General features: G+C 43.9%; 2 protein-coding genes across 2 annotated transcripts; one reads left to right on the top strand and one right to left on the bottom strand.

Moving 5' to 3' along the window:
• Positions 1-21,271: 21,271 nt before the first annotated feature.
• DRD1 (dopamine receptor D1) lies at positions 21,272-23,341 on the top strand. Its single transcript, XM_035012549.1, has one exon. It carries the CDS (start codon positions 21,681-21,683, stop codon positions 23,019-23,021), a length of 1,341 nt encoding a protein of 446 aa, XP_034868440.1. The 5' UTR covers positions 21,272-21,680; the 3' UTR covers positions 23,022-23,341.
• Positions 23,342-45,186: 21,845 nt separating this feature from the next.
• LOC118015469 (rRNA 2'-O-methyltransferase fibrillarin-like) lies at positions 45,187-46,073 on the bottom strand. Its single transcript, XM_035012289.1, has 2 exons — positions 46,056-46,073; positions 45,187-45,903 (listed from the first exon to the last, which is right to left on the bottom strand). Exons 1-2 carry the CDS (start codon positions 46,071-46,073, stop codon positions 45,397-45,399), a joined length of 525 nt encoding a protein of 174 aa, XP_034868180.1. The 3' UTR covers positions 45,187-45,396.
• Positions 46,074-72,089: the final 26,016 nt, after the last annotated feature.

Below are 72,089 nucleotides of genomic sequence, written 5' to 3'. Positions count from 1 at the left end.
CTCATCCTACGGGTCAAACCAAATTACAAGCCCGGCCCAGATTCAGGGGAAAATAGATTTTATCTCTTGATGGGAGGAGCTGTAAAATGACATTGCAGATAGGTGGAGATATACAGGCAGGTGGAGAACTGGGGACATCCTTTATCAAAAATTCCATCATTTGTGTTTCTTTGCCTTCTCAGCATCCTGATTTATTTTGGGGGAGCTCCCCTGTCTCACTTCATTTGATCCTGGTCAGATTGTCAATCATTTATCTTCTCACACCTGCCACAGTCCTGGGTACAAGACCCAAGCTGGACCAAACAGAATCCTGTTCTGAATTTATATGTGGACTCATCTCGTGCCCCTCCCCTGACCCTACTGGGGTTATGGAGCTGGGAGAATGTGGATCAGGGGCTGTCTGTCGGGGTGGCTTTCTGCCACTCTGAAGAAGAGAAACTAAGTTGAAAGATGCAAAAGAGACAGAGTTCAGATGACATCATTTCAGAACCTGGCTTAACCAACCTGGGCTCCTGGGCTTCCAGTTATGGGAGCCAATAAAGCCACCCGCATACCCCTCCTTTTTTTTTTTAATCACAAAGCTCTTTCCAGTTAGATTTCTATTCCTGATTGACTTGGGGTGAGGTTCACAGAGATGGTGACATCTGAGCTGAGTGCAACTAAATTTTAAAAAGTAGGAGGCAGACGGAGGAAGTAGAAATGAGCTGAGGATGTAAGAATGAAAAGTAAGTGTCCACATGTGTTCCTCCTACCATTGTTTCAAATAAACAGCCTTTGGAAACTAAGATAGTACGGAAGCTAAGATAGTATTTTCCAGCTTTGTTGATGAGGAGGTGGAGTGCTGGGGAATTCTTGCTAGGCTTGCATCAACAAAGGTTGCAAAACCCTTGCGTTTTAATATGGACTTTGAACCGTTCAGGGCATGGCAAAAATAAAACAATGCTTAAGTCAGCAAAGAATGGGATACATTTTTGAGCATACTAAAAGTTCAGTGAGCTGAAGAAAGATCTTGCTGAGTATATCACAAGATGAAGTTTTTCTCACAATAGAACAGGGAATTTGGTGAGAATCAATTTTTTTATATTAGCATTCTAGTGAAAACTTTAAGTTCCAGATTTTATTAGGCAGGTATTTATGATGACAAAATAAATACACAATCGTATGAATTTGAAAAGAATGGGAAAGTTCATGCACACACTCCATGCTCTTCCTCAGCACTGTCCCTGATAGATTTTTTTTAAGTTAAGTTTTCTTTTTCTTTTTTTAAAGATTATATTCATTTATTTGACAGAGAGATACACAGCGAGAGAGGGAACACAAGCAGGGGGAGTGGGAGAGGGAGAAGCAGGCTTCCCTCCGAGCAGGGAGCCTGATGCGGGGCTCGATCCCAGGACCCTGGGACCATGACCTGAGCTGAAGGCAGACGCTTAACGACTGAGCCACCCAGGCGCCCCGACATTAAGTTTTCTTCTAGCATTTTCTTTTCTGACCCATCAAATTTCTGTTCATCCTGGGCTTGAGTTTCCACTCTCTGTACAAATGATGGAAGCACTCGGCCCAGTGCTAAGAACACAGGCTCTGGACGCAGACCAACTTGGCTTCTCTGCCCAAGAGTCCATCTCTGCCCTGATTGGTTATGAGACCCTAAACTGATAAGCTCCTTAACTTCACTGTGCCTTGGCTTCTCTGTTTCTAAAGCCACTATGGTGTGAGATGATCTGAGATGAGGTATGTGCAGAGCTTATCAGGGTGCCTGGCCACAGGAAGGCTCAACACTGGAGGCTCAATGCTTGAGAGCTGTTGTCACCAGGGTCCCAGCTTCATGGCTCCGTCAGCACTCTTGTGTGGGCACTGAACTCACAGCCTTCCACCATGGTCTTAATATCCTGTCTTCTCTCTAGACCATGAGCCCCTTTAAAATTAAAAAAAAAAAAAAAAAAAGATCTTACTCAAAGTTCTATCTCCAGTTCTAGCACAATGAAGGGCATGCGGTGGATTTAGTACGCATTTGCTGAACATGTGGTTAGATCGTGATGTGCGTATTTTATGATCTGCTGTCTTCATTTAAAGTTAGAGTTCAGGGCAACCCTCTCCGGTTCCCTCCCTCTTTGGGAGCTTTGTACTATTGCTCAATAAACTTTGCTTTACTATCATTCAATAAAATTAAAATAAAAAGTTGGAGTTCATAAACATTTTTCTCGGATTACGTTATAATCTTCATTATTCATTCATTCCTGCTTTAATTCAATCGATGCTTATTGAATACCAATTATATATCAGTAATTGTTCCAGGGACTGGGGATTCTACATTGAAAGGAATAAATTTAACCCCTGCCCTCAGGCAACTGACATTCTAGAAGGAGGAGACAAACAGTAAACCCAGTGAATGAGTACAGCATAGAATGGTGGGAAGTGCTAGGATAAATAAAGCAGGGAGAGGTGGCAGGGAGTGTCCTCAGGGCAGACCTCTGGGGAAAGGGTCCTCAGTTACTTGAATGACTGTGGAACATCCCACTGAGCGGATGTATCATCATCCACTCAAGCTGGTGAGGGGACTCTTTTATACACTATCCACTCAGGTGCATTTGATTTTGTGGGGATTTTTTCCTCAGGAGAGGGAAGGCCCTGGAGATTCTGTATCCAGCAGCTCAGTGGAACCTTATAGAAAGGCAGTAGGGCAATAACAGTATTCGTGTGCCCGCTGTGAGTGGGGCGCGGAGAAGTCCTTTTCACAATTCTCTGCTCTAGTCGGCACAGGAACCCTGAGGGGTGAACTACTTGTATCAGTTAGGGTTCACGGGAGAATTAGAACCAATAGGATGTATCTCTACTTCTATCTTCTACTGAGAAATTTCTGGTAAGGAATTAGCTCACGTGATGAGGGGGTGAGGTTGGCAAGTGTGACATTTGTGGGACAGAAGAGCAGCCTAGAGTCCCAGACAGGAATCGATGCTACAGTCTTGAGAGGCTGAACTTCTCTGGGAAAATCAGTTTTTGCTCGCAAGGCCTTCCAACTGATTGGATGAGGCACACCCTCATTAAGGAGGGTAGTCTTCTCTATGTAAAGTCAACTGGTCATAGGTGTGAATCACATCTACAAAGTACCTTTGCAGCAGTACCCAGGTAGGTGTTTCATGGAGTAACTGGGTCTGTAGCCTAGCTCGGGTGACACAAAAACTAAACATCATGCTCCACTTCACCTGATTTTCCATCTCCACTTCCACTCTTACCTCTAATAATCCATTTCCTGATCTTCTCAGATCATGTCATCTCCTGTTTTAAAATCCTCAGTATCTCCCAATTTTGCTGGCAATAAAATCTGTTTTATGTGTTTTACTGACAATAAAACTCCTTACCATGGCCTATGGACCCTCATTCTCCGTCTTGTCCTATGTCTTCAGTTTGACCACATGCCACTCTCCCCCTTGTTCATATTAATATCGCCAAACTTTCTGAATCCTGAACGGACCAACTTATTCCTACCTCAGGGCATTTGCATATGCTGTTCTCACCGCCTGGAATGCTATCAGGTCAAACGTCACCTCCTCAGAGAAGCCTTCCCTGACAGCCTGTCTGAATAGCTTCTCCCACTCACATTGGAGATCATCATTCTTTTACTTCTTTTACTGCATTGTCACTATCCAAAATGACTTGTTTATTTATTTGTTGACTTGTTTCTTCTCTGTGTCTTCAGCTAGAATGTCCTACTAAAGGCAAGGATTCTATCTGCTGTATCCTCCGATGTATTCTCAGCTCCTTGAACAGTGCCTGCCACAGTTCCCCACCCTGCCCAAATCATGCCACCACACCACTGTGGTGAGGACCCTGTGGCCTCCACCCCGACCACTGGACACTGAAGGTTGCACAAGAGTAACTTCTGCTCTGGGAACTGCTTGCTGCAGCCATCACTGGAAGGGATGCTCCACTGGCTGGGCAGGTGCATCTGATCGGCTGAGCTGAGGTCATGTGCCAGTAGAACATGAAGCCTTTCCTATAAAGGCCAATGCTCACTTCCCCCACTCTCACACATCGTGGGGAATTGAATCACTCCAGAAAGTTCCCTCATGCCCTTTCTCAGTCAGTGCCCTCCCACTCCGGATGTAACACTGTCCTGCTATCTATTACCTGCTCTCTCTGATTTCTATCACTCGTTTCTAATTAGGTTTGTCTGTTCTGAAACTTCATCTAAATGGAATTGTACAGTATATGCTTTTGTGTGTGTGTGTGTGTGTGTCTGGCTTCTTTCACTGAGTATGTGTGTTTTTGTTTTTTTTTTTAAAGACTGTATTTATTTGTCAGAGAGAGAGAGTGCACACAAGTAGGGGGAGTGGCAGGCAAAGGGAGAAGCAGGCTCCCTGCTGCGCGGGGAGCCCTATGCAGGACTCGATCCCAGGACCCTGGGCAGACGCTTAACCGACTGAGCCACCCAGGCGTCCCTCACTCAGTACGTTTTTGAGATTTATCTTTGTTGTTGGTTTTAGTTGTGGTTTGTTTTTTCTCACTGTGTAGAGCTCTGTTTTGTAAGAATTTACCACAACTTTTGGGTAATGGACATTTACAGTGTTTCCAGTTTAGGGTTATAAATAAAGTTGCTATGAACATTCATATACAAACTTCTTACAGATATGAAAGCAGATTTTTTTTTTTTTTTTTTGCATTTAGTTCTCAATGTTTGGTGGATGTGCTTTGACCCATAAGCTCTGCCTCCAGAGTGATCTTTCCAAGATATGAAGCTCATGTGAATCTGCAACTGGAAGCCTGTTTTTGCCCTCCAGATAAAGTCCAACCTCCTTGGTACGGCATTCTAGGCTTTTTGATACTGACCTCAAACTCTAATAAGTTTCACCTCCTGCCTTACACTCCTGCAGGTACATCTACCAGTTCACTGTTTCTAGAAGGCACCAGGCTGTTTTCTTCCTCCTGTTTTTGCACACATTTTGCATGGAATGCCTTTCTCCCAGAGAGTCTCGATTCTTGGACAAACTGATACACATCCTTCAAAGGCCAGCTCAAAAGACACCTCCTCTAGGAAGCTGCCCTTCAATTTGCCAGGTGCTTTCTGTACTTTCCATTGGGTGCTTTGGTGTGAATCTTTGGAATTAATCATGCTTTGGTATTAATATTGTTGAAGTACTTATTTCGTCGCATATATTTCTGTGATCATGGTCTGTCTCCTCTTTTCATTGGTGAGCTGCTGGAAGGCATAGAAGGGGCTCAGAGCTGTGAAGTCACCTACCTAATGCCACACGGCTGGTGTGACTCTACATTAGGTCCTGTTAACTCTATGGCACACGGTGGAGTACATGCCAATAGCCATGCACCAGGCTGATGGAGATCAAGGGCTCAAGCTCAAAGGTCCTCGAGGGTCAACTGGGTGGTCATGAGAGCAGCAGAGAGCATGGAGCTGAGCCAAGGGAGCAGGGCACACCCACCAGGTGGGGCAGAGTCCGCCCAGCCCCACAAATTGTTGCCCTGGGAATTTGGACTCTGTGGGGCCTCCTTTTCTGAGGAGCCCAAAATCTGTAAAATCTGTAGAATTTCCTAACTTTTGAATGTTGACAACTAAGTTACGATTTTAAACACCAGGTAAGATAATCAAAAGACATCTGTGGGCTGGATCAAGGCCACTGTTCACTAATTTGCTCCTTGCACACAAAGCTGTATTGTACTAAGTCTGCATCCTGATAATTCTAACCTTTAGAAGGTTAAAAATAAAAATGACAAATTACCGCTTGTGGCCCCAACACAGATTCACCTGTAAGCCAAGCCAAATCTCCCAGTTCTCCCCGATGCCCCATTTGCTTAGTGGTTTACTCGCCATGCTCTCTGATGCTGCTGCATTGGGTTAGGGCCCAGGAGGGCACTCTGGGCACCGAGGCGAGTTAGACATGGTCTTACTGGTGGATGCTCAGGGTCCAGTGAGGCAGTGAGCAGACACAGGCAGGGGCCAGGTGGTCTAAGTAGCAGACACAGAGTCCAGAGGGAGGAGCAACTGACACTTTCTGGGTACATGTCAGGAAAGGGCTTCTGGCAGAGGGGATAGATGAACCAGGGTTCTAAGGATGAATAAGAGAAAGTGAGGTGAAGAGGTTCGGAAGAACATTCTTTGCAGAAGGAAGAGTATGTACCATGGGATAAAGGCCCAACCATTTGGGTGTGGGTGGGAGACCTGTGGCTCATGCAGGGAATGTGGTGCATGGGGTGGGCCTGGTGGTAGATCTCAAAGGGCAGGGTTGAGTGAAGAAGGGGCAGGGCTAACCCTCTCCCACCCAGATAGGGGATGTGTAGCCAGGTGACATGCAGGAATTCTGCCTGGGACCAGGGTTGAGGTCAAAGCTGGAGGGAGTATCCTCATGAGGTTCCTTCACTGAAGAGGGAAGAGAATGGGGTCAGGGCCAGAGGTCAAGGACCAAGAGGGGCCGGCAAATCAGAGAGGCCCGAGGAGCAGAGTGGACGAATGGGAAACCAAGGGTATTTCTCCAGGCAAAGTACTGGCGGCAGTGAGATTTCATGCTGTTTTGCCCAAGTCCTAGGAGGGATCTTTTAAAACAATGACTCAACCCTGGTACTGGCTTAGAAGCACCTGGGAGCTTTTGAAAATTCCCATTTTTTTCCCCCTATTCCCCAAACAAATTAAATCAGAATCTTAAAAGGTTGGGACCTGCAATCTGGATTTTTAAAGCTTCAGTGTGCAGCCAGGGATGGAAACTGCTTCTGTAACCGGATGGACCAGACACCAAAGAAGCAACAAAATCATCCTTCAATTGATTCCAAGTAGCCCGTCCATTCTTGAGACACAGGGGGTTTGCCTCAGGATCTAAGTGCTAACTGCAGAGTTGACCTGCCATCTGCTTATTTGAAGGGCTGGATGGTAGTCAACACGTAGACAGGCCTTAGACTTTCCTTCCTCAAATATGCAGACAATAATCCTGAAAGCATTCCTGTTTGGGGGTGAAAGCCCAGCATGTCTCACACACAAAGCATCTGAAAAACACATCATGAATTGGCTCTTTGTTTAAAAATAAAGCAACACTAAATATCACTTGGAAGCCAATTATGTCTTTAAATAGGTCCTGGAGGCTAAACACAATGTTGATTATTCTGAGAAAGCTGACTCACTCCGTTATGCGTTTTAAGGAACTGGTTCATTAGTCAAATTAATCTTAACATAATAGGGCAAAAATTAGGGAAAATAATACTTCACATTTCTTTTTGCTCTGGTTAAGTACTCGCTGTTCCGTTTTTTCTAACTCTTCTGAGAAGAATTCCATATCCTGCTTGCTCTTTAGATCCAATCCATTCGTTCATCCACCTCATATTTCCCGAGCACCTCCTCTGTGCCTGCACTAGACAGGCACCAGTGAGGCTGAGTCCCTCCCTTTGTGGAGCTTATGTTCCAGTGGGGGAGATGGCATTGAACCAAGACATATGGGATTTCAGGGAGTGAAAAGTGGAATGAAGAAAGCTGGTTAAGAGAACAGAGCAAGGTGAGGATGGGGGTAGTAATTCAGAAGGGGTATTCAGGGAAGGCTTCTCTTTGGAGGTGACAGTTAGAGCAGAGACCTGAATGAAGGGAGGGAAGGAGCCATGCAGAGATCAGGCGAAGAGCATGCCAGGCAGAGGTAAGGGCAAGTGAAATAGCCTCAGGACTAAACCGAAAGCAGGGGCTGCAAAGAAACCTTTGAGTTGATATGGGAATTTCTGAGAAGAATATTGATGAGACAGAATCGGGGCTCCAGCTGACACACACATAGTGTCTTTGTGGTCACCCTCTCTGGCAAATGAGTTACACTCCTATCTGTGACTGAAGCCACCCCAAGTCGTCTGGCTCCTAAGCAGAGCCCGTGCTGGATTCTAGCTCCTCCTCATTCCCTTGGCTGGGGGCATAATTGTGCCAATGTCAATGGAATCAAATCCATCACCTTGTTGCCTTATGTTTTGAGCTTTTGAGGTCTTGATTTAGAAAGTCTCCCCAAATGCTAAATCATAAAGATATTCTCCCATATTTAATTCTTTAGTTGTGCAGTTTTATGCTTCACCTTTAGATTTTGAATCCATCTAGAATCTACTTTTGTATATAGTGTGAGGTAGGGATTCAACTTTATTTTTCTCCAAAGAGTAAGCCAGTTTTTACTATACTATCTACTAAACTGTGGGTTGGGATATTTAAGGAATGTAGGGATTTACTCCTTCCCAAGATTGGGAATGATTTCTTCAGGCTAAAAGTGGAGGAAAGAAGAGGGAGAACATTGAAAATCCAGATATTAATAAGTTCCAGGGAGAGGGAACCTGTCTCCTGCTTCCCTGGCAGACCCTATAATGAATATAGGGAGATGGAATCTTAGCTTCATAGACATTGTCAGGTTCTTAAGGATGAGTGGTGGAAACAGCTCTTGCAGACCTGACGAGTCCTGGAAGATAGGAATGAGGGATATATAAATGTTGACATTTGCATTATCATATCAATGTGTAAATAGTGGCCTCTTTGAAATAATGAAGGCTCAATGGGCCCGCCCTCTCAATGGGCCTTGGAACTTAGATGCAGCCCCAAGAAAATGGAAGGTGGATAAAACTTTAATGGAGATAAACTTTCAACCACCTCACTGGAATGGGAGCTCAAAAGAGAGATTTAATTCAATTATGGAAGTTGCTCACATTCTTGGTTGAGTGATGTTCCAAACATATATCTTAATTATTTCACTTTTGTTTTACCATATCAACTAATATGTCGAACTAAACCTGTTGATTAATTGCAATCATAAGCTGGCTAAGAATACAAGGGTTTGGCAAAAAACAATGAAGCATCTTGTAAAAATCAGCTGCCTCTATGAAACTTATAAAAATATTATATAATTTATTATCATTTATAAATTTTGTTCTATACATCCTTTGTATCAGTATATTTATAATGAACCTATTCCATATACATATTATATTTCATTCGTGTGTGTGTGTGTGTGTGTGTGTGTGTATAACACTTGAATCTGATCACTTCATCTCACTGCTTGGAATCCTTCAGTGGCTTCCTATCACACATGGAATGAAATCCAGCCTTCTCACTTGGCTCTCGAGTTCCCTATGCTCAAGCCCAGACATCTCTCCAGCTTCATCTCTCACTACTCTTGTTCACTCCAGACACCCAGGTCTTGTTTCCTCAAATGTACCAAGTTCTTTCTTACCTTAAGGCATGTGCATTGGCTGTTTTGTCCTTTCTGGAAAGTTCTCCTCTCCTGCTATTTACCTAGCAGGATCCTTCATTCAGGTCTCAGCTCATATGTTACTTCCTCAAAGGACTCTTCACTGACCAACCCTCAATTAAGAAGGTGCATAAGTCAGGGTAGGTTTGTTATGCTGTGCTAACAAATGACCCCCAGATCTCAGTGGCTTACAGCAACAGCATGTCCATCAAGGGTCGGCTTGATCCACAAAGGCTTCACTCTGGGATAGACCAATGGATAGCCTCTACCTGGGATATTGTGGACTTAAGGCAGAGAGAAGAGAGATGGTAACCTGTGAGCTGGTTTTAAGGTATCTGCCTGACAAAAATGCACATCGCTTCCAGCTACATTCTATTGGTCAAAATAGGTCACATGGACACTCCTTAGTGCAACACGGTGTGGATGCTTAATGCTCCTATATGGAGGGCACCATGAGTCCTATGGCCAAACCTGAAGTCAATGAGCTGGGGAAGTATAATATTTCCCCAAGGAAGGACAGCAAATATTTTGAATGATAATATAATCTACCAAAAAGGTCATCCCTAGTCTATATTATTTCCTCTTTTTTCTTTCTTTCATAACAAGTTATAGTAATAAATTTTAAATAAATCCACATTTATTTAAAAACTGTGTGTGTGTGATGGAGGCCTGACCCAGCGTAAGTTTTTGATAAATCCCCATGGAATGAATGAACACATAAATGTGAAGAAGCTGGAAAGAGCCCAATCTTTTCAATCAGATAGAATCAGGCCTGAAGCCCAGACCTATCTCTCATTAGTATGTGATGTCAGAGAAATTGACAAATATTACTGCGCTTGTTCCTTCCTATTTAAAATAAGGACAATAAAACTTCCACCAGAGCTGGCCCATAGATGGCGCTAAAGACATCAGTTTCTTGCCTACTCCGTTGCTTTAGCGGCTGTGATTCTTCTGTGTTTCATTTCAGCACCCGGGAGCATCAGCACAACCCTTACTGTATTGCAGCAAATACAAGATGACATTTTTATACTGCTTTGATTCAGAAACCTCATCGATTTGGCATTGACTGTGCTTTGCAATAATTTGACCCTGGATCTTAGAGAGCTAAGCTCTGCCCCTGTGTCTCATATTCTCTAGTTAACCTGCTAACTCTGCTTTTAAAAAAGTGACATCTGGCAAAGAAAAATGCAGTTTATAAACCTTCTAGCAATGATAGATGATAATTTGAGTAGTGTTCCCTGTGATGGCCCATCATTATGAAAGGCCTTGTGTGAAGAAAGGTACATTACACTGGGAAGACCCTGAGCCCAGGCATCTCCAGAGATTTTATAGATACTTGAGGTCCTTTGTGTGTTTATTTTTTTTTAAAGATTTTATTTATTTATCTGAGAGAGAGAGAATGAGAGACAGAGAGCATGAGAGGGAGGAGGGTCAGAGGGAGAAGCAGACTCCCTGCCGAGCAGGGAGCCCGATGCGGGACTCGATCCTGGGACTCCAGGATCATGACCTGAGCCGAAGGCAGTCGCTTAACCAACTGAGCCACCCAGGCGCCCCCCTTTGTGTGTTTATTAAACAGAAAACTGAGTTAGATTCTTGTAAATATTTCCTGCCTTTAACTATATTTAAACTTGTTTCCCAAAAAGGCTGTCTTGTTTAGGGTTTTTTCCCCTGAGTACAGCTGTGCCAGCTTTTTGTTGTTGTTGTTGTTGTTGTTCCTTTACCTTTAATTAGGAGGGATTACTTTGCAAGACTGCAGATAAAATTCCTTTTACTAGAATTAAATCCAACAGGGTGATGCCTAAAGAAACATAAGACCTAATAAAAGAATTTGTAAGGAAGTAATAGATTTTTTTTTAAAGGGACAAATGGTGAATAATATTTGCTACCATATCTGGTAGCCTCAGGTAGCAACGTGGAGGGGTCAGTGAACGATTCTGCTCATCTCTGCTAATCCCACTTCACAAGTGTCTCTGATGATTAAATTATAGAACCCATGACCTTACAACTGGTGTCCTGGGCACATGCTGGGATGATGATTAAGAGGCTGGCTGTGGTAACCAAGGGAAAGATGTTGAGACCAGATTAGAAGAGTAGTTATACAAGTAGAGAAAAGGGGGCAGATGTCTCCATGAATCCAAGAAGAAGAATGGGTGGGAGTGTATGACTTTGAACATGGAGGGAGGTGGGCAAAGACATCAGGTAATGCATAGGCTTCTGCTGTGGTGCTTGGGAGAGTCGGGGTATCTTCCATCAAGAGAGGAATCACAAGAAGAACAGCAAATTTTGAAGGAAGATGATGAATCTAACAAAGAACACAACTGGATGACCTGGTGGAGATGTTGAGTAGACAGTTGGTGATACAAGGGTTTCAGAGAGGTGGGTGGCTGAAGACCAGGGCTGCACAACTTATGGGTGGTATGGAAAAGAAACCTGCTTTTGAGGCCCCCAGGATTCTGTCTGTAAGGTTGCTGGCCATCCTCTCAGTCCTCAAAGTTCTCCATGTCTTCCAAACTAGGACCACTGAAACATATGGGAGCTTCAGCTCTAGCTTCTCTGCCTCATGAACACAAGACCTATTGGATATGTTGAGACCCCCATAAGCCTCTGAGTAAAAACACACTGACCTTAAAAATGCTTTGGCTTTCCAAAGCAGGGCTGGGCCCTCTTAACGTGTCTTGCAATCTTCCAGCCTCATCTGTCATTTCTCCACTCTTCTCCGACACCATCACTTCCTCTAAGTCTTTGCATTATTGTTTCCTCTGCCAAACATACCTTTCCTTCCTTCTTCATCTGGATAATTCCTACCTTTATTTTACAATGAGATTGGGGGTTGTCTTCTCCGGGAAGCCTCCCTTGGTCCCAATCCAGCATCCAAAAGCTGGGATGGATGCTTCTACTCTTTGGAGAAGCAATCAGATAAATTCTAGTGTCCAAAGTGTGGGGATTCAGTGCATGTTAGTTCCAAGGGTTCCAGGTGCGGGTGGTAGGGGCAACTCTAAGGATCACTGGAAGCAGGTAAATATACTATGTGTTCACTTAATCATTTGACTGTGTTTGTTATAGGGAATGATGGCTTTAAATGAAATAAATCATTGGGAAGACCTACTGCTACACAGAATATATAGGCTCTTCTGTTAATTAGGAAAACTCTGGCATGTCCTATGTCTAATATTCCTCCTTGTTGGCGAAGCAAGTAAAACTGGTGGCTCTAGTTGATTTAAATCCAAACAAAACATGAAATATGGGTTTTTTTGGTTTTTTGCTTTTTGTTTTGCTCATCAGATAGAGCTCTCTGGTTGTAAGCAACAGAAATTCACTATGGCTAACCTAAATGAAAGGAAATTCCCTAGAAAGGTAACACTGAACAGAAGGGAGGATGCAGGACAGGCCGGGGAGTGGTTGGGGAGCGAAGTGCTCTCTGGGAGCAAGAGTTACATGAAATCTCACAGCAGAAACAGTCCAGTCAGGGCCAGTGGGATGAATGACCGCCAAATGTTTTCAGCTTCTCTGTCTTTCTGCTTAAGATTCAGATCTTAGGAAGAAAGCATCCTCAGGTCATTGTCCATCCACTTAGCTACAGAGGGGCAGGCTACCGTATCATGCCAGCAGAATGCAGTCAATAAAGAACAGACAATTCCTTCTTAAAAATTTGGGATGTTTTTACCAGAGAAGGTGAAACGGATGCTGAGTTGGCAAAACTCAACAAATGACACTTGAAAAACAGCTTTTGCTAAGACAGAATGTAAAGTGAGGGAACATTTCCTAATCTCCGCCTACGAACCTGATATTTTGTAGCTGGGGTCTCATTTAATCTCAACAAACTTGGAAGGTAAATAGTAGTATTTGCATTTTCAGGGGGGTGAAAAAGGAGGCCAGAAAGGTGAAGAAACTTGAGCAAGGCCCCACAGCTAGATATTACTGGAGCCAAGATTCAGAGCCAGGCCTGTCTGACTCATCACTCCTTCTACCATAACCCATGCTGTCTTCTCACAGAGGTGGGGCACCTCAAGCTGGGGGTGGTGGTGGTGGGTAAGACTGGCTGGTGATTATGTGGTGAGGAGGGGAAGTAACTTACCCAATGGCAGAAGTAGGCTGGGAGAAGGGCCTCAGCTAATGAATTCTGTTGTGAAGGATTCTCTGAGGCTCTCCACTCATACATGGTCTCATGGACCCAACAGACAAATCAGCCATTCCTCTGCAAAGCATATCCCCTGGGCTTCATGTTTTCTGTAAATGGCCTAAAGAAGACTCTTTAAGGGCTTAAATAGATTCTATATTTACTCAGTATAAACAATTTTCTTAAATTAGCCTGTCTTTCATCTTAGCTTAGTTTATGATTTTGCTAGTAAGAGCATGAATTTTTTTTTCAACAAAATTGAAACTCATAGCAAGTTTATATTGTGTTGTGTGAAATGTATCTATCATTTATCATCGAAATATAAACTCTGTGAGGCCAAGGATGTTTGTTTTGTTTGCTGTTGCATGCCCAGCACCTAGAAAAGTACTTGGCCAATAATAGACACTCAATAAATATTTATGGAACACAAGATGGCGTTTGTAAGCACTCTAACTTTTCTCAGAGTTGACTCTGTCCACAGCCCTAGAAGGCCATGTGGGGCCAAACTGATTCCATATATCTCTCAAGACTGAGGGATTTAGGTGAGGGAAAGGGAAAATTCTGGAGCCATAATAACACATGGGCCAGAGCTAGATCTAGTGCTTGTGGCAGCCCAGAGCCGTGGGTCAGTAGCAGTTTTGGGGTGCAAAAAAAAGAAAAAGAAGAAAATCAGTATTGTTTAATAAGTCTCCACTTCCTTTTTTTTTTAAAGAGGGTTTTTCTTTTTTAATTTATTTTATTATTATTTATTTATTTATTTGAGAGAGAGAATGAGAGAGAGAGAGAGAGCACATGAGAGGGGGGAGGGTCAGAGGGAGAAACAGACTCCCCGCTGAGCAGGGAGCCCAATGCGGGACTTGATCCTGGGACTCCAGGATCATGACCTGAGTTGAAGGCAGTCGCTTAACCAAGTGAGCCACCCAGGGACCCAACAAGTCTCCACTTCCAATCCCAATCTCCCTTGCCTGCTTACATTCCTTTGTTTTTTTGGATTTGAAATCCAAAATGTCAATACTTCTATTTCCAAACAAGATGGAGTAACAAGGCCTGGATTGATCCTCCCATCTGGAACAAGTAATAAAATGGGTAGAACACACAAAACAATGGTTTTCAAGATACCAGACATCAGGCAACAAAGGACAGTGATCCTGGAGAGATGGGGAGACTAATGAGGGGAGCCTTACAACCACCTTAGCTTACTGACTCAAGAGAATTTCCAGGCCAGGGTGCAGGGAAGGGGAACAGAGGTGGAATCTGGTGGACTCCTTGAGTTGAAGCGACAGAATTGCAAGTCTAGGGACACCAAGGCATCTAGAGGTTGCAGAACAGACTACTGGAGAATAGAGACCTGCAGAGAAAGAGAGAGAGAGAGAGAGGACTCCAGATACCTTCAGAGTCCTTTTGAGTATTCAGCAGAGAGCCAGTTGGTGCATGATATGAGGAAATGGGAGTGTGCAGATTATGGGGAACAGTATCCGGAACTCATAAGGGCCAGGAACAGTTCTTGTTGCCACCAGCCAGACTGGAAAACCTCAAAATTCACAAGATATTTGGTAGAGTACACAAAGGAATCTTGCCTCAGTCATGGAAAATAATTAGCCTCAGACTAAACTCTGCTTTGGTTCTACCTAACAAGCCTTAAAAGCAAGATCTGAAAGGATCAAACTGTTTTTAAGTATAAATGTGTTCTAGAGCAAAGCTCAAGAATCTTGGTAGGAATATTAAAAGATCTAGCTAGCACCCAACAAGATAAAATTCACAGTATGTGGCATCCAATCAAGAATTACCAAGCATGAAAATAATTTAAAAAATACAACCTATAATAAGGAAAAACAGCAGTTAATTGAACTGACATAGAGGTTAGAATTAGCAAAGAGGGACATGAAAACAGTTATAAGTATATTTCATAGAGTCTGAAAGTGAAGTAGGGGCATAGGAGATGTAAAAAAAAGATGCAAAATGAACTAATAGAAATGAAAACTACAAAGTGTGAGATGAAAAATACACTGGATGAGATTAACAACAGACTAGACATTGAAGAAAAAAAATAGTGAACTTAAAGATACAGCAATAGAAACTACCCGAGATGAAACACTGAGGAAAAAGAATAAATGAAACAGAAGGGCATCAGTGAGGTGTACACCAGCCTCAAGCAGTCAAATATATATGTAACTGAAGAACCTGAAAAAGAGAAGAGGAGAAGACAGAAAAAAAATACTTGCAGGGATAATAGCACCCAAATTTCCAAATTAGACAAAAACTATAAACCCACAGAACTGAAAAACTGAACAAAATCTCCAGATCAAGAGTTTGAAGAAAACTACATGAAGGTACATCTTGATTAAATTGATCAAAACCAGCGATAGAGAAAAAACATCTTGAAAGCACCAGGGATAAAAAGACGGGTTAGATAGAGACGGACCTGGGTAAAGGTAACAGCAGATTTCTCATTGGAAACAATACGAGTGAGAAGACAGTGGGCCAACCTCTTAGAGCACTAAGAGGAAAGATCTGTTGATCTAGAATTCTAACCTGAACAAAAGTAACTCTCAAAAACAAAGGGAAAGTAAAGACTTTTCAGAGATACAAAAGCTGAAAGAATCAATCACCAGCAGACCTGCACCACCAGACAAGTCAGAGGTCGTCCTGCAAGCAGAAAGATGATACCAGATGGAAGTAGGAATCTACACAAAAGAATGAAGAGCATCAGAAATGGTACAGGGATGGGGTGCCTGGGTGGCTCAGTCGGTTAAATGTCTGCCTTCGGCTCAGGTCATGATCCCAGGGTCCTGGGATGGAGCCCTGCATCGGGCTCCTGGCTCAGCGGGGAGCCTGCTTCTCCCTCTGCCTCTGCCTGCCATTCCCTCTGCTTGTGCTTGCTCTCTTTCTGTCTCTGTCAAATAAATAAATAGTCTTAAAAAAAAAAAAGAAATGGTACAGCGGTAAGTAATATATTTTTTCTTATTATTTAAATCTATGAGATAATTAGCTGTTTAAAGAAAACTTATAACAGTGTATTAATAGGGTTTATCTCATATAGAAATAAAATGTATGACAACAACAGCATAAAGAAAGACTGGCAGGGGAGACATGGAAGAATATTATTGTAAGATTCTTAACTGTACATGAAATGATATACTATCACTTGAAGATAGGCTTTGGAAAAGATACAATATAAGATATATATATATATATCCTATACTGATACATAATACAGATTATATATACTCATATATAATGCATGCATCTTATATAGATCTGTAATATATATTCTATAAATTATATCATAAAAATTTTATATAGGATGTAAACTCTAAAGCAACTATGAAAATAACAAAGAATTATAGAACATAAGGCAATACCAGGAGATAAAATAAAAACTATTCAGTTAAGCTTAACGAAGGTAGAAAAAGAGGGAGAGGAAAAAGGGAACCACGAACATATGAACATATGCAACAATAGAAAGCTCATGATGTGTGCCGAACTATATCTCAATCACTACACCAAGTAATGTTTGTTGATTTCAAAATTTTTAATCATGTTGATTTTTGAATTGTATAGTAACTATAGGAAAAGAAAATATGACATGGGATTAGGAATTTCAGAGATGCTATATTTATGGTAGAAAACAAGCATTCTAGTTACTTAGTCAAGGTCAGTCAAGCTTTATTCTTTTTTTTTCATTGACATTATAAACAATCATTTTTGGTATAAAAATCAGCTTTAATAATCCCAAAGCCTCCAAAATGTATCTTTGTTATACCTGACAGTTCAGTTGTTTTATTTATTCTTTTATGAGATTAAGATAGCCCTGTGATAACGTGCCTTTTGTATTGATTTACTTTTACAAACTCTAAATAAAAATTTGTTGAAAAGCATCATTTTAACTTCCTCCTTCCTGCAGTGCATAAATCACAGCGGTGCTTAAAAGACATGCCAATTTAGGAAATAAAGGTGCTTTTGTGTTTGGGTTTACATTCCCAGCATGATCTAATGCTAATACCTGCTTGCATTTATATTCCTGTTCTTGATGTTTGTGGGGGAGATTTTTATAGAACAAAACGGAAGCCTTTGTTTCACCTTGGCTTCAAGAGAGAAAAAAATGGGAAAAAGCCGAAATCTCTAGCCAAATTGTAAGCTCCTCTGAAATTCACACTCTGCAAAGTGAAAAAAAAAAAAATCATGGGATTTAAGCTACATTTTACTCTTTCCTGTTCCCTCGGCAATCATGTTCAAAAATCAGTGAACTAAGTCTGCTAGAACAAGATCTCAGGTGTTTGTCTTGGAATCACGAGAAATTGTTCAACTCTCCTGGTTTCCTGCTGACAGGAAACAAAAATCACCCCCTTGGGTATTCAGTTTCTTCCCTCCTTCTCTAGCTGGGTTCCTGAGCCTTTTTTGTGCATTACGGGTAAGGAGGACATTTGATGTTCTAACATTGAAAATGGCAGACATTGACTTGTGGATGAGAAATACCTCTCGACCACTACAGAAGTGATGTATGTTGATTTGATCACCTAGACCTGTCGGGGGAATGAGTTGAGAGAAAATGACTAAGGTCAGCGTAGACTAGTTTGGAAAGAATTTAGGGGATTTTTCAAGCAAAGAAAGAGAGTTTTGTTTGTTTGTTTGTTTGTGGTTTTTTTTTTTTTTTTTTTGGAGGAGCTGCCTAGCTTGAGAGGATGGGAAGGGGTATGTCATGAACGTCATTTGTTTCCAACAAGCTTTTGGGTAATAGTTAAATTTCATATCAAGTATTTTTTTGGCCAATGGACTGGTATATCATTAAATGTGATGCCATCCGGAACCTGACCAGTCACCACTGGGCTTTATATAGATGAGACTCTGGGGGTCTGGGTATTCCGCTTGTAGTTGTCATCCTTGTTTTAACTTAAAGAGCAGTGGGCTTTGCCAGGGTTATTGGCTCTGCGAGGACTTGGGCATTGGGGGCACTTCTCAATTGGCCTTATCCTGACCTCCAGCATCTGTTACCTCGATCTTGGTAGTGTGTTCTTTTGGGGTTTTCTTCCCGTGGAAAATGCAGGGAAGTCGTCCCTCCTCTAGTCTAATCCCATCTGCCCTTTATCCTGGAAAAAAGACCTCACTTTTTTCCTGTTTTCCAGGGTTAATGCTGAATTTCTCCTACATGTGTATTTCCAGGTGGAATGCACTGGAAACATTTCAGGATGGGGTGGGTAGAATGTGGGGAGTTAAATGTTCAAGCCCACATGACCATCTTGAATCAGAAGCATACGTTTAATTTGTACTTATTCGTAAAAGGGAAAGAAAGATGAAGTCAAGAAGCTTAGGGGAATGCCTGCTTTAAGGAAAATGATCTGGAAGTATGTTAAGCATGGCTTACGGCTCTATAAGAATGTGGTTCTTTGGGCACGTGTGTGGCAAAATTGTCTGTGATTTTGACTCATGACTCATGGTATTGCTGGGTGTGATGGTGAGGCTGAGGGTGGGCGCACAGAGCTGGGGGCAGAGACACAGGATGGTCTGCCCCCGGAAAGACAGTCCTTTCCTTTAAAACCAAGGTGCAGGTTGTACTGGTTAATTTAATGGAATTATTACTCAGGTTCTGGGTTTTTACAGAGAAAACTGTAGCTTCCAATGTGATGCCGGGTTCTCAAGGAGCCAAGGCTATTGGTTTTCTAATGAGCCCCCAGGGATTTCTGCCCATGGGGGGTGCTGAATATCTAGGCTCAGTTCCAAGTCCTCTGTAAACATCATCTCATTTAATACTTAGAAAAATCCTGCTATGCCATCACCGTTTTACAGAGGAAGAAACCAAGCCCAGGGAAGAGAGAGCCCACACAGCCAGCAGGGCAGGGTAAGGGCGGGAAGCCAGGCAGCCTGACATGGACGCCCCTTGCACAGCAAGGCACGGCGATGGTGCCGCTTAATGTACAAATTCGTTCGAAGACTGACCTGTGAGGCCTTGTCCAGGGCAGCTGGGAAGAAGCCGGGGAGATCCTTCTCCACTAGGCCCTCTTGCCTCCATTTTGCCCTGTGCTCTATTTTGGATCTGTGGGTGATTACTTATTTAGTTTGTTGGCGCCGACACTAGAGCCGGAGCTCCCAGCAGGCAGTGACACGTAAGTGAAAAGAACACGCAGGCGGAGTCAGGCAGCAAACACCTGCATTAGCTCTGTAACTTTGAACACCTTTCTGAATCTCATTTTACACTTGGGCAAAGTGGAGATGACCAGGCCTATGAGAAGGGATTGTTTTAAGGGGTGAACAACGTTAAGGTGTGTGCCCGGGGCACGGAGGTCGCTCAGTAAATGCCAGTTCTGTCTGGTCTTTTTGAGAGTAAAGCTTGCATCTTGCTCACCCTATCGCCCTTGCTCTTGGCACGTAATGAGTGCTCAGGAAAATATACCGATTCAGTGAATGCAGAGCCAGCAAAAGGAATTTTTCATTCTTGTCATTTTTTAGCAGAATGAGTCCTAAATGAGGAATACTGCGCATCCCCCTTTCCAGGTTTTGGCAGTCATGGTCGGGGAAGTGCCCGTCCGGGCGCGGGTCCCGCGTGAACCCGGGAGCGGGTGCGGGTGAGGTCTGTACCTGTGAGGGCGCAGCGGGGCCGTGGGAAGCCGCCGCCGCCGGCAGAGGGCGCCCCGGGCCTGCCGAGCTCGTGGTGCTGGGGTTGGGGCGCTCTCCGGGCGCCGAGCACGGGCTGCAGTCCGGCGTTGACCGCAGCCCGCGACGCGCCGGCTGTCCCGGCGGAGCGGGAAGTGAGCGGCCTCCCGGCACAGCGGAGCGCACCTGCCAGGCGCGCCGCAGCGCCGAATCCTCTCCGAGAGCGGTGGGTACGGGCGCCGGCGGGGCACGCCTCACCCTAGTTGGGGGACACTTGGAGACAGCGCAGGTCGGACGCCCGCCGATCCAGGGCTTGGTGTGCGTGGGTGAGTGGGCAGGGTCCCTGCTTGCTTCGGTCTTTGGGAAGGGCGTGGGGCCGACCCCAGTGAATGTCGGTCGGCCGAGCTTCGCTTTCAGGCGACTCGGGCTTACTCGAGGTACTAACGTCTGGCGGGCCCTGTCGCGTGCTGTCCAGGGGTCCGAGGGTCCGCGGGTTAGCCGGTACCCCAGGGCGTGCGAGCGCTCACCTGGGAGGCCCCCGCCCCCCGTTTCGCCCGCGGCACCATCCAAGGGACCACGTGCGGCTGTCGCCCGCAACCCTGCCTGTCAAGCGAAGCCCGCCCCCGGGCAGGGCAGGGGAGGGGACGCGGGGGCGGGGTGGGCTGTGCCCCGCGGGAACCCGGCTGGCCCGTGCGCCCTCCGCTGCCAGCTCGGCGCTCTCTGCCTGGCGTTCCCACGGGCTCCCGGGAGCTAGCGGACAGTGCGGCGGAGAGGCGCAGAGCCCTGCCCCGAGGGGCCAGAGGCCACCCGAGGGGCGCCCGGGCGCTCGGTTCTGGGGAAAAGGCAGCGAAGGAAAGAAGCTCTCCAAGTGACTAGTCCTGGAGGTGCCCTCTATCAAGGAAGTGACGAGCGCCCGGGAGCCCTTTTCCCGGGTGTCCCCGGCTTTAGACAAGCATTAGCCTTTGGAGGCAGTAGGGCAGCGCCGGCCCCGGGGGACCTGGCCTGGGATCATTTCCCAAACCTGCCCTGCGATTTTTGCGCATCAGGAGCCAGATCCCGGCTGCGCGCGCCGGGCAGGAGTCGGGCGCACCTCCTGGGCGTTGCGGAGCTGCGGCGCCTAGCGAAGCCCGCTGTCCGAGCTCCAGGGGCTTTGAGAGAGACAACCTCAAGGCAAGGTAGGTGGCTCGGACAGTCGAAGTGGGTTTGATACGGGTAAAGCTGCGATCGGCTCAAGTCCTGGCGAGCAACCTTTGCTTTCTTTTTGCTTTTTAAGGGCGTTTGGAGAGCTGCGGTGTAGCCAAGGGGCTTGGAGGAGTGAGGCATGTATTTTCGGCTGCAACTTCAAAAGGGGAGAATTCCGTCACCACCAGAGAGGCAACAGCCCCAGTATATAACTGCAATTGCCTAGATCCGCAGAGGCCTGGGAGTCTCTGGATGGATAGCTTAGAATATGCTAAAAAGCCAATGCCTTCTATGGAGAATTGAAGGGCCAGCTGGTCAACAGGACAGTGACCTGGAGCAAGGGAGTCAGAAGACAGCCGTAGCAAGCAAGAGGGACCTTCCAAGGGGCTGACTTGGGTTGCCAAGGGCAGGCTCCTGCCACGCAATTGTTGCAGCCCTCTGATGGAATGCTGGTGAGGTCTTCCACCCAGGGGAGCCGGAGGGGCTGTGCCAGGGGCTGCCTGGTGAGTGAGAACTCCTGCAGGTTGGACTGACCCTTCATCCCTGCTTAGGAACCGGAGGGTGTCAGAGCCCCCTATGTGCTCTCCGTCCGCAAGATGAGGACTCTGAACACCTCTACTATGGATGGGGCTGGGCTGGTGGTACAGAGAGACTTCTCCTTCCGCATCCTTACAGCCTGCTTCCTGTCTCTGCTCATCCTGTCCACACTGCTGGGGAACACACTGGTCTGTGCCGCGGTCATCAGGTTCCGACACCTGCGGTCCAAGGTGACCAACTTCTTTGTCATCTCCCTGGCCGTATCGGATCTCTTGGTGGCTGTCTTGGTCATGCCCTGGAAAGCGGTAGCAGAGATTGCTGGCTTCTGGCCCTTTGGGTCCTTCTGTAACATCTGGGTGGCCTTTGACATCATGTGCTCGACCGCATCCATCCTCAACCTCTGTGTGATCAGCGTGGACAGGTATTGGGCTATCTCCAGCCCCTTCCGGTATGAGAGGAAGATGACCCCCAAGGCAGCCTTCATCCTGATCAGCGTGGCGTGGACCTTGTCTGTACTCATCTCTTTCATCCCAGTACAGCTCAGCTGGCACAAGGCGAAACCCACGAGCTCCTCCGACGGCAATGCCACTTCCCTGGGTGACACCCTGGACAACTGTGATTCCAGCTTAAGCAGGACATATGCCATTTCATCCTCTCTGATAAGCTTTTATATCCCCGTGGCCATCATGATTGTCACCTACACCAGGATCTATAGGATCGCCCAGAAACAAATACGGCGCATCTCGGCCTTGGAGAGGGCAGCAGTCCATGCCAAGAATTGCCAGACCACTACAGGTAATGGAAACCCGGTGGAGTGTTCCCAACCAGAAAGCTCCTTTAAGATGTCCTTCAAAAGAGAGACTAAAGTTCTGAAGACTCTGTCCGTGATCATGGGGGTCTTCGTGTGCTGCTGGCTTCCTTTCTTCATCTTGAACTGCATGGTGCCCTTCTGTGGGTCTGGGGAGACCAAGCCCTTCTGCATTGATTCCATCACCTTTGACGTGTTTGTGTGGTTTGGGTGGGCTAATTCCTCCTTGAACCCCATCATTTATGCCTTTAATGCTGATTTTCGGAAGGCATTTTCAACACTCTTAGGATGCTACAGACTTTGCCCTACCACGAATAATGCCATAGAGACGGTTAGCATCAATAACAATGGGGCTGTGGTGTTTTCCAGCCATCACGAGCCTCGAGGCTCCATTTCCAAGGACTGCAATCTGGTTTATCTGATCCCACATGCAGTGGGCTCCTCCGAGGACCTGAAGAAGGAGGAGGCAGGTGGAATGGCCAAACCCTTGGAGAAGCTGTCCCCGGCCCTATCTGTCATATTGGACTACGACACCGATGTCTCTCTAGAGAAGATCCAGCCCATCACACAAAATGGACAGCATCCAACCTGAACCTTGAGATGAACCCGGCCAGACAGGCTCATCCCAAAAACTAGAGGAGATTTTCAGTGGCTTGCTGTTAGGAAACCAAGGTGTGGTGAGACTCAGATGTCAGGCAAGCCCTCCTCTGCTGCTTTTCCTTAAACACACAACTAACTATATTTTAAAATACATTCCAGTGTGTTTTCTGTGTTGTTCATAGTGAATCAAAGAGGGACATATGTGAAGTGAACGTTCACAGGGACGTGTCTTTGGCTCCAAAATTATTTTTAGAAACTGATTCTTATCTTAGGACTTAAAAAATAGGGCACAGAATCTACAATGAACAGCATCGCTTAAAAAATTAATCCTTTCCAGGAAGGAAATGAGAAGGGTTGAGTTTGCTGTGTACAAACAGGTGCTAACACTGGTCCAAGCAGAGTTTTCAGATTGTAAAGGTAGGTGCATGCCTTCATAAATTATTTCTAAAAAATAATTGAGCCTTACAGTAGGAGTGGGATTTTTTTTTCCAGACTTGAGAGATGCTTTGTTGATATTGGTTTTATTTATTTATTGTATTATATGGATATTTTTAATTTATTAAATAAATCTATATTTATCAGATGTCATAGGATAAACTAATGAATTATCTGAGACCTTATAATCACATTTCATCCATCTAACTAGCACTTTATTGGCCAATGAAACAAACAGACAAACTCTGAGATTCTAAATGCTCATGGGTAACTTCCAGAAACAGCAAAGACTGATAGGAAATGAAGTTGTGATACTTCTTTAAAATTCATTGGCAGTAATAAACACGAGGTGAGAATTGACAAATGCTGTGAATGTTTTTTTTTCTAGAAAGATTTTGAAAAACTTAAAAAGGCATAGCTACTATTGTGTTCAAAATTTTTTAAATGACAGAGACTTTCCCAGGAGAGAGATTTGCCGTTCTGTAAATATCTTAAATAAAAACCAGCTTCAGAAGGACCTGACTTGAGATTTATGACCTTAGGTAGTAACAAAAAGTATGTGCCACTTTGTATTTATGTAAAATACTTGGCCCTCTGCGTCTTTTCTCATTTCAGCGTCAGATAGCTTTTCTGAACCAACAAGTGGCCGTCTTGGTTAGATACGTGTAGTGAAGACAGTAGGTTTCCTTAATATTTGGGTTACAACAGTCTCACCAACAGACAAAGGTCAAATCCTGCATCTTCATCTTACCAGGTCAAATCACACCACTCAGTGGGGCGACTTTTTGTAGTGCTTTAATCTGAATTTAGAATTGATTTTTTTTTTTAAATCTAAATGTTAATAGTATACTAACGAATAGTGCCTCATTATCATCCTCGAGTTAGACATTTCTCTTGGTGGAAATAAAAGGAGACCCCTGCTCTTTGGGTGTGTTAAGTGCTCCCAAGCCACCAGGATCTCTTTCGACAAAGGCTAGCTAGCTCCTTCTCTGTGCTTTGGAATCAAGTTCCTATCTCATCATCTCAACTGTACAAAGTATCATGAGTCTGTTTTGCCAGATACCGATTCATGTGGGGGCATTTCAAGAGAATTTCTCTGAAATGTTTACAGAGTATTCTTGTTGATAAGCAATTTACACAGTGTTTAGATGAAATGGGTAACAAGAAGGAAATCTACTGAAAAATATCTCCTGCATCAGGTCCGTGTTATTTATGCATTGTGAATGTTTCTTCATTTTATTGCCTGTATGCTTTCTTACATATAATAAAATTATTTTGTGAACTCAAATCAACCCTGATTGAGCTGTGTTGCATTTGTTAAGTGTGTTTTAAAAACGGGGCTACTTCAGACCTATGAGTAAGAAAACATGGGCATTTTCGAGGATACCTTACTTTTGTTTTTCTTTTTAATGGAAATTTCTCCTATTATGTATGCCACAGGTTGCCTTTGAATATTTAAACAGGAAATGTTTTTGACTTGGACTACACACTCTTGTGGGGTTTTTTGGTCTTAAAAAAATATTTTTTGAAAAGAAACTCTCTTCACTTGCAGGATTACTTTACTTTTCATTTCACAGATTTGAAAGCTTTCTAAAATCTCTGCTTTTTCTTTTGAAGAGCCCCGAGATATTAAGTAATATAAAAATCACAGAAAAGACTGGCGTGCTGTGCGTTGTGTGGACCCTCAGCTTATGGCAACTACTGTATTTATGGGTAGTGTTTGTTTTAAAAGTAAAATATTAACAAGAATTTCTTTCTGGAGAAAATATACAGTTGTGATGTTGGGCTTATCAAAATATCTTATGGGGCATATCCATCAATCCTGCTAAACCTGCTTAGTTAATGTGCTAACCTTTTTTTTTTTTTTTCATCCTGAAGAAGGAGAACGACTGAACAGCAGGGGATGTAGAAATTAAGGGTTAAGTTTATAATTTGGAACATCACACAACAGATGGTGTCTTTTTAAATTCCATATTTGCCTTCCCCAGGCTTTGGCATATAATGAACATAACTAGAATGAACACCCATAAAGCACCATACCTCTTCTTTCTGCTTCCTGACTTTCTGGATATCTTTATTCTTTGCAGTTTAATTTTGTTCCTTAGTAGTCCAGCACCAACTATGATACTCAGGGTTGTCATTGTCCAGCCAATGAAACATGGCACAAAAGCCTTCACTATTTATTTCATTGGCAGAGTGAAAAATAAATGATATGTCTAGAAACTCTATTAAAGAATTGTAAAATTCAGTACACCATGGATGAGACTGTACTTTGGGTTCCTGGCACCCAGGATTGATAAAAGTATCTTATGAAGTGTTGATTTTACTGGTAAAATCTTTCAGAGAATTTAATTTATAACCATAAAAGCAAAATTACATTATGATTTTTATTTCATTTTTAGCTATCGTGATAAGGCTTCATAATGCTAAATATATGTGAAACACTTTAGCAAGGTAGAGAGAATTTAAAAGAAGTGTTCTTTTTCCCTTTCTATCTAAGAAGATGGCTTTCCTGGTCAAATAGATGCAGAGCTCTTACAGGTGATGGAACAACAGGAAGTCCTATGGAAGGGGGACTGAGCCCTGGGCTTCAGCAGGGAGATTTGGGGTGTGCGTGGAAAAGTCACTGCTTTCTCCTGGGATCTAAGCAGTGACAGTCTCCGAGTCTTACTTGCCCTGATTTATTAAACGGGAAGAACAAAACCTCTGCTTCAACTTCTTCGGTGGAGGGATCGGTCCAAAAGCAAATCAATATGTAATCTAACTTCAGGGACTTTCTGATTTCTTCACTCTCTGGGGCTCCGTCATGATTCCCGCCCCAGCCCGATTCCCTCCCTGGCCTGCACCAGCAGCATTTCACCTGGATCCTTCCACCCCCTTGGAGCCAGTTCACACATGGGGGCCTGGTAGGCAGAAAACACAGCTTTGTTTCAGACAGACATGGGTAGCTACCACTTTCAGGCTATGTGAGAGTAAACAAGTATCTGTACCTCTCTGAGCCTACTCACCATACACGGAAATAAACATGCCGGTTCTCGTGAGGGTTTAAATGAAGCTAATATCTATAAGGGTACAGAGCAGTGAAATGTTGGGCTCACTGATTCTTTACTGGATCTCTACTCTGAAGGGGTTGATGACAATATTTATTGCATTGGTAATAATGGAGCTGCTTTTCATGTGTTATGCTTCATGTTGGCTTAAAGCAAATGGAAATGACTTTTAGGGCTCACAGTCTGGGATTTTCCCAGATACTGTTTTCTTTTGCTTTGGGTATCTGGTATTCCAGGAGCAAGTGTCTGTTAATATCTTCGTGGTTAAGACAACTGCCTTAATTTATCACTAGATGCTGACTAAATTAACCTATCCATGATGTTTGAGTCTGTGAGATCTATTTACCTTGCAAAATTTGTTTTGGAATAATGAGCTGATGGCTGGTTGCCTCTGAGCTGTGAAAACTAGGACCTGGTGCTCTGCACGATCTTGTTACTGTTGTCGTTTGAAGGAACTAATGCAGTGGATCATGAGATTGTAGTACTATATAGATTAGATGCACCTCTGTGGATTTCTTTGTGAATTCCTGGATAGAAACATGACATAATCAATGTGTTTATTTTTATAGAGGATTGAGGGGATGGTGAGTATTATAGCACAGAGAACCCCTCTAAGATTTTGTTACCAGGCCAATCTAGCTGGATTGCCTTCTGTCACGTTAAGTAACTTCCATGTGATGTACAGAATTTAAAAAAAAAAAAAAGAGAGAGAGAGAAAGAGAGAGGAAAGCAGCATTTGGACTTTAGAGTGTTACATCATTCAAGATTTGGGAGTTGTAATTTAAATAGTATTGGAAGCTCAAGAGTAATCTCTGGTTTAAAAGGGTTTAACTTTGTAATCACTATGTGACCATGTACAAAACCACTTAAATCCTTTCTCCTGTTCATAGAATAGATACCCTACTAGCTCTCAAAATTGGTAAATGTTTTTAGCAACTGAAGAGGATCTTCCCTGAATTATGTCCGCAGAGGGAAACCCACCTAGCAGAAATGCTAGCAAAGGGGCAGGGGGTAGTGGGACCTGGGAGGACTGAATTGAGGGGCAGAGTTTTTTATTTCATTTGCAATTTTTTTTTAAAGATAAGTAGTTTGGGGGCGCCTGGGTGGCTCAGTCGTTAAGCATCTGTCTTCAGCTCAGGTCATGATCCCGGCGTCCTGGGATCGAGCCCCGCATTGGGCTCCCTGCTCCGCGGGAAGCCTGCTTCTCCCTCTGCCACTCCCCCTGCTTGTGTTCCCTCTCTCACTGTGTCTCTCTCAGATAAATAAATAAAATCTTAAAAAAAAAAAAAGATAAGTAGTTTGGATAAACTATTTTACAACCCTTGAAAATAGGTTTTTTCATCTTTGTGATAAGGGGGTTAGAAGAGATGATTTCTGAGATATTATTTTGGCTTGACAATATTAGATGTGAGACCCATCATGGGCAAAACATGAGTCCGGTAGATTTCCCCTGACACATTTTCCAAACCTCCATTCTCTTTGCTATTAGAATGCTTACAGAGTGATATTTATAAAAGGCAAATATGACTGAGCTATGCCCTTGCTTAAAATTCTTCAATAACTCCCAATTACTTCCAGGCAAAAAAGGCCCTTTTCGTTCAGGCCCCTTGTGGCCTCTGCAGCCTCGTCCACTGGCATTACCCCACTAGCAGTGTTCCTACAGACATTCTGAACTTCATATAGTCTGGGTAGTGTACAAAGTCTTTTCTTATCTTTTACGCCTTTGCACATGCTGTTCCTTCTGCCAGGAACACCCTTCCCTGCTGCTTTTGTTTGCGTGATCCCATGAATGTTTTAAGATTCAGTGGGGCATACTTGCAGAAGACCTTCCTTGGCATCTTCTTCCTGCCTCTACTTCTCTTATTTCTTTCTAAGGGCTTACCCTGCAGTAATGAAATAATCTCCTTACTTCCTTATCTTTCTCCCTAGATTATGAGCATTTTGAGAGCAAAAGCGGTTTTGTTTTCTTTCCCTTTCTCTAAATATTTCTAAGCACCCAGCTTACTGTCTGGCTTACAGGATTTGCCCATTAAGTCTTTGTTGAGTGAAAGAATGAACAAGTCAAAACAGAGGGTGCTGGAGCCACAGTTTTAGTGAAGTCTAATTCGGGGGGCTTGGTACAGATGTGTAGGTCTGCTAGGCTCTCCCTAATGTCTCTGGTCTCTCTAATCTCCAGGTGGTCTCTGAAGGCCCGCAGCTCCCTGGGGTCTGATGTATTTGTATAGGATCATTGTGTACACACACACATACCCACCCACAAGTGTGCTTTGTATATGATTTGATGCTGTTTGTAATCAATAACCTTTTTTGAGCACTTTCTATGCTTCAGGTCATGTGCCGGATGCTAGAAATTAACCAGGCCCTCTCCCAATCTTTGAGGAGTTTGAAGTAGAGACAGATAGGCAAATAAATACGCCATCACCAAAGAATGTTGTAAAAGTAAAACGTATGGAGAAAGAAAATGTTTTCTTCCAGGCAATGCCACTCATTCTATTGAGTGCCAGTAACCATCTGCCCATATCATGCCCCACACGGTCCATGCAGGGTCTCATTCCGTCCTCTCAGCCATCCTATGACGTGGGTACCATTATAATCACCCCCACCTTACACATCGAAATAACAAATATTCAGAGGGGGCATGCAGTGTGTCCAAGGTCCCACAGCGAGTAAGTGATAGGGCCGGTTTGAATCTAGGTCCCACAGGCTGTCAAATTAATTGCTTTGGGGTGGCCTCCACCCTCTGCAGGGGCCCCCTTCAGTGCATCTGGAGAGTTCGCCAGGTGGTCTGGTGATAATTGTTGCGCAAGGTACAAGCCCCTCCCTGCAGCCCTAGGCACCTGTTTACTGCTCTCACAGAGACTCGGATGGCACCCCTTAGCTCTTCCTCCATTCGGGACAGCCTTTCTCCTCTTGTCTTCATCTGTTTGAGCCTCATCTCAGGCGTCAGCCTTACCGGCAATCCTTCTCCAGCCCTTCCGTCCCCAGGCTGGTGTCCTGCAGCAGGGTGTGCATCCTTGTCGTGTGTGGTCGAGTCTCCTGTGTCTCAGGGGAGCTCCTGGAGGCACGGGCTGTGTCCTTTTCCACCCTCTATTCTCAGTGCCCAGCACAGCCTGGCACACGGGAGGTGCCGAAGTTAATATACTTTCGAAATGAGTGAATTGATAACTTTATGAAAAGGTTTAGGTTGCTGCTTATACGTATACCTTCATTTTCACTTTAGGGTTGAGCCTGCTGCAGTTATAAGGGCTGATCTCCTCTACTAGGTTAGATTTCTCCATCAAGGACACAATCGCAGGAAAATAATTTAAACGGCAAACTAGGGCTCTCTCTCATATCGGTGCGTGTGGATAGTGAGCGACCAACCCTTTCACACGGGAGAGGAAATGTCAACCAAATGTCACCAATGTGTTCCGAGATTATCAAGCCACATGCATGCTGTTTTGAGACTGAGTTTTTAGGTCAGATGTATTTAGCATTATAAACATGTTGACTGTAATTTAGATAATGTCCAGTGCCATTTGTAAGATGCCGCTTTAACACCAGTGCTGTTGGCTATTAGGCTGAGGGAAGGAGGGAGCTCCATGTTAATTCTGCCAAAACAGCTGTGGGTTTTTCCTCCCTTGATGGTGGGGTCACCATAAAATAGTGCTTCTGTTACAGGGGAGGATTAAAGAGGATCTATTCTGAGAGGGGACCAGGGGCAATAAGGTGACAGTTTGTTTAAGAAGCTTGGTCATAATACGTTCAAGGCAAAAGCAAATTTTAATACTATTTTCAGTAAGAATCCATTGCACCCATATTGAAATTAAAGCTTATTTGTTTGCTCATGCAATGTAGAATGTTGCACTCGGATGAGGCTCTGTCAAGCTGAGCAGCAGAACCTCTGGGCTGGGATGGCAAACAGCCGGTTTCCTGCTCTGCTAACAGGAGTGTAAACGGATATGGCTAATTGGCAGGGAAAGTTGGTGGTAGCAACCAAACTTACAACATGCACGCAGTCTGATCTAACGATTCCATTTCTAGCAAACTGGCTTACGTACGTCCTTACCTCTGTGCTCAGGGGTGCCTGTGTAAAGGAGGCAGTCTTGCTTATAAAGCCCGCTGAAGACAGCCTAAGTGTCCAGTCGTAGGGGAATGCATAACTAAGACGTAGGATGTCCTCGGCGTGTGGTAATTAAAAAGAAAGCAGATCCATATGCACTATTACAGAAGGCTTTTCATGAAGTGAAAAAGCAAATTACAAAATTATCTGGACAATGCGATTCCTTTTATGTAAAACAATATAGGAATTACATATTTCTTATGTAAATTCATAGACAAAGATGTGGGAAAATGCCCACGTTCTTAAAAACAGTAGTATCTCAGGGCACCTGGGTGGCTCAGTTGGTTAAGCGTCTGCCTTTGGCTCAGGTCATGATCTCAGGGTCCTGGGATCAAGTCCCGCATTGGGCTTCCTGCTCAGCGGGGAGTCTGCTTCTCCCTCTCCCTCTGCCCCTCCCCCTGCTTGTGCTCTTTCTCTCTCAAATAAATAAATAAATAAATAAAATCTTAAAAAAAAAAAACCAAAACCCCAGTAGTATCTCTAGGGAGAAGAGTGAGTTTTGGGGAGACACAAGTGGGGGCAGCTTTCACTTTTTACTTTGTGTATTTCTTGGTTTTTATAAGAAGCTTGGGTTTATGTGTATTGTGCATGTAAATAAACATTTTTTTAAAGAAACAGGCTGAACTGACACGAGGCAAGTAGAGTTTCAGTTGTGGTTACTGGGGGAAGAAAGGAGGCTTGGGCATGCCCTTGAAAGAATGAACAGTAATTGAACACCTTATGTGCTCATGTGTGAACATTTCTCGATTGATCTTCAGAGCCTGACTGATCTGGCTGAGGCTGGGTGAGGTTCTGGACTGGCTCTTGGAAGCTCAGGGGCCCATGCAGAGTGGGAGATCTTGGCCTGCCAGCTTCCTTTCCCCTAGGACATGACCCTCATCCCCTAGCTTCCACAGAGCCTGTATTTGGAATAATTTTGTTGATCAAATGCATCTCATTTAGAAAACAAGAGGATGTGTGGCCTTTTGATAGGTTAAAACATTTCCTCTGTTCAGCTTTTGGGAAATGATGAAAACACTCACAACAGGGTACTTGTGAACCCCAACTTGGGGGTCACGAGTGAGAGCCCATCTGAAGTCCTGGGAGCCGACAAAAAGCAACCCTTGTTAGGGGCCTGGACTGCTTTAAACCTTTGTAAGTTCTCCAACACTCTCTAATTTGAGTTGTCCCATTGTACATCACATCAAACATATAAAAATGCTCTCATATCTCTCTTAAATATAATTTTATTGCTGCAAAAATGATGGATATTTAATGTTGTTCTGAAATTATTCGTAATGTCCATCTTGCAGTTATTTTGTCATATTCTGAACCAATACATTTCCCCCCTCTGGTTTCAAACATTTCTGGGTGCTTTGGGGAAGCTCAGGGCCCTAGGGACCTTTAGTCCCTTGGCCCTGAGCAAACTATGGCGAGAATTGTCTCCAAGTCCTGAGAATAGAAACGCTATGTGCTGTTGGGCACAGCAAGAGAGGCCCCTGCACTTTTCCTGCTGGAATTTCTTACTCTCCAGCTAAGTTGTCAGTGCACCAATGTTTAAGGGCCTCTTCTAAAATGCAGTCTCCTAGGATGACACAAACCATTTCGGATTGTTTTGAAACTGAAAAACACCCTAGCGTTTGTTCTTCGGCTTAACCTTTTGGGAGGCTTTCAAATTCTATTTTTCTCATCACTGACAGAGATATTAAATGTTTTAGTGATATTTTTATGTTAAATGCTCCCACAGGCTCATTTTAGACGTTTCCAGAGAATAGACATGAAGGCTTCAGGTGGTAAATTCAAAGTTTGAGGATAAAAGCATTTAGGGCAGGATTAAAGGAAAAGACAGCCTTCCTTATTTGATCTCTTCTTCTTCTTCTTCTTCTTTTTTTTTTTTTTTAAGATTTTATTTATTTGACAGAGACACAGCGAGAGAGGAACACAAGTAGGGGGAGTGGGAGAGGGAGAAGCAGGCCTCTTGCTGAGCAGGGAGCCTGATGTGGGGCTCGATCCCAGGACTCTGGGATCATGACCCAAGCAGAAGGCAGATGCCCAACCGACTGAGTCACCCGGGCGCCCCATTGATCTTTTCTTCTAAGAGGAGGGAGATATTGAAATGTGAAGACTCATTGTATAACCTGTAAGAGACAAACAGCAAGTCAAATGCGCTGGGGAGGCCGAGCCCAGATACTGATCAGGGAAAGTGGCTAATCGTCAAATGTTAAATTGAGACACTAAGTTATTTCAGGCAAGAGGTTTGTATGGCAGAGGGTCTTTGGGGACCTCGGCAGAGAATCAGCTCATGTTAATGGCTGATTGCTTTGGGGAGACTGAAGTTATATGTCACAGGACCTCTGCTCCGAATCCCCCTGGCTTCACAGTAAGGAGCAGTGAGGAGTCAGTGGTCAGCTTTATTTCTCTTGTTTTTCCGCCCTGACAACGATCAAACTACAGGTGTGCATTTGACAGAGATTCCAAATGCGAGGGAAGGAGGGAGGGGGTGGAGAGAGGGAGGGGGTGGAGGAAGAGGAGGGGAAAGCTGTCTGGGGAGTGAATTTGTGGTTTGTCAAGAAATAAGTACTGACATCTCACTTTTTAGAAAATAAAAATTTTATTTTATTTTTTTAAAGATTTTATTTATTTATTTGACAGAGAGAGAGAGATAGTGAGAGCAGGAACTCAAGCAGAGGGAGTGGGAGAAGGAGAAGCAGGCTCCCCGCTGAGCAGGGAGCCCATGTGATGTGGGGCTTGGTCCCAGGACCCTGGGATCATGACCTGAGCCGAAGGCAGCCGCTTAACAACTGAGCCACCCAGGCACCCCTAAAAATTGTATTTTAAAATAGTTTTTCGGGCGCCTGGGTGGCTCAGTTGGTTAAGCGACTGCCTTCGGCTCAGGTCACGATCCTGGAGTCCCTGGATCGAGTCCCGCATCGGGCTCCCTGCTGGGCAGGGACTCTGCTTCTCCCTCTGACCCTCCCCCCTCTCATGTGCTCTCTCTCATTCTCTCTCTCTCAAATAAATAAATAAAATCTTTAAAAAAAAATTAAAAAATTAAAAAAAATAAAATAGTTTTTCATTAAAATTTTTTTTTTTTTAAGATTTATTTGTTTATATGAGGGGCACCTGGGTGGCTCAGTCGTTGAGTGTTGCCTTTGGCTCAGGTCATGGTCCCAGGGTCCTGGGATCGAGTCCCGCATTGGGCTCCCTGCTCAGCGGGAGGCCTGCTTCTCCCTCTCACACTCACCCTGCTTGTGTTCCCTCTCTTGCTGTGTCTCTCTCTGTCAAATAAATAAATAAAATCTTTTTAAAAAAAGATTTATTTGTTTATTTGAGAGATAGAGGGGGGGGAGCACACAGAGGGAGAGGGAGAAGCAGACTCCCCACTGAGCAGGGAGCCCGATATGGGGCTCAATCCCAGGACCCTGGGATCATGACCCGAGCTGTAGGCAGACGCTCAACCGACTGAGCCACCCAGGCGCCCCAATAGTTTTCCATTTATAGAGAAATTGCAAAGGTAGTACAGAGAGTTCCCGTATACCCCACACCCTGTTTCCCTATTGTTAATGCTCACATTAGTATGGTTACAATTAATGAGCTAATATGGATATAGTCTTATTTACTAAAGTCCATAGTTTATTCAGATTTCTTTAGTTCTCACCTAATGTGCATTTTCTCTTCCAGGATCCATGTTACATTTAGTCACCACGTCTCCTTAGGTTCCTCTTGGCCATGACAGTCTCTCATGCTTTCCCTGTTTGATGATCTGACAGTTTCTGAGGCATACCGACTAGGTATTTTATAGACTGTCTTCTCTTAGGGATCTGCCTCTTTTTCTCTCCTCATTAACAAAGTTACTTAGGTTAGCCCTTTTTCTCTCTCTACCCCCTTCCATGAGGTTATTTCATACATTTACATTACAGTTAGATTCTTTTGCCACATTCTGCATTCCATCCTGGGATCCTCTGACTTCCCAGATGATTTTTAAAAACATGTCCATACACTGGGGGTGCCTGGCTGGCTTAGTCGGAGGAGTGTGAGACTCTTGATCTCTGGGTCATCATTTCTAGATCTGCGCTGGGTATAGAAATTAGTTTTTAAAAATCCATACATTAAGGTATATTCTTTTTTTTTTTTTTAAAGATTTTATTTATTTATTTGAGAGAGAGAGAATGAGAGACAGAGAGCATGAGAGGGAGGAGGGTGAGAGGGAGAAGCAGACTCCCCGCTGAGCAGGGAGCCCGACATGGGACTCGATCCCTGGACTCCAGGATCATGACCTGAGCCGAAGGCAGTCGCTTAACCAACTGAGCCACCCAGGCGCCCCATATTCTTTGTGCTGTAAAGTTCAATGGGATTTGAAAAATGTGTTGCATCTGGCATTACAGTATCATACACAATAGTTTGACTGCCCTTAATGGTATCTGCTGTGCTTTTCCTATTCGACCCTCCCCCTGCCAAGCTGTTGGTAACCACTAGTCTGTTTACTTCCTCTCTAGTTTCCCCTTTTCCAGAACATCATATAATTGGAATCATAGAATACAGAGCCATTTCAGACTGGCTTCTTTCACTTACTGAAAGATTCTTGGGGGCTTCCTGTTTGGGGTGATTATGAAAAAAAGCAGCTGTAATTATTTGCATGGAAGTTTATGTGCAGATAGAAGTTTTCAGATTGGTTAGATAAATACCTAAGGATGCAATTGCTCATAAAATTCATAGAATGAGTCAGAAATTGTTTCTTCTCCTTCTATTTTCTGGAAGAGATGGTAGGGAATTGGCATTCTTTCTTCCTTAAATATTTGATGGAATGTAGTAGGGAACCCATCTGGGCCCAGTGCTTGCTTTCTTTTTTGGAAAGTTACTAATTACTGATTTGATTTCCGGGATAGATAAAGGGATTTTCGGGTTGTATGAGTTTGTGTCTTTCAAGCAATTGGTCCATTTCATCTAGGTCATCAAATTGGGGACATAGAGTTGTTCATAGTGTCCATTTATTATCCTTTTAATGTCTATGGAATCAGTCCTTTTTCTTGTTTTATCTGTTTTTTTTTTTTATCAATCTTATTGATCCTTTCAAAGAACCACTGTTTGGTTTTATTGATTTTCTTTAAGATTTTTCTGTTTTCAATTTCATTGACATTTTCTGCTCTTTGTTTGTTATCATTTCTTTCCTTTTGTTTTCTTCAGGCTCATGTTACCTGTAGTTCTCTAGTTTCCTGAGGTGGAGGCAGGGGGTATTGATTTGAGATCTTTCCTTCTTTTTTTCCTAGTATATGCATTTAATGTTATAGCAGGGGGAGGGAAAGCATGAGAGAGTACAGAACTCTCTGTACTACCTTTGCAATTTCTCTATAAATGGAAAACTATTGGGGCGCCTGGGTCGGGGGGAATGTGCCAGCAAACTCTGTTTGCTGCATCCCACACATTTTGATAATTGCATTTTCATTTTCATCTAGTTCGAAATATTTTTTGAACTCTGCTTGAGACTTCTCCCTTGACCCGTGTGTTATTTAGAAATATGCCATTTAATTTACAAACATCCGGGAGCTATTTTTCTGTTCTTGATTTCTAGTGTAACTGTATCGTGATCAAGAGATCAAATCTTGGATGTTTTTATTCTTTAAAAATTTTAAAGAGATATTCTGGTCTATGCCCTAGGAAATAGTCTTATTTTGTGAGTGTTCCATGTGAGCTTGAGAAGAATGTGTATTCTGCTTTTGTCTGATGGAATATTCTGTACATATGACACATAAAAATAGGCTAAGTGGCATAAACAGACTCAGAACCAGATCTGTCTGTCCAGGTGCAATAAGGTCATGTTATGTTGTGCCTAGAAGTCAAGTTCTGCCCGGGAGACTCTTTTTGGGTTATTTGCAAGTTTCTCAACAACCTTATGAGTGATGGTACTACAGATGAGCAAAAAGTAAAATCACTTGCATGAGCTCTTTCTGCCCTGAAGTGCCATGTCCTAGTACTGACAGCAACACTTGCTGCTCTTTCTACCAAATACTGTCATGCCAGTTGCTCTGGTTCTGGGATGATTGATTAATTGGAGTTTTATGGAGGAAGAACTCATCCTCTTTTTCAATCTAGCTGAATTAATCAGTGTAGGAGGCAGCAAGACTTACACAGGTGAAAAGAAAAGTCATCTTTAACATGAACAAAAGGAACGTAGGAGGAACCAGGCAAGAATGGATTAGTAACAGGGTATGGGCTAAAGAATGTGACACTTGAAGTCAAGGGCAATTAGGAAAGAAGTTTTTGTTTCAAAGAAAATGAAGTAGTCTGAGGAAGGGGAAAGAGAGCTGAAGTTTATTAGTGTTTTTGTGTCAGGCACTGTGCTGGGCACCTTCGCATCCATATCCTCCTGTGCTGATCAGAACAAACCTGTGACATGTTCCCACAGCCTGTAGGGTCTCCCTCCCACTTCTGGCCCACTGCATAATACTGCTTTCCAGGGAAGAAGTGGTGGAAAATTTGGAAAAGAACACAGGATGGTGACAGGATCCTAGACCGGGGCGGGGGGTGGGGGGGAATGTGCCATTGTCAGTCTTTAGGAAAGCATGGAACAAGAGAATGGACATTCAGACTACCATTTATCATGGGACAGGACATAGAGGGGCCGAGGGACTGGGGAAGGGAGAGACTTCCTCTAGAACAGAAAGGGGTGTGTGTGGAGGCCCACCCAGGATTCTGGTGGTGGGATGAGCCCCTTGGCCCTTGTGAGGCACCGTTGGGCCCAATGTTCTGACCCACCTACTTCTTTGTATAAACTCCCCTAAGAAGTTAGGGAGGACTAGTTATAAGCAGAGCACATGGCATGATACTTGAATTTTTTCTAACACAGACTCCCTGGATCATGGATAATGCATGGAAATGTGCACATGTATGGTATGTGGTGAGAGAACTGCATGCCCAAGGAGCTCTGCTCTAGACAGTATAGGATTGTTGTTGCAATCAAAGCTAAATCATACCATTGGGGAAGAGGGGATTCTTTAGCTCCCATTCTCTCTTATCCTCCTTATTGTGCATCCAGAGAAAGAAGCAGAGAATCAGCAGTGGGGATGTCTGTCCCAGGTAGAGATGGCCCTGATGTTAGGAACCCTGTATCAGATCCGCACAGTAGTGGGGCCCCATCAGCTACAAAAGCTGGACAGCCACGCTAACCTAGGCCAACTGTTAAGTCAAGCAGGGATTTTTGTTTTTCTGACCTTTTGACAATGGCTACCAGGCCTGCCTCCTGAGACTGAATCGACCTCCTGCAGGATCATCCTGGGAGGGAAGAAAGACATTCCCTGATAGGTAAGAAAGGAGCTTACTTTCACTTGAATATTAGGAAAAACACATATCTCCAGCTGGTGAGATTGGATGTGTCAGCTCTAGATATAACTAGTCAATTTGCCCTGGACACGGATTGATAAATGTCTCATGAGTAATCCTCTGCTGTTGGGGTGTGGTAGGCATAGAAAGTAAATGGTAAATGGATTCTGGATACTGAAAATAAAAGATGTACATTTGTGTTAAGACCTGTCAGAATCCTTTTATGTCCCTCTAGCACTTAGTACAGAATTCAGTCTGATATTCTACCTGGTACTATTGTAGACATTTTGGCAGCTTCACCAGGAAGAGGCAAAGAGAATGATCTCTGTAAATATTTGCTGACAGGTGGATGACTGGGGGGATCGATGGATCTAAGGATGGGGGTGAGTGGATGGGTGGGTGAGTGAATAGATGGATCTAAGGATGGAGGATGAGTGGATGGATGGGTGAGGGGGTGAATAGATGGATATATGGATGGGGGGAAGTGGATGGTTGGGTGGGTAGGTAGATGGATATTATATGGATGGGGGGCTGAGTGGAAGGTTGAGTGGGTGGTGGGTGAATAGATGGATATAAGGATGGGGGTGAGTGGAAGAATGGGTGGGTGGTGGATGGGTGAGTGAGTGGCTAGATTGATGGAGGGAATAGCATTATTAGAATTGCTGAGACTCAGTGTTGATTGCAGAATTAAACAAGGCCAAGCTAAAGACCAGCTAAACAAGACCTGAAGACAAGACCAAGCTCTTATGTGTCTCGTTGTCAGTGGCCCTTCAGTACTGTCCTGTGATGATGGCATTTCTGAATTTCTACTTGTGGGACATTATTCAACTGGAGCATGAATCTTGAAGGCCATTGTGGGTACAGAGCCCATCAGCTAGAACATGAATTTAGCTGGGCTAAATTAAACTTTTCCAGGGGCTTTATTGCTCTGAGCCTCAGTTTCCTCATCCCCCTGAAGAGGACAAGAACCCCTAAATCACAGGATGGATGTGAGGATTTATAGTAATAAATAGTAATAGTAATAATAAATAGTAATAATTATGCTTGATACTTGATACTTACAGAGAGGCTCTTAGCTGTGTGCCAGGAACCTTTTTAAGTGCTCGACATGAGGTAGCTACTATGCTGTCCTTGTTTTACAGAGGAGACCCCGCGTCACAGAGAGGTTAAGAGACTTGACCAAGGCCCCCAGCTAGTAAGGCAGCTCTGGGCTTCAAACCCAGACGGGCTGGTTCCAGAGTGTGCACATTTAGGCCTTTTGCTATGCATCCTCTTGAATGTATAAAGTGCTGACACAGCCCCCAGCATGTGGTGGGTCTCAGGAAAGGGGTAATTCCTTTCCTCTTGGTTCATTAGTTGCCCTGAAATGGCAATGGTGGCCTGTGCCCCGGGGCCAGAGTCGACAGGAGACTGGAGAGGCAGCTGGGGAATCCTGACTCAGCCAGCCATGCCACAGCCCCTCGACTATGGCTTTTCTTTTTTATGCTTTTAGCTTCATCCTTAAAAAGTGAAAGGCACAGATTTAAAGATCCTTATGAATAAAATCAACCTCAGTCCAGGCCTGGTTAAGGAACAAGAAACACAGTTACTTCCAAAAGCAATTTAAGACAGTTCTGTGAACTACTTTGCAATTCTGGTGCACATGCACTTTAGAACAAAGTAATAAGAAAATTTCTTTTTCAAACATGCCGAGGGCTATGTTCACTATTAGTAGTATTAGTAGTATTAGTAGTAGTAGTAATAGCGTATTTTGTGTGTGTATGGGAGAGATACGCGGGGCGGTGGTCAACTTTCGATTCCTTTCTACTCTTACTTAGTTCCCTGGATATTTTATAATGAGATGATTACTTAGTTATTCAGAATCAGAAATAGAAGATGCACACCAATGCAGGCAGGAACGAAGCTCCCAGGAATGAAGCAGGCAGGGTATCTCAGTGGTTGGGACCATTGTCTTGGGAGGTTGGATACAGTCCCTGCTTCCACTCCTTGCTGTGTGACCCCAGGTTAGTCTCTGTCCCTCTCCAAGCCTTAGCCTCTTCACCTGAAACACAGCCCTGGTTTTGTGGAGAGTTGCTGTGATCATCAAACAGGATTCTGTTATGTTGCCGTGAACAGAAGTGCTGGATAACCGGAAGGGACAGCACTCATTTCTGGAAGGCATGGGTGTCTGGAGTCAGGCAGACCTAATTTGAGTTTCTGCTCAGGCATTATCTTGCTGAGCCTTGGTTTACTCATCTTCAAAACCGGGATAGTAATATTCACATAACAGGATTTTTTTTTTTTTTTTAGGATCCGATGAGATTAATAATATGCATAAAATGTTTGGCACAGTTTATGGTAGGCAAGAAGTGCTCAATAAGTGTCAGCAACTGAGGCGCCTGGCTGGCTCAGTTGGAAGAGCATGCAACTCTTGATCTCGGGGTTGTGAGTTCGAGCCCCACATGGGGTGTAGAGTACTTAAATAAATAAAACTTAAAAAATAATAGTAAATGTTAACAATTATAATTGGATTATGACTGCTGCCTCAGAAGGAATGCCACAACGAACAGTGCATGGAAAGTATTAAAAAGAGATTCAGGGGAGGGTATGTGCTATGGTGAGCGCTGTGAATTGTGCAAGACTGTTGAATCACAGATCTGTACCTCTGAAACAAATAATGCAATATACGTTAAGAAAAAAAAAAAAAGGAAGAAGATAGCAGGAGGGGAAGAATGAAGGGGGGGAAATCGGAGGGGGAGATGAACCATGGGAGACGATGGACTCTGAAAAACAAACTGAGGGTTCTAGAGGGGAGGGGGGTGGGAAGATGGGTTAGCCTGGTGGTGGGTATTGAGGAGGGCACATTCTGCATGGAGCACTGGGTGTTAGACGCAAACAATGAATCATGGAACACTACATCAAAAACTAATGATGTAATGTATGGTGATTAACATAACAATAAAAAAATTTTAAAAAGATATTTTATATTAGGAAAAAAAAAGATTCAAACTTTGATTGATTGCATCCCTGCGTGTTCTTTTTATTTCCGCCTGTGTGCGTGCATGTGTGTGCGCGCAAGCACACTCTTAAGCATGGCTAACGACAGTGATGACGTGATGAGAATTGGATGAGTGGCAGGATCAATGCAGTCTTTACAACAACTGAAAACACCCTGGAGCGAGTTCGCCTTCAGGAGGCCACGCCCACTTGGGGCCGCCTCCGGGCAGCTCTCTGCAGCCAGTTCAGCAGGCCTCCTAGAGAGTGAAGTGCCGTCTTGCTCATCTTGCTCCGAAGTAAGTGGCTCCCTTGTAACAGGCACTCGACCAGGACCAGCGTAGGATGTGTCCCCGACACCTGCACTTCCCACTGGGCTGCATGTCCTTGCAGATTGGCCTTGCATAAAGTGCCGGAGAGGCCCTTTATGCCCCTCTTTCTTCCACTCGAGGGACAGTTGCTAGAATGTTCCTCCGCATCTCACCTGGAGTACTGCACACCTTTCCTCCCAGACCTGCTTGACTGCAGCCTCTGAATGGTTTGGAACTGCCACGTCACAGTCACACCCAGAGATGACACACCCCTGTCTGCTCAGACCACTCCCCTGCCCAGAACCTTTCACAGGATCCATATCCCTCTCCGGGGAGAGAGTCCTCGCTGCTTTGCACAGTGACAGACTTTTCTGAGTTGGCCTCAACTTGCCTCTTCAGCCCTTGTATCGGCGGGCTGGTCATGCTCTAATGAGCTGTGCACAGATGTATGTATCCCACTCCCTAAAAAAGACCAATTTAAGACCTATATGAAATAAACAATTTTCCAGGAAAGCATAAATTTTCAAATCTTATAAGAGATTAAAGTCTAAATAAACCAAATATATAGTTTTGAAAGAGCTACCATCCCCTCCATGGAAAAAAAAAAGCCATAAAATTTCTAGAGGAATTTTGATCAAACTATTAAAGAACAGATATTCCTTACAGGGGAGGATCTGGCAGATACCACATTCATCAAGTGATGGAAGTTACCATGACTTGTAAGAAGCAAACATTTATGTGTCTCCTGACATAATATACTAAAAAGGACATAACCGTACCTCTGTGGTATTTCTGACACAAACTGGGTAATTTGAATCTAGTCATGAGGAATTATCAGACAAACTCCAGTTGAGGATATTACACAAAATAAATAGCCTGCACACCTCAAAATGTCAAGATTATTGAAAACAAAGACTGAGGAATTGCTCCAGGTGAAAAGAGTCTGAGGAGACTTGACAACTAGATGCATGTGTGATGCTGGATTGGGAGCTAACTAGGAAAGAGTATTTCTGTGAAAGGCACTATTGAGAAAAACTGGTAAAACTTGAATAAGGCCTACGGATTAGATGTTAGCAATGGATCAGTGGTAATTTCCTGGTTTTGATAATTGTATCCTGATTACCTTGTGTTTAGAAAACACACACCAAAGTACCTAGGGCTATAGGGATATATCTATAATTTACTCTCAAAGATTCAGAAAAACTGATATATACATTTAGGGAATCTGGGTACATGGTAAATTCATACATTTTTTTTTTTACAACCTTTCTATAAATCTGTAAATCTTTTTTTTATTATTTAAAGATTTTTATTTATTTATTTGACAGAGAGAGAGAGAGACAGTGAGAGAGGGAACACAAGCAGGGGGAGTGGGAGAGGAAGAAGCAGGCTCCCCGCTGAGCAAGGAGCCCCATGTAGGGCTAAATCCCAGGACCCTGGGATCATGACCTGAGCAGAAGGCAGACGCTTAACGACTGAGCCACCCAGGCGCCCCTAAATCTGTAATTCTTTAAAACAAAATGCTACAGAAAACAAAATGCTACATAAATAATGGATTATTCTGTTTTATTCCTACTAATCTAGACCAAATAAAAAGCATCCTATTTTCTATTTTTTTTTACACAGTAACAATAACATCAGTAAGTCTAATAAAAATTGAGACAAAAAGAAAAGTGTAGATTAATGGCACACGTGAACACTAATACAAAATTCTAAATAAAGTATTAGAAACCATACTGCAGCATCCAGTTAAAAGTGAAAGACTTAAAAAAAAAAAAACTCTCACAAATGAAAGAAAACATAAACAATATGATAGGAGCAAGGAGGGGTCATTTCAGGAACTCAAGGGTGATTTTATCTCAGAAGTTGATTAAATTAATGATTTAAATAGAAAAATCGTGTGATCACTGATGTAGAAATGTTGGGGTTCCGAGCTGATGGCCAAGAAAAGACCCTTGCGACATCTTCAGTGCAAAAAGGTGGTTTTATTAAAGCACGGGGACAGGACCCACGCTCAGAAAGAGTGGCCCTAGGGTTGTGACAGGTGACTGATTATATACTTTCAAGTTGGGAGGGGGTTCGGGATAGCATAAGTCTCTAAGGAATTTGGAGCAAGGTTTTCAGGGCCTTAAGGGGGCTAGCTATTATAAGGAAAATGTCATTTATTACTGTCTAATAAAATCTGAGTCATGAGACCCTGCAGATGTATATGGTGGGCCATATGCTTGGAGGATGATTGCTAACATGTATCTTGTGGGGTAGAGATAAGGGAAGTTTCCAAAGGAATTTTCATATGTTAACGTAGACTTACAGGATCCTGGGGGATCGGGATAACGTTAAGCTAAGATTGCCTTTCACCCTTAGCCAAGTGTCAACATCGAGGCAGCTGGGCTCCCAGAGGAAGGTCACTGTAGCTCTTTCAAGGACTTTTCAAAGGGCTGTAGGCAGTAAGGACATATAATTTTTTCTTTTGCTTTCGTTTCCCACATCAGTTACCTCTATGACAGCTGAAAGGCGTTTGCCACAAGTTAGCGCTTCATAATAAAATAGGAATAAATCGATTCTTCCTTAACATGATAAAATATATTTAACTCAGCCCCCAAGCCAGCATGGTGCTGAATGGGGAACCCTGGCAGCTTTCCAATGTAAGTGGAAGGGAAGGCTGCTCATTCACTGAGGGTTGACTGCACAAAAGATTTAATTTGTCTCCATTTTATTGAATTCAACTGTGTTCTTTATCATCTCCTTTCTTCTACTTCATTTGGGTTTGATTTGCTCTTCTTTTTCTAACTTCTTGTGATGGATTCTTAGATGATTGTTTTTCAAACTTTCTTCTGTTTAAATATATGCATTTAAAGGTATATATTTCCTTCTGAGCAGTCTTGGCTGTGACTCACAACCAACTAATATGTGGCTCATAACAGAGTAATATTTTCATTAGCATTTAGCTCAAGATGATTTCTTATTTCAATATGCTGTAAAGTAAAATAAAATGCCTAAGATGTATTTGTACAAGTTTGGATTTCTTGTTTTAAGTGAACAACTTCCACTGCCTACTGCTTTGAATGAGGAAGGAAACTTGAGCACCTCTCTGTCAGTAACTGATAGAATAACCAAAGCACAAGCTGGGACCACTTGTAAACTATTATTGGAACACAGGCCCACCATTTGTTTACCTATTGTCCCTGGCTACTTTTGTGTCATAATGGCTGGGATGAGTCGTTGTGACAGAAACCATGTGGCCTGCAAAGTCTAAAATATTTACTATCTGGCTCTTTATCAAAACATTTTGTTGGGGTGCTTGGATGGCTCAGTTGGTTAAGTGACTGCCTTCGGCTCAGGTCATGATCCTGGAGTCCCAGGATCGAGTCCCACATCGGGCTCCCTGCTCGGCAGGGAGTCTGCTTCTCCCTCTGACCCTTCTCCCTCTCATGCTCTCTGTCTCTCATTCTCTCTCTCTCAAATAAATAAATAAAATCTTTAAAAAAAAAAAAAAGAACAGTTCGTGGACTCCTGCTATAGATCTTGAGCTACATAGGGCAAAGTTCTGGTCTCCTGGAACCTGGCCCCCAGCCTAATGAATAGTATAGTCAGTGAGTGTTGGAGGATGAATAACTGAGTGGGTAAATTAATGAATGCAAGGCAGGCTCATCTGGTAGAGGGTGGGCCCACACGGTGGGAAAACCAGCAAGTCATTGACTTTCCTACGAAAGTGCAGGCCACAGCTTAAGTTCAAATCCAGCCAAGCTCCCTTCCCCTCCCATTCCTGCCCTCATTTCTGCCATGCCATATTTTGATTAAGATGTAACTTTTCGTCCACGTGCAAAAGCACTGGACTCGTGTAGTCTGGGATGCCGCAGAGTCCTGAGCCAGGGAGCTGAGCTCTCGCCATGAAGCCAGGTTTCAGCCCCCGTGGGGGAGGCTTCGGTGGCCGAGGGGTTTTGGTGACCGTGGTGGTTGTGGTGGTGGCCGAGGAGGCAGAGGTCGTGGTGACGGCTTTAGGGGCCGAGGCCGAGGAGGAGGACGAGGTGGTGGAGGTTTCCAGTCTGGTGGCAACCGGGGTCGTGGTCGGGGAGGGAAAAGGGGAAACCAGTTGGGGAAGAATGTGATGGTGGAACCTCATCTGCATGAAGGAGTCTTCATTTGTCGAGGAAAGGAAGATGCACTTGTCACCAAGAATCTGGTCCCTGGAGAATCAGTTTATGGAGAGAAGAGAGTCTCAATTGTGGAGGGAGATGACAAAATCGAGTACCGTGCCTGGAACCCCTTCCGCTCCAGGCTGGCAGCAGAGGCCGTGGAGTCAATGCAGTTGGCCTTAATAGAAATCACAAACTGTCCTCCATTACGAAGGAAAGTGTGGGTGTTCAGGGCTACGATCCGGGTCTGGTCTGGCTGGGCCACGTTGGCAAAGATCACATCCACCATTGCAATGAGCATGCAGTATTTGTGTGGGTGCTGAGCATCTTCAATAACAGGAATAATGTTGGTCCTCTTCTTGGCCAAGTTAATGAGGTCACGGCCAGAGCGGTGGGAGAACTCAACTGCATAAACTAGACCGTCCAGGCCTACGATGTCAGAGACGTGGGAGACAGTGGTGCCTGATGCAGCCCCAAGGTAGAGCACCTTGGCCCCTGGCTTGATATGGATCTGGTCTACGCCACCCAGGATTGCTGCTGCCAGTTTCCCTAAACTAGGAAATGAGATTGCCTGGTTTTAATGAGGTTAAGTGGAAATGGGTTGGCGTCTAGGGTAGAACCCATGCATGAGAGGCACTATGGGAACACTGGTCTTCTTGCCACGTGTCCAGTCCACACGTCACTTGGCTCTCTGACTCACTTCTCTCTGTTCTGTCCCCTTACCCAGCAGAGCCTGATCATTACCCCATCTCTCCCAGGCTCCCTCCTGATTAGCTTTCCACTCCCTCTGTTCCTTCTATTTCCAGTGCTGCTACGCAAGCTCGGGGAACTAACCCTGGTCTCTCCACCTCCACCACCTCAAGCACTTTGAAAGTTCTATCCCATAGAAAGCCATCAATCAACTCCACCCTCAGTCCTGTTACCACTTTGATCGCATACTGTTCTGCTATCCAGTAACCATCCCCTCTTCTGATGACAGCACTTCAATGTCCTTTTGGAGAGATGCACCTCTCCCACTCTTTCCTGTGGTGTTCAGGGGGCTCTGACACTGCCCCAAACTCTAGGAGTGAGCCATGGCCCAGGCCTGGTTGGCTAAACCCCCCGACCCCTGACTACAGTGACTGGTTCAGAGATGGGCACATGACCCAAGACATACCAATGGGACTCAGTTCTGAGACTTCTGTTGCTGCTGCTGGAACACTGTTTTGTTTTGTTTTGGCCAGTGAAGTTTCTAGAAGTATCAAGATATAAGTCTGAATCTGAATAAAGCCAACCTGGAGGAAAACAGAGCTGAGAAGTAGGAAAAGCCCCCAGATCCCGCTATTCCCAAAGCTAATATACTTCCTGGACTTCCAAATACCAGAACCAATAAATTCCCTGGATTCTGTTTGAAGGGGGTTTCTGTCCATTTGTAAGTTGTGACTAGTAAGTCAATTGAATGAAATAATTTTCCATCTCTCTGCTTCAGTTTCTTCACCAAGAACAAAAAATTAGGATTCTTTGTCCATTGACTTGAGATGCTGAAACTATAAATTTTTTTTAAAGATTTTATTTATTTGTTTGACAGAGAGAGACACAGCAAGAGAAGGAACACAAGGAGGGGGAGTGGGGGAAGGAGAAGCAGCCTTCCCGCAGAGCAGGGAGCCTGATGCAGGGCTTGATCCGAGGACCCTGGGTTCATGACCTGAGCCAAAGGCAGAAGCTTAATGACTGAGCCACCCAGGCTCCCCTGAAACTATAAAATTAAAACCAAAACAGTTTTGCAAAATTACTTTATCAAAATTCATGTTCTATATACTACATAGATATGTATAATACCTACCCTTTTATATATTGACCCAGTCACATCCATATTTCTATAGTCACATATTTCTATATTTACGTATATGGTCAAGTATTTATGTATTAATATAGTCGGTTTCCTTCCTCTTTTGCTCTTTTTTTCCCTCCTTTGGGTACGAGCTCTGTGCCCAGCACTGTGTTAGCCTTATCCAGATGAGTAAGCATGATTCTGTGCACAAGGAGCCTTCTCTGGTGTAGAAATACAGATGAGAAATCAGCTCTTACTATAGGGTGGGCTGGGGGCTGTGATGGAGCAGGCTGGAGGGCAGGTGTCTGAACTCTGCTGGGGTGATGGTGGAGGAAGGGAAGGCCAGGCTGTTTAGAGGAGAAGCTTTTTTTTTTTTAAAGGATGAGGAAGTGAAATCCAGTTAGTAGGAACAGCATGTGCTAAAGCAAGGCAGGACTGAAACCAGAGCAAATCGCTCAAGGCAACTGGAGTCACCACCTGGGTTCCAGCACTTACCATGTGACCCCCTGCCAGCAGCGTCCCCAGGCCCACTTCCCGAGCCACAAAAAGACCAGCGGATTTGTTTTAACAGTTCACGGTTATCTAAATGATACTCTACTTGCAACATCAGATTCTGAAAGTTCCCCGCCCCCCCGCCCCTGCAAAGGCATAAATTCACCACAACATAGCTTAGGAATCTGCCTGACACTTAGAGGCTTCACAAATATTTGTTGATGATGAAGCTTCTACGAATATGTTCGGAAAATTGTTCTAAAATTAAACTTCATTAAAATTCCTACCTTGCAGCTAAGAACTCCTTTCTAGTCATCCTACCTTTCTTTTTTACCTGAAATGTACACATCTGTGAGATTTTAAAGGGGTCATGGAGAGTTATTCAGGTCTTAAACTCCTTTGCTGAATATCTCATAATTACAACAGATGAACAATGTTAGATAAAATAAGAAGGAAAAGGAAGAAATCTCATATGGACTTACCATTAGTGTGTGCTAGGGATGTTGTTATTATTTTTAAAGATCTTACTTTAAAAAAAATTTTTTTTAAAGTTCAATATTACTAGTGTTTATTTTATTTTATTTTTTAAAGATTTTATTTATTTACTTGACAGAGACACAGCGAGAAAGGGAACATAAGCAGGGAGAGTGGAAAAGAGAGAAGCAGGCTTCCCGCCGAGCAGGGAGCAGGATGCGGGGCTCGACCCCAGGACCCTGGGACCATGACCCCAGCCGAAGGCAGACGCTTAACGACTGAGCCACCTAGGTGCCCCTGATTTTACTTTTTTAAAAGTAATCTCTATACCCAGTGAGGGGCTGGAACTCAACCCTGAGGTGGAGAGTCACACGCTCCACTGACTGAGCCAGCCAGGCGCCCCTATGTATGTTAGTAAATTAATAAATTAAATTAAATAATAAATAATAATTTCCCGGAGATGGAGAGAGGTGCTCCTGGATTTGCAGACAGAGAACCAGACGGGGCTCAGGGACTCAGCTGGGAAGGGGCAGGGCTTGGTTTTAAACTCTGATCTTCCTCCAGAGCTCCTTTCTCTAAACCTTCGGAAGTAAAATTTCACTCAAATTCTCCAACTAGGCACTTACAAATAGGCTCAGCATTTGGCTCTGATCACCTTTATTCACTGTTTGTTCTGTTTATTCACTCCCCAAAGTTGATGTGTACCCTGGGGTATAGACTTTAGCTTTCTCAGATACCCTCCACTGCTTCTTTCCTCCTCTCTTGTTTGACATCTCCCCTGTGGTGGATCACCTCTTCTCTTGTGCATTTAGATGTGACATCATGTCATAGGCTGTGGGAACTAGGGACCTGGCTTTCTGAGCAGCCACCAAGGAGCCAGATGAGGCGCTGGGAAGCACATGGGGAAGGCTTCTAGGGACAGCATCAATTTTAAGAAGTTTGCAAGGTTTTCCTTAAGGCTTATATATGATTTGCCCTGTGAAGCGAAAGCCTCGATCGGAGACTGTGCAAAGTATGCCCCAAGTGGGAAACACATTCTCTAAGTTTCTGTGCCACTGTGAGGGCATTGGCCTTGTGACAGGGAAAAGCTTCACCTCATCCAGAAAACATACACACAATAACAGGAACATATTGACAACCCATATGGATGGGGTTTGGGAATATAGGTGAGGTTCAGTGGAGTGAGGTCCGGAGCCAACGGCCAAGAAGGAATTCTTGAGACGTCTTTGGTGCACAAAGGTGGTTTTATTAAAGCACAGGGACAAGACCCGTGGGCAGAAAGAGCTGCTGCCCTGGAGTTGTGAGAGGTGGCTGATTATATACTTGGGAGTTGGGGGAGGTAAGGAAAGAGGAGGTTTTCAGAAGGATTTTCATGTGTTAAAGAAGGCTCCTAGGATTCCGGAGGCCTGGCCATTGTCAAGTTAAGGTTGTTTTTCTTCCAAACAAGACATTGACATGCAGATAGTTGGGAGCTTCCTGGAGGAACATTACACAGTGCCCGCTTCAAGTAACTGTCAATGGGCTGCAGGTTATAAGGGCATTTAGTTGTATCTACATTTCCTTCTGGAAGCTAGGTTATTGATAGAAATATTTTGTTCTTGTAGATTGCTAAGACATTTGTAAACTGAGGGAGACTCATGTCTTGCAGGGTTGTAATCTCTATAAGTGAACTATTTGTTTTTCCTTTCCTTAGCCTGAGGAATGTCACATATATCCCATGGGGGTGGGTTGTGGGGTTTCAGCTTCTGCTTTGTCCTCAGCTTGCCTTCTGTTCCCTCATCACATACTAGGTGGCAATGGAATGAAGTCCAGCTATGGGTGTCCAAAGGTCCAGAGGGAGGTCCCAAGGCCTCTGGAGATGAAACTAGTTTTTCCAGGATTATGGATCTGACAGGTCAGACGTTGCTGATAGACTGTTTTTGCAATTTTACAGCTGGCTCCCACGGATGACTATTCATAATTCAAGTCCTTTGAAATGCATTACGGTTGGTGAAGGAATGCAAAAACTAAAAAATAAGGTTTGTCAGGGAACTGGGAGGAACCAAGCAACCATCTTGGGATTCCCATTGCCCTAAGTGTTCGTTTCATTTATAAGCATTTTTTACCCATCTTAATTTCTCAGATTTAGGAGCAGGCTCTTGTCATGTTACCAGGACAGCAGGATGGCAAAAGTTTGGCAATGAGGGGACATTTTTTGCAGAAGCAGAATGGACTTCATCCACATGTACCACCATCTTTAAGGATTTCGTTGTTGCTGCCTTTGTATAAAAGTCAGCTGGGACATTTTCTGGATTCTCAGGTTCAGTTCATTTAGCGTGAGCCTCAATTTTGATGATAGCAATTTCAGAAGCTAAGCGAGGAGTAATTGCAAGTGATGACTCTGTACCAGGACGTATCAGATTTCTAGGAATTTCACATAATTTCTGGAGCACTTCTACACTATACAATCACAATGGAAAGAAAACATAGAACCTTTGTTTTTTAGGCAGATCCCTTAAAAGGTACAGAAAGTCTCACAATCTGTTATCAGAAGTAGACCAAAAGTCCAAAAAAGAAAAAAAAAAACTTTGTCCTTTTAATAGAGAGAAAGCCAAATTCTAATTTTGTGCTACCTTACTTTTGATAGTAAAATGTATTCATTCCACTCTTAATCCTGACCACGCATAAAATTCTTTTTCAAAGATTCATTTTTCAGAAACTTTCTACAACTTTTTTTTTCCTCAAAAAAATTGCATCCCCATCCCTCATACCTTCTTTTACACCATCCTACCTCTATTGCATATAGAAGCATTTCCCTCATTACTTTTAGTAGCTTTAACCACATACATTAATTACAATTCTTAACCCTCAGATAGATACTTTAATTTCTAGTGAAAAACAAGTAGTGAACAATTGTGACCTATTATGCTGGCATTCTTTAGGTTGGCAAGTGTATGAACACGTTTCATAATTTCTAGAAACGTGCTTTTTAATAGCACTGTCTTTCAAGAAAGCACACACATACATGAAATGTTTATCACCAAACCCAACTTTATCTTTAGTCTCTCTAATAAGGAAGCCAAAATTAGATAAACCTATGTTCAGTCATTAACGATTCATTATTTTATCTTATTTGGAAATTATCTAGATTATGAATTTAACAACGCTTCACTTAACCTAACTCAGCAGAACTTTAAGGTTTTAGGTTACCAGAAAGACTTGGGAAACTATTTAGAATTTACCTAAAACTTTTTTAAATCTTATTTACATCTATTCAATTTACTTGTTCTTAACAATTAGGCTGAGATTATCCACAAAAACTAAATGAGACATCAGACAAAGCCGGTCATTGTGGCAAGCTATTTTTATTTATTTATTTTATTTTTAATTTTTTTCAAGATTTTATTTATTTGAGAGAGAGAGAAAGAGATCCCGAGCAGAGGGGAGGGGCAGAAGGAGAAGCAGACTCCCGGCTGAACAGGGAGCCTGTGGTGGGTGGGTGGGTGGGGGTCCGACACACTAAATCCCAGGACCCTGAGATCATGAACTGAGCCGAAAGCAGGTGCTTAACCGACTGAGCCCCTGTGTTTGCATTTCAAAAACACAGTAAGATACATCACTTCAAGGGACAGAGATAGAGGAAAGTTCCTCCTAGAAGGACTTTGGTTTTCTAAAGCCAATAATTTAAAACCCTTTTGAGATAAACAAGGATAGTTTTGGGGTTGGTAAAGGAATAGGTTAACTTTGAATTGCCTCTGGAGCTGGCTTTTGTTTATGGTTGTAAAGGCAATTGGGACAGAGGACAACTTAGGATGAGTGCTCCCATAAAGGAGGCACAAAGAATGGCATAGTCTCATAGGCTTTTGTATAATGTACCTTCTGTATCTTTTATTTTTATTTATTTTTATTTTTTATTTATTTATTTTTTTAAAAGATTTTATTTATTTGACAGAGAGAGACACAGAGAGAGAGGGAACACAAGCAGGGACAGTGGAAGAGGGAGAAGCAGGCTTCCTGCTGAGCAGGGAGCCCGATGTGGGGCTCGATCCCAGGACCCTGGGATCATGACCTGAGCCGAAGGCAGATGCTTAATGACTGAGCCACCCAGGCACCCCCCTTCTGTATCTTTTAAAACTGATTATCAGGTTTTCGGAATGAAACTTTCAATGAAGTTATTGTTGGAATTTTGAAGTCTTTGCTTTTAAGTGCACTTCTTAAATGATCTGATCTAACTGGGACAGTCCACCCAATGGTCACTGTAATCCTAGATGGTGATGTCCCTGAGGTGGGCAGCTGTTTGGTAGGACCCTAGCCACAACTGGAGTTTAACTCACATTTCTGTCCAGCCACATCTAGTTGCAAACAGGATGCAGCTCTCACATTTCTGTCTGGCCTTATTCTGGGGTCCTCAACTTGATGGTTACCAAGCCGAGTTCTTATGGTCACGAAACAAGCGTCTAGATTTTTATAGCTTCTGGGACTATAGTTCTGAGATATAAAATAAGCAGGTGTGCTGGAAGGTGGAACGCTTAACTCTCGGATTTTAAGGATCCCATTCCCTTATTATTTATGTATTTGTTTATTATTTTTCTTTCAGCTAAGCCTTTTCCTCATGTGCACATTGACAGAAGCCAAGGGTACTGAGGAAGTGCAAGTGTGGATACCAGCGGGGAGGGAGACATGGGGGCTGGGGCAGACTGAAGCAGCAGGTCTCAGAGAATGGGGAGTGTGGGCTGATTCCAAGCTGATACCAGAGATGGGCAGAAGCCCCCAGGTGTTCCCAGCATGGAATCTAAGGACAGAACCAAGGGCTGGGGTTCGGAGGCTACTGCAGGCTAGGCAATGGAAGGCCTTGCCCCCCACTGGCGCTACACAGCATGGACTAAACCAGTGGACTCCATTAAGGGAGACTGGGGACTGGAAGTGGGGAAAGGACGAAAGCAGCAAACCCCAGTAAATGGGGACTTTGGCTGGAACTGGGGAGGGGATTTGGACGTGGAATTGTGGACTGAACCAAGGAAGGGTTAAGGTTACTAAGGGCTGGCGCTCTGTCAGAGCCTCCTGTCAGCCTGCCAGACCTGTTCATGCTGGGCTGGAAAGCCAATTAGATCCACAGCCTGAATGTAGAACAAGTGGAACTCCAGCCAAGAGGAATTCACCAGCAGCCCTCGGATACGCTAAGACCATGAACTCAAAAGGATTTGTAGGGCGCCATGCCTGTGTTTCTCATTGTCCCCAGATGCCATCAGAATTTTGCTTTGGATCCCAATGCCATCACCAATCTGTGTAAAAACAAAAGTAAACCAAGTAAATTTGAAGATCTAATAGCTGGATCTTTCTCTGTGGCTCTTTCGTGTACTTTTCAGATGTTCCTGCTGGGCCACTCCCCCCTGTAGGTCCTCTGACCCTTCTTTATTTTGGGTGATGACTTGCAAGTCCTTCCCTCCTCTCTAGGAGTTCAATCCAGCTGCTGGAGTGCCTTGGTCCCTCCAAGCTGCCTTATTTGACAGGAACTAAGACAAATCAGTGGCGCTGTATCTGATCTGCTCTGTGACCTCATTTGGTTCTGAGGATGCACTGAGTCATCCCTGACCCTGACCGCCCCGCAGAGCAGGAGTCAGACCCCAGGCCCCCTGGGCTCCCTGATGCTTCAGTCACATCTGAGTAGCCCTGTGGAAGGCACCCCCTTACCAGGTGGGAGAGGAAATGGGACTCCAGTACAGCTCTCTCCAAAATGAGCCTGCTCACAAAATTCTCCATCCTCTATGTTTTCAACTCTTTTATATCATCCGAGTGGGTAAGGGGTCCAGGAAATGGTTCTCAAGAATTTCCTTCGACATCTGCATCTTTTTCCCCACTTGGAAATGTCATGCCTTGTCCTGTATTGGTGCCCTGTTGAAAAGTCAATTGTTATACATTGTTACATATATAAATAAAATTGTGCTAGAGAGCAGAAATAATGTATTAGGTTGATCGTCTCTGTCACTTACCATGAGGGGGTTCAGCTGCTACGAAGTCTGGGCTTTGATTTGCTTCTCTGAAAATTGGGGGTGATATTATCGACCTCACAGTGTTGTTGTAAGGACTAGAGATGATGCAGAGTTCCAGCAGGGACCCAGCCGATCCTAGGTACTCAAGAACTTGAGCTCTTGAGTTATCCATCCCATGACAATAGACAGTTAAGAAGTGAGCCACTGGAGGACCTGCGCCCCACGATGCAGACAGACGGTGACAACAGGAAGGACCAATTTGAATCTGGTTTCTTTTTCCTACTTAAAAAAACTCACACACAAACAAGATAAAAGAAAAGAAAACAAAACAAAACAAAAAAACCCCACACATAAAAATTAGCTTTTCTCTTTTGAAGACAATTTAATTAGTAAAAATTTTAAAATATGAAAAAAGAACAAAAACCACAATCCCATTAGTAATGTTATTATTTTAAGTACCCCTACATATACTTTTACATAGTTGTAATCATACTGCATATAAAATTTTATACCATGGTCTTTTTCACAGATATGGTATTATAGACATCTTTATTTTACTATATACTCTAATATCGATAATTTTTTTTAGATTTTTATTTATTTATTTGTCAGAGAGAGGGAGAGAGAGAGAAAGGGGAAGATAATATTGATAATTTTTTAATGACAGCATAATGTTTCTTTGAGTGGATAAACTATGCTTTACTTTGTTATTTTCTAATTCTTTGACATTTAGATGGTTTCTGTGGTTTTCTACCTTTATCAATCAAGTCCGTTAGGGTTCTTCCTCAGCAAGTAACAGAAACCAACTCTGGAATGCTTGGACAGGAAAGGGATTTACTTGAAGGATGTAGATGAGCTCGTGGAATTCTCAAGGGGCTTGGAGAAGCAGATGAATAAAAAGTCCAGGAGTTGAGGGAGTTGCAGGATTCTGGGGGACAGGAGCTACTTGACGGTCTGGTTACAGCTCTGCTCTCAGAATGGGGATATGTCACTCGTGGTTGCCTTGTGCTATTCCACCACAGAGAGAGAATGTGATCGACCTAACCTGGGTCACGTGCCCAGACCTCGGAGAGGCGGAGGTTGAGGGCCTCGATGCACCGCAAGACCAATACTGTTCTCAGTGGGGGGTGGGCTCGAAGCCCCTCAAAGAAAATAAGGGCGTTGATAGTAGGTGACTGATAAACCAAGCTACTGCTACATAAATACTCCATCTTTGCACATACAGCTTTCTCTAGATTTTTGAATCATTTTTTTGGGATGAAATTTCGCAAAGTGGAATGACTGCACGAAGAGGGTAGAACTTTTGAGGTGGTTCTTCATGTACGTTGTCAGATATGTATAGGGGAGCACGGGAGGGAACCTTAGAAGTAAGTGGAGTGGTAGTTAATTGAAATGGGGGTTCAGGGATGATACCAGCACATCTAACGCATTTTATTTGACCTTTGTCTGTGGCTAAGTCTATTACACTGCTAACCTTTTGATGCAGAGCCAAGGCCTTTGTGTGTGTCCTCAGACTGGACTTGTGTGTTGTCTTTCCTGCATGAGCATCCCCCACAACGCACCGTCCAAAATTTCTGGTTTAGGATTCTGTGAAAAGGAGCAGGAACTTTGAGATCTTGGTGAAACAATCAGAACGCAGCATCCTTTTGGAGTTTCAAGGTTCCTACCCCCTCTGATTCTTTTACTGTTGGCTCGCCCACACCTAATTCGACATCCATAATTTTGTACGTGTGATTTGCTTTTTTTTGAGCCTTTCCAAAGCCTTCAATTTGGTTTTCATTGAAACAGCAACTCTCTTACTTATCCCACTCATATTTAATTGGCTTTTATTATGTTTATTTTAATTAAGTAATTAGAAAAACCGTTGACGTGGTCCCAACAGGCTTGAGAACAAATACAACTTACTCCCGGTAAACAGACAGCTCAACTGGTGGGGGCTTTAGCATGCAGAGTGCTGGAGAGTAGCCTGCAGTGGTGAGCGATGACCACCCAGTGGGCATCAGTCCGTGTGCTTTATAGGGGGCTGCTGAACTGGCTAAGTGGAGTGTTTAGGACAAATTCTATGTGCCAGTTTCAATGAACCGTCACCACATCTTACGTAAGAACCCAATATCAACACCATGAATTTGACATTGGTACAATGCCTGTGTTTCGTTCTATGTCATTTGTAGATTTGTGTGACCATGACCACAGTATAGACCCAGAGCCAGGCAGGCTGTCCCCACAGGTGTCTCCCTAGCGCTTCCCTTTTGTAGTCATGCCCACTTCCTTCTCCTCCACTCTCCCTCCCTTGTCAGCAGCCTCGTCCCTTCTAGAGCTCTAGAATTTTCTCATCTGGGGAACATGATTTCAATGGAATCATACAGTATTTGCCCTTCTGAGGTGGACTTCTTTCCACTCGGCATAATGCCCTTGAGAGCCATCCAAGCTGTTGTATGTGTCAATAATTCGCTTTCTTTATTAGTAGGAAGTAGTATCCCCTGGTATGGATGGACCAGTTTGTTTAACCATTCACCTACTGAAGGACATTTTCGTTGTTTGCAGTTTGGCACGATTACAAACAAAGCTGTTATAAACAACTGTGTTTAGGCATTTATATGGGCATATACCTTCATTTTTCTGGGGTAAGCATCCAAGATACACTGCAGTTCCTTGGGGTGGTTGGTTAAGGGTGTGCCAACTACTTTTCTGAGTGGCTGTACATGTTATATTCTTACCATAATAAGCGAGAGATCTAGTTTCTCCACATTCTAGCCAGCATTTGATATTGTCAATATCTTTAATTTTAGCTGTTCTAATAGGTATATAGTGATATCTAATGAGATATATCTAATAGGTATATAGTGATATAGAACATCTTTCCGTGTGTTTATCTGTGTCACGGGTTTGAGGGATTTGGGGCTGATCAAGGAAGAAGATATGACCACGAGAAGTAGTGATGCACAACCAGCTTCATTGCTCAGTGTTTGGACAGGGTTTTGAGAGCAGTCCCCCACAGCAGGAGTCTGTCCAGAGGCTATGGCTTGAGGGGTTGCTACTCAGAAGGGGAGGAGGGCAAGAAAGAGGAGGACCAGAGAAGAGGTGTATGTGTCCAGATGATGTCCTTCAGCAGCCTGGCTGCCAGTTTCTGAATCACAGACCTCCTGAGGGCCAGAGTAGTCTGGGGGCTTAGCACCCCAGGCTCTAACTGTAGTCAACAGGTATGGGATGAGGTTCTACAGGGGATGCAAAGCAAGCAGGCTCTACATGGCTAAAAATCTGCTCGTTGGGGCTGTGTTTAAAGCAACTGGATGTATAACAATTTGAGTTTGGCACTAGCAGGCTTTTAAGCTAATGGGTCTTGGTCTGCAGGGAAGAAATAAGCAGCCCAGGGGTGAATACACAGAGGCCATGTTGGGCTTATTTATGCAACAATTTGCCATCTGTTTATTCTCTTCTGTGGAATACCTCTTCATGTCTTTGCCCATTTTAAACTGGATTGATTATTTTTTTAAATCTTGAGTTTTGGAAGTTCTTTATATGTTCTAGATAATGAGTTCATTGTCACATAAATGGTTTGCAAATATTTTCTTCCAATTTGCAATTTACAGTCTCCTTGTCTTACAGGGTTTTTCACGAAACGAAAGCTTTTCATTTTGATGATGTTTGATTGCTCGATTTTATTATTTTTAAGTAATCTCTACACCCAACATGGGGCTCGAACTCACAACCCCGAGATCAAGAGTTGCACGCTCCACTGACTGAGCCAGCCAGGTGCCCCATATTGATGTTTTTTCTTTTATGGATCACGCTAAGAGTGTTGAGTTTTGGGGCGCCTGGGTGGCTCAGTCAGTTGAGCATCAGACTCTTGATTTAGGCTCAGGTCATGATCTCAGGGTAGAGGGATAGAGCCTTGTGTCGTGCTCCACGCTCAGTGGGGAGTCTGTTTAAGATTATCTCTCTCCTTCTGCCCCTGCCCTCCCCCTTCCCCTAACCCTTACTTGTGCTCTCTCTCTCTTTAAAATCAATGAATAAATAAAATCTTAAAAAAAAGTGTTAGAGTTTTATATTCAACATTTCAATCTACAGCCAATTTTGAGTTGATTTTTGTGTAAGGGGTAAGACTTAGATTGAGGTTTATTTATTTTTGTTATGGATATCCAGTTGTCCTGGCACCATTTTTTGGAAAACACTATGATTTCTCCATTCAATTGCTTCTTGAGAACCTTTGTCAAAATCAGTTGTCTGTACATGCGTGGGGCTATATCAGGGCTCTGTATTCTGTTCCATTGATGTTTGCTTTCACTTCATTCTGTTAAATATTTTATTTTTTTTAAGATTTTATTTGTTCATTTGAGAGAGAGAGAGAGAGAGAGAGAGAGCATGAGTCGGGGGGGGGGGCACGGAAAAGGGCAAAGCAGGCTCCCCACAGAGCAGGGAGCCCTACACAGGGCTCGATACCAGGACCCTGGGATCATGACCTGAGCCAAAGGCAGATGTTTGACCGACTGAGCCACCCAGGCACCCCTGTTAAATATTTTCTAATTTCACTTGTGATTTCTTCTCTGACCCATGGATTAGTTATATGTATGCTGTTTAATTTCTAAATACTTAGGGTTTTCTCAGATATCTTTTTGTTATGATTTATCATTTAATTCCATTGTGGTCAGAGACTATATCCATGTGACTGCAATCCTTTTAAATATATTTATGACCTTTTATATATTATATATATAGTATAATATTAATTAGATAAAATCTTTTTATATGTATTAAGACTCATTATGATCCAGCATTTCATCTAACAGTGTTTTCCATGTGCACTTGACCAGAATGTATGTTCTGCAGTTGTTGGGTAATGTCTGGGGTCTCTACTGAATGCCCTCAGTTTTTAGTGACTTCTCTCCACTCTGGCTGGTAGGAACTCGGATGACTCACAGCTATGTGTAAGCAGTGGGAATTGTTTAGCTTATAGCTCCCCAGAAGCTGTTCTTTGCACAGCCTTGCAGAGTCTCACCCCATGCACACATATGTTAGTATTCACCCAACGTCAGGAAGGCGGAACCCTGCACAGATTTTTGGAGGCTGTTCCTCTGCTTACTTCCCTCTTCTCTGGTCTTCTTCCTTACACATTCCAGTCACCTCTGTCTTCTAGTGTTCAACAAGATTTTCGTCTCCACTGGGGCTTCTCCTCCCTCTTCTGAGTTCCAGAAACTAACTCCAGACAGAAAGCCAGTGCATTTGTAAAGCTCCTACTCTTTTGCTGCCCTACTCTTAGTAATTTTTCCACTGGAATCACAGTACTTTTCTGCTTCTTGTCCAATGTCTGAAAAGAGTTTCTTACATTTTGTCCAGGTTTTTGGGTGTTTATGGTACAGATACTGAAAGTTTTTTACAAGTGAGCTTTGGACAAAGATTTTATTTTATTATTTACTTATTTATTATTATTATTTTTTTAAGTAGGCTCCACACCCGATATGGGGCTTGAACTCATGACCCTGAGATTAAGAGCCCCATACTCTACCAACGGAGCCAGCCAGGCGCCCCTAGACAAACATTTTAATGAAATGAGCAAGCAAGCCATGTAGATAAGGTATGGGAAAGAGCATACTCGGCAGAAGGAACGGTGGGTCGAAGTCTCTGAGGTTGAACCATGTATGGCTTGGGGACCATTATCCCCCAGTTCATAGTGAAGAGACTGAGGACCATAGAGGTTAGCCATTTACTTAAGACCTTACAGGATAAGGGCAGATTCCACCCACATTTGAAAACAGCGTCTGAACTCCTTCCCCTGGGTCTCACCACCTGCCTTGAAGGCTGTTGCTTAGTGAAGAGGAGATTTATGGGCTATGACTAACTGGTGGAACTTGTTATCTCAGGAGGTGTTATTAGCTGAAAATATAAATTGCTCAAACATGTGTTTAGACAAATGCAAGGTTGGAAGATTCGTAACGGCTTATGGGCACCAAGGGGATTTCCAGTGAATGTTTGTTAGTTCAGGTAATGGTGTTCAGTAGGACATTTTCCTTCGCAGTTCTTCCAGTACGTTCTCCTCGTTCAGGGAAGCGTGCTGTCTTGTTTGACACAGCTAAGTCACTTCTCTGACCCAGTACAAATGGGAGCCATGAAACAGGCATGTGTGCTAACAACAGTTACCATTACTTGAGTGCCTGGTATCCTCTAGGTGCTTTACATATATTATCTTGAGTCCACACAACCCCATGCAATGGGTATTATTACACTATTTTATCGAGCAAAAGAGGAGAGCTCTCTGTTTGCAAGTGGTGGAGCCACAGTTTTATTGTTTGTTTTTGCTACACTTTGCTCTGGAGTTGGCTAAACTTTGGGGGAAAAGAACCTAGTGTGGTTATTTTTTTGGTCACTTTATTAGATATGAGATTTTTTTTCTTTTCTTCCTTTTTCTTATTTTTTTGTGGTTTCTATGAGAATGTTAAAGAAGAGAAAAATAGATGGCAAAGTCAAGGAAAGACTGGAAAAAGTATACCAAGTGCTATCATGGAGAACAAAATGGGAAAATGAAGCTAAGCCCTAGTGTTGCCTTCAGGGGCCAAGCCGGGCCTTTGCCCAAGACCAAGCTCCATACCTGGAAGTCAACACGTTTCTGGAGCCTAAAGCAGGAAGCCAAGACAGTGTGGATTTCCACTTCTTCATTCCAAAGACCCCAAAAAGGACACATCTCTATCCCTTACCATTTCTATGGGTGTCAAGCATCATGTATTCAGGAACTCAGGGATAATCCAACTTTTTTGCTTTTGACTTGTGTGGGTTGAGTCTGAAGGTGGAACTTATCTCATAATGCATTTCTGTCCCTGACTCTCTTTGTTCTAAGAATTTCCTAGACAAATGAAATCATTTTAGCAAAAACATGTTCAGTTAGTTTCTGATCATTTAACATGACTGAGTGGGCAGTTTCACATGCTTGACTCCTACTCAGACAAGTGCCACATACACTTGGCCCCAAAGGTGCCCCATGGATCTATCATGTCATTGCAGCTCTGGTCAAGGCTTTTGTTTCTTTAACTTTGATCACTCAAAAAATGCAATCCTATACATTGCTGAGGATTTAAAATAAGTTCTTGGCTTTCTGGATCATAAGACCTACATTTAATTCCTTTCTCTTTGTAGAAGTGCCTCACATGGTGCTTGGTTCTTATCAATGCTCAGCAGAGTTGGCTATTTCTGTGATTACTGTAAGGGCTCAACCAAGCTCATGCATATTGTCAGCTCAGTTGCTCAGTTTAGCTTATCCAAATCAGACCTCCTGACTGTCGCTGTCATTGGGTTCTTCTCCAAAGCTTTCCTATCCCCATTCATCTGACGGATCAAGCTCAACCTTAAAAGTCATCCCTGACCTTGACTTTGCTCTTTCCCTTTCCTCCACATTCGGTCCATCAGCAAATCCTGCTGGCTGCACGTCCAATATAGAACCTAAATCTTACCACTTCTCTTCATAACACAATCCTCTCTAAAATAGACCATGGCAACAGTCTCTGAACTGTTGTGTTAGCTGCTTAGGCTGCCATCACAAAGTACCACAGACTGGGTGGCTGGAACTGCATTTATTTTCTTGTAATTCTGGAGGCAAGACATCCAAAATGAAGGTGTTGGCAGGGTTCTCCTGAGACCTCTCTCCTTGGCTCATAGATGGCTGTCTTCACATGGCCTTCCCTCTATGTGCATCTGTGTCTTTTTTTTTTTTAATTTTATTTATTTGACATAGAGACAGAGAGAGAGGGAACACAGCAGGGGGAGTAGGAGAGGGAGAAGCAGGCTTCCAGCTGAGCAGGGAGCCCAATGTGGGGCTCGATCCCAGGACACTGGGACCATGACCTGAGCTGAAGGCAGATGCTTAACCGTCTGAGCCACCCAGGCGCCCCTGTGCATCTGTGTCTTAATCTCCTCTTCTTTTAAGGACATCAGTCTATTGGATTGGAGCCCATCATAGGGATCTCATTTTATCTTAATTACTTCTGTAAGGACCCTATATCCAAATACCTTTGGAGGTACTGTGGGTTAGGGTTTCAGTATACAAGTTTTGCAAGGACTCAATTCAGCCCATTACACTGGACTTCCTGCTTTCATTCTTATCTCCTATGGAAGTCCAGTTTCCATATTTAATCAGAGTAGTCTTTAAACATAGTGAATCAGATCTTTCCATACCTCCCTTCTTAAAACTTTCTGAAGGTTTTTTATTGCACCTATATTTACACTCGAGATTTCTACCTTGGCCTATGAGGCCACCCCTATACCTCTCCAGTCTCATCTGTTAGAACTCTTGTTTGTTCAGACCCATCAGCCTTCTCTCTACTCCCCAGGCATGCCAAAGTCATTCCTACCTCAGGGACTTTGCACTTGCTGTTCCTTTTGAGTGAAACACTACTTCCAGCTCTTCCCCAAAGCTGGTTTCTTCTCCTAACTCAGGTTCACCCCAGAGTTACTTTTACCTTCCTTGATGCTCCCTTCTCCTTCCTACCCAGCCAACGTCACCTCTAGCACCAGATCCTCCCTAGACCCTCATCCTGTTCGATTTCTTTCATAGCATAATCACTCTCTGAATTTTTCCAATTTTTAGACTTGCTATTGGGATCGTCTATCTCCCCACAATAATGTAAACTCTAATATAAATTCAGAGCCCAGTAAATAGTATTCGTTTCATTGCGGAAGGAACACTTCCTCAAAATGTGAACATAGCACACTTTGACACAGCTTTTTATTTGCCAATAAACTGACATCTTTTCACCTGCACTGCTCCCTACTGACATCGCTCATTCATTCATTGAATAAATACTGATCAGATGCAGGCTAGTAGAGTAGGGAGACCAATTCAGCAGTAAGCAGACAGGAAATTAAATCCTGTCTCTACCACTTACTTGCCATGTGGTCTTTTGCAAAATGTTTACGCTCTCTGCAACTTTGTGAATCTGTAAAATAGGGATTAAAAATATACTTGTACTTCCTTTAAGATGCATCTAAAAATAAGGTGGATTGATAGATATACAGAGGGATGGACAAATGGAGAGATATGGGATGATGCTAGTATCATAAGATTTAATTGTAGAATTGAAATTATAGTGGGCAAATGGATGTTTACTGTAAAATTCTTTAAATTTTTCTGCATGCTTAACATTTTTAACAATAAAACATTGGGGGGGGTGGGGAACAAAAAAACCTTTGCAGGTTTGTTCTCAGAATGAAATGATGTGGTATTTTTAACATATGGAGCAAAGGTGCTTGGGCACTGCAGGGTTCAGTGAATGCAAACTGCTGTTGTTGTTATGATGTAAAAATATGCTAAGTATTGTAGGAGGATCCAAGAGGAATAAGACCCTACTTCCCCTCCTAGTGGGAGAAGCAGATGCAAACACTCCTAACACAATGAAGAATTGCTCTAATAAAGCCACTGCCTGAGCAGGAGGGGCAGGATCATAGAGGACAGATCGGGCCTCTTGGTGCAGTTATGAGAGGCAAATTGTAAGGGGGCTTTGAGGGACGGGGGGGCTGGTCAAAGGGGGTGAAAAGGGGCATTGGGCTTTGTTTACTTGTCATATTAAATGACATCCCTTTCCAGCCTGCAATGAATATGGCTGTCTTTTCTGATGTGGGAAACAAAGGCAGAAGAGAAATTATTAAATGTCCTTACTACCTACAGCCCATTGACAAGTCCTTGAAACAGACAGAGTGACATTCCTCTAGGGACTCAACTGCCTCGATGTTGACACTTTGCCAAAGGCAAAAGGCAATCCTAGCCCGACTCCCCGCCCCCCACAATCTGTAAGTCTACTTTAATATATAAAAATTCCTTTAGAAATTCTTTCATCTCTAAACCCCCCAAGATACATGTTGGCAAGCATCCCCCAAGCATATGGCCCACTGATATCCATCTGAAGGGTCTCATGACTAAGGTTTTATTAGATGGTAATAAATGACCTTTTCCCAACAATAACTAGCCCCCTGGAGGTCCCGGAAATTTTGCTTCCAAAATTCCTTAAAGACTTACACTATCCCTAACTAACCCCTTCCCAACTTGAAAGTATATAATCAGCCACTCCTCATGACCCCTGTGCAGCTCTTTCTGCCCATGGGTCCTGTCCCCGTGCTTTAATAAGACTATCTTTTTGCACCAAAGACGTCTCAAGAATTCTTTCTTGGCCATCAGCTTCGAACCCTAATATCTTTCCACAAATATTTCCTTGCGTTTTTAGCTACATCTTCCCAACTTAGATGTCAGATATACCATTTCATTTCCTCTTGTAGCTGAACTTGGAGCCCTATCTGGAGATGCAGTGAATTTTTTTAATCTTGTGCTCAGAGTGGAAACTCGATGATTAGAGATTTACCTTCATTCCTAAATTCCATCTTAGAAAAAAACTTGTTTTTTGTTAGGATTACATGGTACCTTAGCATACAATCTCCTAGAAAGATATGGTGGATCAGACCTTCCAGAACCAGGGTGGCAATCAGTGGGGTAGATTTTCTATGCCTTTTGCCCTCTAAACAGGAAAATATGATCTGATCGAGTCAACAGAATTTTCTGTTTATTGTGGATGAGTGTTTTTCTCCAAAAACACTTGGGACTTGCAAATAAATTAACTATATTCATTTCTTGCAACTGATGTTATTTCTTCCCAGGAAACCCAGGCAAAAGAAACATCTAAATGCAGCTTAAAATTCAAGGCAGCCAAATTGTCAGCCTATAACACAGAGAAGACATGAATCGAGATCTTTCCAAGCCATGTAGTTGGAGACATGTTCCAGCCGTTCCGTCCCTCCCTCAACAAACTTGCACAAACTTCTGTTTTGTGCCAGGCCTTGTGCCCGAAATTGGGGATGTAAAGATGATTCAGCCACACTTCAGTTCCCCAGGAGCTCCCCAGCTAGTGGGAGGCACTGAAATTCACTCCTGTGATCAGGGCCAACAGAGATGGAGGGACAGGGGTCTGGGAGCCCAGAAGGAGGGACAGAATGAAACTGTCTTGGACACATTAGAAAAACTATAAGCTCCCTTCATATGAGTCAAAAACAGAATGCCTTTGCTTTGTTTTTTTCCTTAGAAAATTGTGAACAGGGAAGGCTTTGTGCTTACTTTTAAGCAAATAATGTCAAAATGCCAAACACAGCTGTAAATCCTAAGGTTGTGTTGATGAAAGATGGGAAGGGAGAACCAATGAATTTGGAGCAATTATCTCAGGCCAGCACTTACAGGAAGCATTTCATTTCATCTTCAAACGCCTCTGGGGTACATCACTGGGGAGGAAAAGGAGGATCGGGGAGCTTGGGTGCTTTTCTCAAGCCACAGGGAACAGAGCTGGGATGTGAGCCCTAATCTGATGGCCCTCAAAGCCCAGGCTCCTTCTGAAGACTCTTGCTTCCCATTTCAAACAGGACCTGTTTTACTCGGGGAGAGATGCTGGGGGCTTCTGCAAAGAAGAGTATGATCATCTTTCCAGGGGATAAATCAACGTCTTATGTGACTGCTTGGTTGGTCAGGACTAGGGCTATTGACCTTGACCATAAGCCATGGTAGCCTCTGGAGCCCGAGGGGAGGAGGTGAAGGGACAGCTGAATGGCTATGTCTTTGGGTAGATGTGTCTTTGAGCTGGACTGGGATTTTGAGCTCCAGTGCACCTATTTATTTCTCTTTGGTATTTCTCTGCAGAGTACCAGGTAAGTAGGCAATTAAGGAACCACTGGTTCAGTTGGAAATGTAATCTTAGTCACCTTTTGGGGTGAGTAGACACGAAGGTAGGGAAATGTTGATATGGGATGGTATTGTGAACAAAGATCCAAGAGCTCAGCCTCCTTCCCCTGAGAGGGTACCTAAGTACCTAGTGCTCTTATCCCTAGTACAAGAGCAGAATCAGAATTAAAGTACCACAGTGTTGATATCTGGGCAAGTATCTTAGTAGCTTTCTGGTTTTATCAAACCAACTCCCTTCCTCAGATGTGAATGAGGGACCAGAATGCCCTGTGGGCCTGCAGAGGAAGAGGGAGATACCCAGGCCCTATAGGAGTTCTGCTTCTCCCCCCAGCCCCACTGAGAGGAAGAGGGAGGAGGCTGGCTGACTTGCCCTGAAGACAGCCATGTCAGGAGACATGAGAGAGTGAAGAGAAAACCGTCAAGGTGCAGTAACCCTACCCAGACCTCGTCTCACGCTCTGGTGGACGGTTGGCTGATCTTCCTGTCTGTGGGCAAGTTTTGAAGGAGCCGGCGAGAACTCCCTGGCATGGTAAGAGTGATAAAGATCAGCCTTCCACTACACAAGTATCTTTTCCGGGCAGTGCACCCCAATCCTTAAGGACATGAAGGAGATCACTTGAAGTTATGTTGGTTCCATATGGGCCTGTCTTTCTGGTCATGCTGACTGGGATGCACTGGCCAAGGTTCTTGTCCTAAAATAATGGAATTTTCTTTGATGGGCAGTTGATCTTGTTGTACAGCTAGGCTTCTAATATGTGAACTTTGAGACTCTAGGTGACATCTTCTAAATAAACCCAAGGGCCAAGTTGCAGAGAGAATAAGTTTTTTTCAGGAGAAAAAATGAAGCAAATGCACAGAGAGAAGCAGGTGCAAGAGACGCAGGGAGCATTCTGATGGCTTCCTCCGGCTCTGTGCTAGATCTTTCTGAGGCTCCTGCTGCAGCTCTGTGCTGGGTTTCTTTGAGATACAACTGCTTCTTGTTGACGTATTTCTTTTTACTTAAGCTAAGGACTTCTGTTCCTTGTAACCAAAAGAATTATGTCTAACATAGTTAGTAAATAGGCTTAAAAAAAGACAAATTATTTCATGCCATGCAACTGTTCAGTGTTCCTTCTCCAACACTATTTTTATTTTCTCGAAAAACCTTGTAATCTGGGCCCTAAAATATAGTAGGACTGCATTCATCAGCAATCCCACTCCTGGTTATTTATCCTAAAGAAATGAAAACTTACATTAACACAAAAACCTGTACACAGATGTGTCTAGAAGCTGTCTTCATAATTGCCAACCAGTGGAAACAAAATATGTCTTTCAACAAGTGAATGGATAAACTGTGGTGCTTTCATACAATGAAATACTATTCGGCAATAAAAAGGAAAACGCTATGATATACCCACCACCCTGGATGTATCTCAAAGGGGCTGTGCTGCAGGAAGGAATCCATCCTTCACACGGATGTATGATGTCATTTAGGGGACATTCTCAAAAAGACAAAACTACAATGACAGAGAACATATCAGTGGTTGCTAGGATGTAGGGATGGGGAGAAGGGGAGACCATGATGGGTAGCCGGCAGGAGGTTTCCCGGCTGACGGATGGGACTATTCTGTATCCTGATTGTGGTGATGGTTACAAAACTGTAGGCATGTGTTAAAACTCAGAAATGTGTGCTAAAGGAAAAAGGTCAATTTTACTGTCTGATAATTTAAAAATAAAATAAAATAATATAACAAGCTGCACTCAGCGGTGTTGGTATATTTTCCGATTTCTGTTGGTGGCAGAAGTCATGAACACGCTGGGGAAAATCAAGTATAAATAATGATGAGTCTTTGGCCTTATGTTGACGTCATTCCTCTCTTTATCAGCTGCACAGGCACCAAGTCAGAATACAGTTCTCATGAAAGAACAGATGTAGTTGGGGGGAGGGGGTGAGAGTTGGTGCCATGGGGGGACCTGCCCCTCTCCAGCATCCCTCCACTGAGTTAACCCCTCCCTTCTTCACACCTCCCTCTGCTCACTTGGCTTCCCTCCATCTCTGCCTCTGAGCACTGTCCTCCCTCCCTTTCTCCCAAGAAAGATCTGATATCATCTCCCTTTAAATCAGTGACTTTCAGTCTTGATTATAATCAGTGATTACAATCACCTGGGAAGCTTTTTAAAATCCCAGTGCCCAGGCCAGGCCCCGAACCAAAGAACTCAGACTCTCTGGGGAAGGGCTCAGGTAGGAGTATTTCCAAATCTCCTGGGTCTTACGAATGGGGGCCAAGCCTGAGAGGCACCCCGTGGGTGCCCCCTCACTGCTGCCCAGGTCAGGAGTGGATGTTGGCTCCTGCCAGTGTTGTTTCTGACTTCTTTTGGATGATCCTCCTGCTCCAGGGGCTTCTTCCTCTTATGTGCTTCTTTGTCTCTGTCCTGGGAACTTGATGTTGCCACCATCCTCCCCCTCTGCTCAGCCCCTCCGGATGGATAAGTAAAGTGATGATCTGCCCAGGTTTTGGAGTCGGTGCTTCCTGAGGATGCCTCTTAGAAGCCAGCCTAGAGCTCCGGACGGGAGGGGACTGGGCTCATAGGAGTTGGGTCCCTGTGGGTTTGGAGCCTTTGCAGACACGGGCCGGGGGCTGGGGGGTGGTGGGGGTGCATGGGGGTGTGCTCTGTCTCTGAACTCCCATAGCGCCTGGTCCCCTCCTCTGTCACAGCACTGACCATACCCCATAGCAGATGCTGCCTTTGTCTGTCCCCTGCCTGATCGGTTTGGGGGGAATTGCTCCAAAGTTTGAGGAGGACTGTGTGATTTATCCTGTCCCTTCCAGTCCAGCAGAAGGCTAGGGACAGTCACTAAAGTTTTTTAGAAATAGAGTCTCTACCGTAGGCCTAATTCTCACCAGCCCCTGTCCTGGGCCCTGGACCCCTTCTCGTGCCCCTGGCTACCAGCTCATGTGTGACCACCTTCGCCACACGATGGTCCTGGGAGTTCTGGCTATCTTGCTTCCTCCCGGCTTTGGATGCCGGCTATCAGGTGACCGTTCCTAATTCCTTCCTGGATGGACTTGTTCGCCTTCTCCTCCCCACCTTCCCCCTCCTTCTCTTCCTCCTCCTCCTCCTCTTCCCCTTCCCCACGCTCCAGGCCCTTGGGGACCCAGCAAGAATGACAGAGGAATTCATTTCTTGAGTGTGACTTAACTGACTCTGAGAACTCTGTCCTTCCCTCCCTTCTTCCCGCATTTCCTCATCTCTAGGAGCTCGCTGTCTGCTGCAGATAAATGAAAAAATTGCGCTGCAGCCTGTGGGGGGCCGCCCGAGAGGCCCATGTAAGCATCGGAAGGGACATCTACCTTTGTAGATGGGTGTGTGGGGGGGAGGAGGGGGTGTTCACGCCGGATGGCATTTGGGCAGGGTTCTGAAGGATGAAGAGCTCATCAGGAGAGAAGAGGGGAAGGGAAGGCCAGAAACAGGACACAGTGTACCTATTTAGAGGGGTACCCAGTAGTGTTGTCCCTGACTGCTATGCTGTTATAAAGCCCAGCAGCCATGACCACATGGCGGAGCCCCAGCAATGAACCCACAGCTTCCCCGGAGACAAAGGATGAGTCCGAGATACGTGTCCAGGCCTGAATGGACAGAACCGTGGATGAACAGCTGTGAGCAATAACGACAAAGAAGAGGCCCAGGTTAAGCCCCTGGCTTGCATGAGGGGGGGGTGGAGGGAGGGTATGGGACCAGTCATAGGATTGGGGAATCCCTGCTCCAGAGCACGTTGATGGGAGGCTGCGGAGGGAGGCTTGGAAACAGGCGGAACCCAGGGATCTCTGAATATTAGGAAGCAGGCCCCATGGTAGTTCCTTGCAGCAGGAATGTCTACGTTGGAAAGATAACAGATGTTGATGTGACATACCAAGGATTAGCTCGTTAAATTCCAAGGTTAGGACTAAGGGGATGTATTAGAAGACTCTCAAGGGGAGTTCCCCTTTGACAGACGGGTTGCAGGGAGAGTTGGCTCCCGGCTTAAGCTCTGCTCTCTTCTCTTTCACACCTGGCTCCACCCAGTGTCTCAAGGGGCCTTGTACACTCTCCTGTGGGTACACCAGTCTGCATGTCTAAGCTCTGCTTACACTTCCAACAAATGATACCCTGTGGGCCAGAGGTGTGAATGCCATCAGGACAGTTGACCCTTGGAAGCATGGCACCAGGGAGGAGGTCCAGGCAGCCTCGCAAGTGGACTTGGGCTATTTGGGCAGTAATTCCAGATCATGATTTCACATCTCTGAGGTGATGTGTGGTCTCAATGTGGGGGTGTGGGCCCAGGGGAATTGTGGATTTCTCACCCTATGGGGAGGGCTGTGGCCAGAGGAGAGCTGTAGAGGACCCCTAAAGTGCAGAGTTTAGGGTAGGGGCCCCTCTTGTTTGAGTCTAAGAGAATCCTACTTGGAACTGCCCTGACTAATATGGTATCCATTAGCCACATGTGGCTAAGTACATTTAAATTCATTAAAATGAAATGCAATTTAAATTCCCTCCCCCAGTTGCCTTAACCTCGTCTCAAGAGCTCCGTAGCCACCTGTGGCGCATGGCTTCACACTGGACATCACAGCTATGGGACATTTTCTTTATCACAGAAAGTTCTACTGGACAGCACGGGTCCCGGAGGCTCACAGAAGTTGAGTGATTTGTCCAGGGTCATCTAGCTAGATAGGGCTGGGGCTCAAATTTGGACTTAAGTCTGTCTGATTCTAAATCCTCTGTTCATTGTCTTTCCCTGACCTTGAAAAAACTAACGTTACCTCTCCCAGCCTGTGGGAGGCTGTATCTGTAAAACAAAAAATAAAACCTTAATCTGTAAAACAAAAAATAAAACCCTCAAACAGCTCTGATGAGGATGAAAGGAGATCAGACCTATACAGTGCCCACACGGAGTAGATTGGTGCTGGTTCTTAGCAAATCTGCTCTCCTTCTCCAGCTGGGAAAAGAAGTGGTGGAAGGATTAAGAAGTTCTTTCTACTTCAAATACTCAAAACAAGAGAAAAATGGCTTGAAAATGGCTGAAAGACACTCCCTGGTAAACACTTCAGTGATTATACACCTCCACTGGAAAGACCACTAATTTTGATGAGAGATACCAGGGATTAGCTAAACTCCAAAGCCAGCATTTTTGTTTGAAAGATAAAGATAATTTCACGTGCAACTGGGATTTTTTTTTTTTTTTAAAGTGTGGGGAGTATATTCATTCTCTGATTATTTATAACTGAGAGACAGGGAAGAATCCATTAGACATTAAAGCTCCACACTTAATAGCTGGATCCGTTTTCTTAAAAATGCTACTTTCAAGATTAAAAAAGGCTTGCTTCTGAAAATGTGTTATCTTACAGGATAAAGTTAAGTCCTTGACTGTGAGGATGCTGGTCTAAGCCTTCACCCTTCTGTTTTGTGATCTTGAGAGGTCTTCTCTCCTCTCCGGGCTTACTGCCCACTCTGGGAAGAAAGTGTCAAATGAGGGGTCTTAGGGGCTTTTCACCTCTGATAACACAGAATTCTATATCAATTCTAAAGAATTATTTTAAAAATTGTTTTAAAAATTAGAAGAAGCTTACTTTATCTTTCACATGTCATCAGCGCTCAAACATGTTTGAGAAATCTCCTGTTGGTAGGAGAAGATTTTTGTGCCATTTATTTGTGCAAGTGGGAGATGGATTCCCCCCCCTCTTTTTTTTTTTTATTACATCAGTGATGAAGAAAAATTAAACTGGCCATGCAATAGAATTTGCTCTTCTAGATTAAAAGAGAATGTATGGGTCCTTCATTGAGGGAAGTTTCCTAATACCCATGATGCCAAAGATATTCATTCCTTCGTTCCTTCACTGATTCAAAAAATATTTATCTAGCTCTGATGATGTGTACCAGGCAGTGATAGGCACTGGGGATGCAATGATGAGCAACGAAGACAGAGCCCTTGCTCATGGAGCTTACATTCTAGGCTGGGAAGACAGATCATCAACCAGCAAAGAAAGATATAATGTGTCAAGTGATGATAAATGCACTCACAAAGCGTGAATCAAAGGTGAGTAGATAAAGCATGATGTGATGGGAGAGAGGTTGATATCTCAGATCAGGGGATCTGGGAAGTTTCTTTGAGGAGATGACATTTGAGCAGATTCTTATAGGAAATGAGAAAGTGAGTCTAGTCCAAGAATGTTCCAGGCAACGGGCACAGCAAATGCAAAACCCTGAGATGCAGAAAGTCTTCACAGGTTTGAAGAACAGGAGCGCTGTCCATGGCTAGAGCTGGGTGGACAGCTGAGCAGGCCAGAGTGGGAGAGGAG

The sequence above is a fragment of the Mirounga leonina genome, unplaced genomic scaffold (genome assembly GCF_011800145.1).
Source record: "Mirounga leonina isolate KUSES-001 unplaced genomic scaffold, KU_Mleo_1.0 Mir_104, whole genome shotgun sequence".
NCBI lineage: Eukaryota > Metazoa > Chordata > Mammalia > Carnivora > Phocidae > Mirounga > Mirounga leonina.
The sequence above is the reverse complement of the archived record's forward strand: the minus strand, read 5'-3'. Positions and strand labels throughout refer to the sequence as shown.

What these genes read in the sequence shown, in the direction of transcription:
- DRD1 (XM_035012549.1), top strand. Translation starts at nt 21,681, where the DNA reads ATGAGGACTCTGAACACCTCTACTATGGATGGGGCTGGGCTGGTGGTA.